General features: G+C 56.1%; 3 protein-coding genes across 3 annotated transcripts; all 3 read left to right on the top strand.

The window, feature by feature from the left end:
• The first annotated feature begins 3,281 nt into the window (after positions 1-3,281).
• LOC134434212 (uncharacterized) lies at positions 3,282-37,739 on the top strand. Its single transcript, XM_063182886.1, has 16 exons — positions 3,282-3,326; positions 3,389-3,582; positions 5,679-5,933; positions 7,718-7,812; positions 8,650-8,842; positions 8,944-9,015; positions 9,134-10,906; positions 13,051-13,092; positions 16,883-17,040; positions 19,509-19,583; positions 23,912-24,095; positions 25,337-25,447; positions 30,944-31,027; positions 32,597-32,726; positions 37,462-37,554; positions 37,602-37,739. Exons 1-16 carry the CDS (start codon positions 3,282-3,284, stop codon positions 37,737-37,739), a joined length of 3,642 nt encoding a protein of 1,213 aa, XP_063038956.1.
• Positions 37,740-39,404: 1,665 nt separating this feature from the next.
• Positions 39,405-41,604, top strand: LOC134434211 (50 kDa spicule matrix protein-like). The gene is made up of 2 exons (XM_063182885.1): positions 39,405-39,586; positions 39,624-41,604. Exons 1-2 carry the CDS (start codon positions 39,470-39,472, stop codon positions 40,152-40,154), a joined length of 648 nt encoding a protein of 215 aa, XP_063038955.1. The 5' UTR covers positions 39,405-39,469; the 3' UTR covers positions 40,155-41,604.
• Positions 41,605-60,017: 18,413 nt separating this feature from the next.
• Positions 60,018-71,497, top strand: LOC134434210 (kallikrein-14-like). The gene is given in 5 exon segments (XM_063182884.1): positions 60,018-60,150; positions 63,703-63,865; positions 63,867-63,961; positions 67,989-68,125; positions 71,273-71,497. Coding segments are annotated over 4 exon segments (483 nt in total). The 5' UTR covers positions 60,018-60,150; positions 63,703-63,767; the 3' UTR covers positions 71,426-71,497.
• Positions 71,498-72,089: the final 592 nt, after the last annotated feature.

The raw sequence follows: 72,089 nt of genomic DNA on the forward strand, positions 1-72,089 counted from the left end.
CCCCTCCCCAAATTAACCCTGGGACCCCTCCCCAAATCCCCCCTCCCACCCCCCCGAGCACAACCGGACCATCGCCCACGGGACCCCCGGTTTGGGCCCTAATTAGTGCTAATTAATGCTAATTAACCCTGGGACCCCTCCCCAAATCCCCCCCCCGAGCACAACCGGACCATCGCCCACCGGACCCCCCAGTTCGGGCCCTAATTAACGCCAATTAACCCCTGATTAACCCCGAGACCCCTCCCCAAATTAACACATTTTTTTTTACCCCTCTCCCCCCCCCCATTTTCTGCCCCTCCCCCCTCATTTTCTGCCCCCCCCATTTTCTGCCCCTCCCCCCCCATTTCTGCCCCTCCCCCCTCATTTTCTGCCCCCCCCCTCATTTTCTGCCCCTCCCCCCATTTTCTGCCCCTCCCCCCTCATTTCTGCCCCCCCCATTTTCTGCCCCTCCCCCCCATTTCTCCCCCTCCCCCCCCATTTCTCCCCCTCCCCCCTCATTTTCTGCCCCTCCCCCCCATTTTCTGCCCCTCCCCCTCATTTCTGCCCCTCCCCCTCATTTTCTGCCCCTCACCCCCCATTTTTGCCCCTCCCCCCCCCAGGTTCCAGCCCGGGGGGAGGGGACAGCGCGGGGGGGGGGAGGGGACGCCCCCAATGTCCCCACTGTCCCCAACGGGGGGTGGCCCCTCCCCCCCCCGGGGGTGTCCCCCCCCCGCCGGCCCCCCCCGGGCAGCTCCGGACGGCCCCTCCCCCCCCCGGGTGAGTGACAGCGGGGGGGACAGTGGGGGGGGTGGGGACAGTGGGGACATTTTGTGACATTGGGGACAGTGGAGACATTTTGTGACATTGGGGACAATGGGGACAGTGGGGACATTGGGGGATTGGGGACAAAGGGGGGGATTGGGGACATTGGGGACATTGGGGGCGTTGGGGACATTGGGGGAGTTGGGGGACATTGGGGACATTTTGTGACATTGGGGACAATGGGGGGGTTTGGGGACATTGGGGACATTGGGGACATTTGGGGACATTGGGGGGGTTGGGGACTTTGGGGACAATCAGGACATTGGGGACAATGGGGGAGTTTGGGGACATTGGGGGGGATTGGGGACAAAGGGGGGGATTGGGGACATCAGGGGACATTGGGGACATTGGGACATTGGGGACAATGGGGACATTGGGGACATTGGGGACAATGGGACAATGGGGGACAATGGGGACATTGGGGACAATGGGGGGGTTTGGGGACAATGGGGACAATGGGGGGGGTTGGGGACATTGGGGGGTTGGGGACGAAGGGGGGGGATTGGGGACATCTAGGGACATTGGGGACAGTGGGGACAATGGGGACATTGGGGACATTGGGGGGTTGGGGACATTGGGGACATTGGGGACATTTGGGGACATTGGGGCGGTTGGGGACATTGGGGACAATGGGGGAGTTTGGGGACATTGGGAGGGATTGGGGACAAAGGGGGGGATTGGGGACAATGGGGACAATGGGGACAATGGGGGGGGTTGGGGAGAATGGGGGGGGTTGGGGACGTTGGGGACAATGGGGACATTGGGGACATTTGGGATTGGGGGACATTGGGGATATTTGGGATATTGAGGGGACATTGGGGACATTGGGGGGCTTTGGGGGCATTGGAGACAATGGGGACAGTGGGGACATTGAGGATTTTGGGGACATTGGGGACAATGGGGGGTTGGGGACATTGGGGACATTGAGGGGACATTGGGGACAGTGGGGGGTTGGGGACATTTGGGACAATGGGGACAGTGGGGGGGACAGTGGGAACATTGGGGACATTTGGGGACAATGGGGACACTGGGGGTTTTGGGGACAAAGGGGGGGATTGGGGACAAAGGGGGGGTTGGGGACAATGGGGACATTTGGGATATTGAGGGGACAATGGGGACATTGGGGATGTTGGGGATATTGGGGGGGGGTGGGGACACTGGGGACACTGGGGGGGTTGGGGACAATGGGGACATTGGGGACATTGGGGACATTGGGGACAGTGGGGAGTTGGGGACATTGGGGGGGTTGGGGGACATTGGGGACAATGGGGACAATGGGGGGGGTTGGGGACATCAGGGTTTGGGGGACATTGGGGACATTTGGGATATTGAGGGGACATTGGGGACAGTGGGGACAATGGGGACATTGGGGGGGTTTGGGGACATTGGGGGGGTTGGGGACATTTGGAGACAATGGGGGGGTTGGGGCCATTGGGGACAATGGGGACATTTGGATATTGAGGGGACAGTGGGGCAATGGGGGGTTTGGGGACAATGGGGGGGTTGGGGACATTGGGGACAATGGGGGTGACATTGGGGGGATTGGGGACATTGGGGACACTGAGGGTCTTGGGGACATTGGGGACAAAGGGGGGGGTTGGGGACATTGGGGGGGTTGGGGACATTGGGGACATTTGGGATATTGAGGGGACAGTGGGGACATTGGGGACAATGGGGGGGTTTGGGGACAATGGGGACAATGGGGGGGTTTTGGGGACATTTGGGGACATTGGGGACAATGGGGGGGTTTGGGGGTTTGGGACACTGAGAGGATTGGGGACAGCGAGGGGACGGTGAGGGGACGGTGAGGACATTGGGGACATTTTGGGGACACTGAGGGGACAATGGGGACACTGAGGGGATATTGGAGGGATCGGGGACATTTTGGGGACATTGGAGGACATTGGGGAGACAACGGGGACATTGAGGGGACATTGGAACACTCGGAGGGATCGGGGACATCGAGGGGACACTGGTGGACACGGTGGGGACACTGGTGACCCCGAGGGGACATTGCAGGGATCGAGGACATTTTGGGGACACTGAGGGGACACTGGGGACATGAAGGGGTTGGGGACATTGGGAGGACATTGGGGAGACAGTGGGGACATTGAGGGGACATTGGGAACACTCGGAGGGATTGGGGACATCGAGGGGACATTGGGGACACCGAGGGGACATTGGAGGGATTGGGGACATCGAGGGGACATTGGGGACATTGAAGGGACATTGAGGGGACATTGGGAACACTTGGAGGGATTGGGGACATCGAGGGGACATTGGGGACATTGAAGGGACATTGAGGGGACATTGGGAACACTCGGAGGGATCGGGGACTTCGCGGGGACGCTGGTGACACCGAGGGGACACTGGAGGGATCGGGGCCATTTTGGGGACATTGGGGACATTGGGGGGACAGCAGGGACACGGTGGAGACATTGAGGGGACATTGAGGGGACATTGGGGACATTGGGAGGACGATGGGGACACAGCGGGGCCACGGAGGGGACGCCGGGGACACGGCGGTGACACGGCGGTGACACGGCGGTGACACAGCAGTGACACGGTGCCACCCGGCTGTCCCCAGGCGTGGCCCCCGGCCGTGCCGCGTCACATCCCCAGCGCCGGTGACGCCGAGGTGTCCCCGAGGCCGCGGTGGCCGCGCCGGGCGCTGTCCCCAGCCGGGGCCACCCGCCGGGGCCACCAACCCGCGCAGGGCACGCCCGAGGGGGCAGCGGTGGCACCCGCGGGGACGGGGACGGGGACGGGGACGGCGGCCAGGTGAGCGTCACCCGCGGGCACCGGGACACCCCCGGTGTCACCTCACAGTGTCACCTCACAGTGTCACCCAATGGGACAGGGCCACCCCAGTGTCACCTGCCAGAGTCACCCAGTGGGACAGGGCCACCCCTCGGTGTCACCTCACAGTGTCACCTCCCAGTGGGACAGGGCCACCCCAGTGTCACCATAGTGTCACCCAATGGGACAGGGCCACCCCTCGGTGTCACCTCACAGTGTCACCTCACAGTGGGACAGGGCCACCCCCAGTGTCACCGGCCAGTGTCACCATAGTGTCACCCAGTGGGACAGGGCCACCCCTCGGTGTCACCTCACAGTGTCACCTCACAGTGTCACCTCCCAGTGGGACAGGGCCACCCCAGTGTCACCATAGTGTCACCCAATGGGACAGGGCCACCCCCCGGTGTCACCTCACAGTGTCACCCAATGGGACAGGGCCACCCCCCGGTGTCACCTCACAGTGTCACCTCACAGTGTCACCTCACAGTGTCACCACAGTGTCACTCAGTGGGACAGGGCCACCCCTCGGTGTCACCTCACAGTGTCACCTCACAGTGGGACAGGGCCACCCCAGTGTCACCATAGTGTCACCCAATGAGACAGGGCCACCCCAGTGTCACCATAGTGTCACCATAGTGTCACCACAGTGTCACTCAGTGGGACAGGGCCACCCCTCGGTGTCACCTCACAGTGTCACCACAGTGTCACTCAGTGGGACAGGGCCACCCCCCAGTGTCACCTGCCAGTGTGACAGTGTCACCTCACAGGGCAGTGTCACCTCACAGTGTCACCCAGTGGGACAGGGCCACCCCCCAGTGTCACCTGCCAGTGTCACCCAATGGGACAGGGCCACCCCCCAGTGTCACAGTGTCACCTCTTGGGGACAGGGCCACCCCCGGTGTCACCTCCCAGTGTCACCCAGTGGAACAGGGCCACCGCCGGTGTCACCTCACAGTGTGACAGTGTCACCTCCCAGTGTCACCCAATGGGACAGGGCCACCCCCCGGTGTCACCCCCCAGTGTCACCTCTTGGGGACAGGGCCACCCCAGTGTCACCCAATGGGACAGGGCCACCCCAGTGTCACCTGCCAGTGTGACAGTGTCACCTCACAGGGCAGTGTCACCTCCCAGTGTCACTCAGTGGGACAGGGCCACCCCAGTGTCACCTCACAGTGTGACAGTGTCACCCAATGGGACAGGGCCACCCCCCAGTGTCACCTGCCAGTGTCACCTGCCAGTGTCACCCAATGGGACAGGGCCACCCCCCAGTGTCACAGTGTCACCTCTTGGGGACAGGGCCACCCCCCAGTGTCACAGTGTCACCCAGTGGAACAGGGCCACCGCCGGTGTCACCTCACAGTGTGACAGTGTCAACCTCCCAGTGTCACCCAATGGGACAGGGCCACCCCCCGGTGTCACCTCCCAGTGTCACCCAGTGGGACAGGGCCACCCCCAGTGTCACCCCCCAGTGTCACCCAATGGGACAGGGCCACCCCAGTGTCACCTGCCAGTGTGACAGTGTCACCTCACAGGGCAGTGTCACCTCCCAGTGTCACCTGGTGAGACAGGGCCACCACCAGTGTCACCTCACAGTGTCACAGTGTCACCTCTTGGGGACAGGGCCACCCCAGTGTCACCTCCCAGTGTCACCCAGTGGGACAGGGCCACCCCAGTGTCACCTCACAGTGTGACAGTGTCACCTCCCAGTGTCACCTCACAGTGTCACCCAGTGGGACAGGGCCACCCTCCCCAGGTCAGTGTCACCTCTTGGGGACAGGGCCACCCCCAGTGTCACCTCCCAGGGCGGCAGCGTCACCTCAGGGGTGGTGGCACCCGCAGAGCGATGTCACCCTCGGTGTCCCTGTCACCCTCGGTGTCGTTGTCACACGGTGTCACCCGCGGTGTCGCTCTCGTTGTCACCTCCGGGATGACGTCATTGTCACCTCATTGTCGGTGTCACTGTCACCTCAGCGTCTCTGTCACCTCCAGGATGACGTCACCCTCGGTGTCATTGTCACCCTCGGTGTCGTTGTCACCCTCGGTGTCACTGTCACTCTCGGTGTCCCTGTCACCCGCAGGTCGATGCCACTCCCGCGGCCATCGCCGTCACCCAACGGGGCGGTGTCGCTGTCACCTGACCCGGTGATGTCACCCAACGGGGGCGTGGCGTTGTCACCTGACCCGATGACGTCACCCAGTGGGGGCGTGGTGTTGTCACCTGACCCGGTGACGTCACCCCAGCGGGGGCGTGGCACCGCCGTTGTCACCGACGTCACCCCCGGGGCCACACCGCGGCTCTGGGGACAGAGGGCGGCGCTGGAGGCCACGCCCAGGTCAGTGTCACCCTGTCACCGTGTCACCCTGTCACCGTGTCACCGTGTCACCTTGTCACCGTGTCACCGTGTCACACTGTCACCGTGTCACCCTGTCACCCTGTCACCGTGTCACCGTGTCACACTGTCACCGTGTCACCCTGTCACCCTGTCACCGTGTCACAGTGTCACACTGTCACCGTGTCACACTGTCACCGTGTCACCCTGTCACAGTGTCACACTGTCACCCTGTCACCGTGTCACAGTGTCACACTGTCACCGTGTCACACTGTCACCGTGTCACCCTGTCACCGTGTCACCCTGTCAGACTGTCACCGTGTCACACTGTCACCGTGTCACACTGTCACACTGTCACATTGTCACCCTGTCACCGTGTCACACTGTCACATTGTCACCCTGTCACCGTGTCACCCTGTCACACTGTCACACTGTCACCCTGTCACACTGTCACCGTGTCACCCTGTCACACTGTCACCGTGTCACACTGTCACCGTGTCACACTGTCACCGTGTCACCCTGTCACACTGTCACATTGTCACCCTGTCACCGTGTCACACTGTCACATTGTCACCCTGTCACCGTGTCACCCTGTCACACTGTCACACTGTCACCCTGTCACACTGTCACACTGTCACCCTGTCACACTGTCACCGTGTCACCCTGTCACACTGTCACACTGTCACCCTGTCACACTGTCACCGTGTCACCCTGTCACCGTGTCACCCTGTCACACTGTCACACTGTCACCCTGTCACACTGTCACCGTGTCACACTGTCACCGTGTCACCCTGTCACATTGTCACCGTGTCACCCTGTCACACTGTCACCCTGTCACCGTGTCACCCTGTCACCTTGTCACCGTGTCACACTGTCACCGTGTCACACTGTCACCGTGTCACATTGTCACCGTGTCACCGTGTCACCATGTCACCCTGTCACCGTGTCACCCTGTCACCGTGTCACACTGTCACCGTGTCACCGTGTCACACTGTCACCATGTCACCGTGTCACACTGTCACCCTGTCACTGTGTCACCCTGTCACCCTGTCACCGGGTCACCCTGTCAGACTGTCACCGTGTCACCCTGTCACAGTGTCACACTGTCACCCTGTCACCGTGTCACAGTGTCACACTGTCACCGTGTCACACTGTCACCCTGTCACCCTGTCACCGTGTCACCCTGTCAGACTGTCACCGTGTCACACTGTCACCCTGTCACCGTGTCACACTGTCACACTGTCACCGTGTCACCCTGTCACATTGTCACCCTGTCACCGTGTCACCGTGTCACACTGTCACCGTGTCACCGTGTCACACTGTCACCCTGTCACCGTGTCACACTGTCACCGTGTCACCCTGTCAGACTGTCACCATGTCACACTGTCACCGTGTCACACTGTCACCCTGTCACCATGTCACACTGTCACCTCTCTTGACGTCATTGTCACCCTCTGGGTCATTGTCACATTGTCACCGTGCCCCTGGGGGTCAGTGTCACCTCTCCTGATCTCATTGTCACCTCTGGGCTTGATGTCACCCAAAGGGACAACGTCACCTCCAAGGCCATTGTCACCCTTTGAGGCCATTGTCACCTCCACCACCGCTGTCACCCCGAGGCCGCCACCCCCCCATTGTCACCTGCCACCCCTCATTGTCACCTCCAGGACCATTGTCACCTCCTGGAGCTCATTGTCACTGCCACCCCCTCATTGTCACCTCCCTGGTCGTTGTCACCTCCTGGAGCTCATTGTCACTGTCACTGTCACTGTCACTGTCACCCGCAGGTGCCACCCCCCTGTGTCGCTGTCCCCTCGCGGTGACACCAGCGAGGACGATGACAATGCCACCCCCTCACTGTCACTGTCACTGTCACCTACAGGTGACACCCCCCTCGGCCATTGTCCCCTGCCACCTCTCATTGTCACCTCCAGGAGCTCATTGTCACCTGCCACCCCTCCATTGTCACTGCCACCCCCTCATTGTCACCTCCCTGGTCATTGTCACATCCTGGAGCTCATTGTCACCTGCCACCCTCTCATTGTCACTGTCACCCGCAGGTGCCACCCCCCTCGGCCATTGTCCCCTCGCGGTGGCACCAGCAAGGACAATGACAATGCCACCCCCTCACTGTCACTGTCACTGTCACTGTCACCCGCAGGTGACAGACCCCCGTGCCGCTGTCCCCTGCCACCCCTCATTGTCACCTCCAGGACCATTGTCACCTCCTGGAGCTCAATGTCACCTGCCACCCTCTCATTGTCACCTCCCTGGTCATTGTCACCTCCTGGAGCTCATTGTCACCTGTCATCCCTCCATTGTCACCTGTCAGCCCCCATTGTCACCCGCAGGTGCCACCCCCCTCGGCCATTGTCCCCTCGCGGTGGCACCAGCAAGGACGATGACAATGCCACCCCCCCACTGTCACTGTCATTGTCACCCGCAGGTGCCACCCCCCTCGGCCATTGTCCCCTGCCACCTCTCATTGTCACCTCCAGGAGCTCATTGTCACCTGCCACCTCTCCATTGTCACTGCCACCCCCTCATTGTCACCTCCCTGGTCATTGTCACCTCCTGGAGCTCATTGTCACCTGCCACCCTCTCATTGTCACCCGCAGGTGCCACCCCCCTCGGCCATTGTCCCCTTGCGGTGGCACCAGCAAGGACGATGACAATGCCACCCCCTCATTGTCACTGTCACTGTCACTGTCACCCGCAGGTGACAGACCCCCGTGCCGCTGTCCCCTGCCACCCCTCATTGTCACCTCCAGGACCATTGTCACCTCCTGGAGCTCAATGTCACTGCCACCCCCTCACTGTCACTGCCACCCCTGTTGTCACCTCCCTGGTCATTGTCACCTCCTGGAGCTCATTGTCACCTGCCACCCCCTCACTGTCACTGTCACCCGCAGGTGCCACCCCCCCGTGCCATTGTCCCCTCGCGGTGACACCAGCGAGGACAATGACAATGCCACCCCCTCACTGTCACTGTCACTGTCACTGTCACCCGCAGGTGCCACCCCCCTCTGCCATTGTCCCCTCGCGGTGACACCAGCGAGGACGATGACAATGCCACCCCCTCACTGTCACTGTCACTGTCACCCGCAGGTGCCACCCCCCTCGGCCATTGTCCCCTCGCGGTGACACCAGCGAGGACAATGACAATGCCACCCCCTCACTGTCACTGTCACTGTCACCCGCAGGTGCCACCCCCCCGTGCCATTGTCCCCTCGCGGTGACACCAGCGAGGACGACGACGACGACGCCCCCCCCGCCCTGGGGACAGCGCCGCCGGTGCCACCGCGGGGACGCTGCTTCGGCTACGCCCGCGCCGTGCTGGCCCCGGGGGTGGCCCTGTCCCCTCTGGTGTCACCCCTGGTGTCACCCCTGGTGTCACCCCTGGTGTCACCCCTGTCCCCCGTGGTGTCCCCGTGTCCCCGCATCCAGCAGCTGGACGGGGCCGACGATGGCACCCGGGGGACATTGGGGACAGCGGGGACATTGGGGACACTGGGGACAGCGGGGACAGCGGGGACATTGGGGACATTGGGGACAGGGCCACCGCCGCCGGTGCCACCCAGCGCCGAGGGGCTGCCACCCGACATCGTGGAGTTTGTGCTGCGCGGCGTCACCGGGGACACCAACGGGGACATGGATGTCACCAGCAATGGGGACATGGATGTCACCAGCAACGGGGACAGTGCCACCAACGGGGACAGTGCCACCAACGGGGACATGGATGCCACCAGCAACGGGGACATGGATGTCACCGATGGGGACATGGTCACCAGCAATGGGGACATGGATGTCACCAGCAATGGGGACAGTGCCACCAACGGAGCCTGGCAGGGACAGCGGCTTGGGGACATCGGTCAAGGCCACCATGTTGGGGACATCGGTCAAGGCCACCACCTAGGGGACATCAGGCAGGGACACCAACCTGGGGACATCGGTCAAGGCCGCCACCTCGGGGACATTGATGGAAGCCACCGCCTCGGGGACATCACAGAGAGCCACCGGCTTGGGGACATCCGGCAGGGACACCGCCTTGGAGATGTCACCAAGAGCCACCAGCTTGGGGACATCGGTCAAAGCCACCACCTTGGAAACGTCCAAGGCCACCACCCTGGGGACATCAGGCGTGGCCACCACCTTGGGGACATTGGTCAAAGCCACCACCTTGGGGACATCAGGCGTGGCCACCACCTTGGGGACATCGGTCAAAGCCACCACCTTGGGGACGTGTCCCAGGGCCACCACCATGTCAGGAACGCGCAGGGCCACCACCCTGGGGACATCAGCCAAGGCCACCATCTTGGGGACACTGACCAAGGCCACCACGTTGGGGACATCAGCCAAGGCCACCACCCTGGGGACATCAGCCAAGGCCACCATCTTGGGGACACTGACCAAGGCCACCACCTTGGGGACATCTCTCAAGGCCACCATCTTGGGGACACTGACCAAGGCCACCACCTTGGGGACATCAGCCAAGGCCACCACCTTGGGGACATCTCTCAAGGCCACCACGTTGGGGACATCGGTCAAGGCCACCACCTTGGGGACATCTCTCAAGGCCACCACCCTGGGGACATCAGCCAAGGCCACCACCTTGGGGACATCTCTCAAGGCCACCACCCTGGGGACATCAGCCAAGGCCACCACCACGTTGGGGACATCAGTCAAGGCCACCACCTTGGGGACATCAGCCAAGGCCACCACCACCTTGGGGACACGGACCAAGGCCACCACCCTGGGGACATCAGCCAAGGCCACCAGCAGCTTGGGGACAGGGACCAAGGCCACCAGCAGCTTGGGGACATCTCTCAGGGCCACCCTCAGGGTGTCGCCGCCCCCAACGGCCTCGGGGACGCCTTGGGGACACCTTGGGGACATCCCAAGCGGGGCCCGGGGGAGGGGACGGGGCCGGGGACCAAGAGGCGGCGGCTGGAGCTGGACACGGCTGGGGACAGCGGGTGAGGACACGGGGGACACTGGGGACATTTGGGGACATTGGGGGGGTTGGGGACATTGGGGGGGTTGGGGACATTGGGGGACACTGGGGACATTGGGGGGGTTGGGGACATTGGGGGACACTGCGGGGTTGGGGACATTTGGGGACATTGGGAAGATTTGGGACATTGGGGAGCTTGGGGACATTAAAGGGATTGGGGACATTGGGGACATTGAAGGGACATTGGGGACATTGGGGACATTGAAGGGACATTGGGGACATTGGGGGGATTTGGGACATTGGGGGGGTTGGGGACATTAAAGGGATTGGGGACATTGAAGGGACATTGGGGACATTGACGGGACATTGGGGACATTTGGGGACATTGGGAAGATTTGGGACATTGGGGGGGTTGGGGACATTAAAGGGATTTGGGACATTGGGGACATTTGGGGACATTGAGGGGGTTGGGGACATTGGGAAGATTTGGGACATTGGGGACACCGGAGACATTAAAGGGATTTGGGACATTGGGGGACATTGGGGACATTGTGGGGGTTGGGGACATTGGGGACATTGGGGACACTGAGGACACTGGGGACTCGCTGAGCATGGCGGCGCGCGTGGGGACGGACACCGTGATGGCACCCGGTGACAATGGGGACACCGGGGACAGCGGGGGGATTGGGGACATTGGGGACGTTAAAGGGATTGGGGACATTTGGGGACATTGGGAGGGTTGGGGACATTTGGGGACACTGGGGAGGGTGGGGACATTGGGGACATTTGGGGACATTGGGGACAATTGGGGACATTGGAGGGTTGGGGACATTGGGGACACTTGGAGGCACTTGGGGACATTTGGGGACATCGGGGACATTGAAGGGACGTTGGGGGATTGAGGACATTGAGGACATTGGGGACATTGGGGGCATTGAGGACATTGGGCTTGATGGGGACATTTGGGGACACTGGGGAGGGTGGGGACACTTGGGGACAGTTTGTGTCACCATTGTCCCAGTTCGGTGTCACCTGTCCCTGTCGGTGTCACCTGTCCCTGTCACCGTCACCTGTCCCCATTGATGTCACCTGTCACTGTCACTGTCACCTGTCCTTGTCACCGTCACCTGTCCCAGTTCAGTGTCACCTGTCCCTGTCCCCATTGATGATGTCACCTGTCCCCATTGGTGTCACCTGTCCCCATTGATGTCACCTGTCCCCGTTGATGTCACCTGTCCCCGTTGATGATGTCACCTGTCCCTGTCCCTGTCCCCACTGATGATGTCACCTGGCAGTGTCACCTGTCCCTCTCCCCATTGGTGTCACCTGTCCTGTCAGTGTCACCTGTCCCCGTTGATGATGTCACCTGTCCCCATTGGTGTCACCTGTCCCCGTTGATGATGTCACGTGTCCCCGTTGATGATGTCACCTGTCCTGTCAGTGTCACCTGTCCCCGTTGATGATGTCACCTGTCCCCATTGGTGTCACCTGTCCCCGTTGATGATGTCACGTGTCCCCGTTGATGATGTCACCTGTCCTGTCAGTGTCACCTGTCCCCACTGATGATGTCACCTGTCCCCGTTGATGATGTCACCTGGCAGTGTCACCTGTCCCTGTCCCCATTGGTGTCACCTGTCCTGTCAGTGTCACCTGTCCCCACTGATGTCACCTGTCAGTGTCCCCTGTCCCTGTCCCCGTTGATGATGTCACCTGGCAGTGTCACCTGTCCCTGTCCCCATTGGTGTCACCTGTCCTGTCAGTGTCACCTGTCCCCGTTGATGATGTCACCTGTCCTGTCAGTGTCACCTGTCCCCACTGATGATGTCACCTGTCCCCGTTGATGATGTCACCTGTCCCCGTTGATGTCACCTGTCCCCACTGATGATGTCACCTGGCAGTGTCACCTGTCCCTCTCCCCATTGGTGTCACCTGTCCTGTCAGTGTCACCTGTCCCCATTGATGTCACCTGTCCCTGTCCCCTGTCCCTGTCCCCGTTGATGATGTCACCTGTCCCCATTGGTGTCACCTGTCCCCGTTGATGATGTCACCTGTCCTGTCAGTGTCACCTGTCCCCGTTGATGATGTCACCTGTCCCCATTGATGTCACCTGTCCCCGTCCCTGTCCCTGTCCCTGTTGGTGACGTCTCTCCTGTCCCCTCCCCCCAGGCTGAAGGAGGAGCCGGAGGAGCTGATGAGCGACAGCTGCGGGTGAGCCCCGAAACCGCCCAAAATCACCCCAAAATCACCCCAAAAATCACCCCAAAAATGGTCCCAAAATCACCTCAAAAATGGTCCCAAAACCACCCAAACTGCCCCAAAATTACCCCAAAAATGGTCCCAGAAATGACCCCAAACTGCCCCAAAATCACCCCAAAAATGGTCCCATAATCACCCCAAAAATCACCCCAAAAATAGCCCCAAAAATCACCCCAAAAATGACCCCAAACTGCCCCAAAACCGCCCAAAATCACCCCAAAAATGGTCCCAAAAATGGTCCCAAAAATCACCCCAAACTGCCCCAAAATCACCCCAAAAATCACCCCAAAAATGGTCCCATAATCACCCCAAAAATCACCCCCAAACTGCCCCAAAATAGCCCCAAAATCACCCCAAAAATTATCCCAAAAATGGTCCCAAAAATGACCCCAGACTGCCCCAAAACCGCCCAAAATCACCCCATAAACGGTCCCAAAATATTCCACAAAATCACCCCAAAAATGGTCCCTGAATCACCCCAAAATAGCCCCCTAATCACCCCAAAATCAGCCCAAAACTCACCCCCAAAATCACCCCAAAAATTGTCCCAAAACTGCCCAACGTCACCCCAAAAATCACCCCCAAAATAGCTCCAAAATCACCAAAAAATGTCTCCAAAGTAACCCAAAATTACCCCAAAAATGGTCCCAAAATGGTCCCCAAATCACCCAAAATGTCCCCAAATTCACCCCAAAAATGGTCCCAAAATCACCCCAAAATTGTCCCTAAATCAGCCCAAAAATGTCTCCAAACTCACCCCAAAATCACCCCGAAATCACCCCAAAAATTGCACCAAAATCAGCCCAAAAATGGTCCCAAAATCACCCAAAATATCCCCAAAATTATCCCAAAATCCCTCAAAATTCCCCCCAAATTTGACCAAATCCACTCAAAATTCCAAAATTTCCCCAAATCCCCCTCCAAGATCCCCCCAAAATTCTCCAAAACCTCCCCCAAAACTCCTCCCCAAAATCCCCCAAACCCCACCCAAGATTCCCCAAATTCCACCCAAAATTCACCAAAATTTCCCCCAAAATTCCCCTCAAAATTCACCCAAATCTCCCAAAATTTCCCCCAAAATTCCTCCAAATTCCACCCAAAATTCCCCCAAATCCCTCAAAACTCTCCCAAAATTCCCCAAAATTCCTCCACATTCCACAAATTTCCCCCAAAATCATCCAAAATTTGACAAAACTCCCCTCAAAATTCACCAAATTCCGCCCAAAATTCCCCTCAAAATTCACCCAAATCCCCCAAAATTTCCCTCAAAATTCCCCCAAATTCCACAAATTTCCCTGTAATTCCCCCAAATTCCACCCCAAATCCCTCAAAATTCACCAGACTTCCTCCAAATTCCACAAATTTCCCCCAAAATCATCCAAAATTTGACCAAACTCTCAAAATCCACCCAAAATTCCCCTCATAATTCACCAAATTCCACCCAAAATTCCCCCAAATTCCATAAATTCCCCCAAATTCCACCCCAAATTCCACCCAAATTCCTCAAAACTCTCCCAAAACTCCTCCAAATTCCACAAATTTCCCCCAAAATCGTCCAAAATTTGACAAAATTCCCCTCAAAATTCACCAAATTCACCTAAAATTCCCCTCAAAATTTACCAAAATCCCCTAAAATTTCTCCCAAAATTCCTGCAAATTCCACAAATTTCCCTGTAATTCCCCCAAACTCCCCCCGAATCCCTCAAAACTCTCCCAAAATTCACCAAAATTCCACAAATTTCCCTGTAATTCCCTCAAATTCCCCCCAAATCCCTCAAAACTCTCCCAAAATTTCTGCAAATTCCACAAATTTCCCCCAAAATCATCCAAAATTTGACCAAACTCCCCTCAAAATCCACCCAAAATTCCCCTCAAAATTCACCCAAATCCCCCAAAATTTCCCCTCAAAACTCCCAAAATTTTCCCCCAAACTCTCCCAAATCCCTCCCAGAATTCCCTGAAATTCCTCCAAATCCCCCCCAAATTTCCCCCAAATTCCCCAAATCTCCTGAATTCCCCAAATTCCCCAAATTCTCCAAATCAATTCCCCGAATTTTCCCAAATTCTCCCAGAATTTCCCCGAATCTCCCATGAATTTTGGCCAAATTGGATTTGGCGAATTTCGGGGGAATTTGGGGGTAATTTTGGGGAATTTTGGTGGAATTTGAGGGCGTTTCGGGCTTTTTGGGGAAATTCTGGGGGGTTTTGGGTGGGTTTTGTTGGTTTTGGGGAATCTGGGGGGATTTTTGGGGGGAATTTGGGGGATTTTGGTCAAATTTGGGTTAATTTGGGGAATTTTGGGGTGATTTGGGGAATTTTGGGGCGATTTGGGTAAATTTGGGGGTAATTTTGGGGGGATTTTGGTGAATTTTGGGTGGGATTTGAGGGCGTTTTGGGGCTTTTTGGGGAAATTCTGGGGGGGTTTTGGGTGGGTTTTGTTGGTTTTGGGGGAATCTGGGGGGGATTTTGAGGGGAAATTTGGGGGGAATTTGGGGGATTTTGGTCAATTTGGGGAATTTTGGGGCGATTTGGGGGGATTTTGGTGAATTTTGGGTGGGATTTGAGGGCGTTTTGGGGCTTTTTGGAGGAAATTTGAGGGGATTTTGTCAGTTTTGGGGGGAATTTGGAGGGGATTTCGAGGGGTATTTTGGGTTATTTTGGGGTGATTTGGGTTCATTTTGGGAGGATTTTGAGATAATTTGGGGGATTTTGGGGTGATTGGGTTAATTTTGGGACGATTTGGGGTGTTTTGGGGTGATTTGGGTTAATTTGGGGAGGATTTGGGGAGAATTTGGGATATTTTGGGGTGATTCGGGTTCATTTTGAGGTGGTTTTGGGGATATTTCGGGGGTGATTTGGGTTCATTTTGGAGGATTTTGGGAATAATTTGGGGTGTTTTGGGGTGATTTTTTGGGTGATTTTGGGATAATTTGGGGTATTTTGGGTGATTTGGGTTCATTTTGGGGGATTTTGGGATATTTTGGGGCATTTCGGGGTGATTTTGGGTTAATTTTGGGGGATTTGGGGATAATTTGGGGAATTTTGTGGTGATTTGGGTTCATTTTGGGGGATTTGGGGTATTTTGGGGTGATTTTGGTTCATTTTGGGGAATTTTGGGATATTTTGGGGTGATTTGGGTTAATTTTGGGGTGATTCGGGTTAATTTTGGGGTATTTTGGGGTGATTTGGGATAATTTTGGGAGGATTTGGGGAGAATTTGGGGTATTTGGGGGTGGTTTGGGTTAATTTTGGGGGATTTTGGGACAATTTGGGGGATTTTGGGGTGATTTGGGTTCATTTTGGGAGGATTTGGGGATCATTTGGGGTGTTTTGGGTTAATTTTGAGGTGGTTTCGGGGATAATTTTGGGGAATTTTGGGGTGATTTGGGTTCATTTTGGGAGGATTTGGAATAATTTGGGGTGATTTGGGTTCATTTTGGGGGATTTTGGGAGGTTTTGGGGTGATTTGGGTTCATTTTGAGGCGGTTTTGGGGTGATTTGGGTTCGTTTTGAGGTGGTTTTGGGGTATTTTGGGGTATTTGGGATAATTTTGGGGGATTTTGGGATATTTTAGGGTATTTTGGGGTGATTCGGGTTCATTTTGAGGCGGTTTTGGGGATATTTCGGGGGTGATTTTGGGATCATTTTGGTTCCTTTGGGTCATTTCAGTTTCATTTGCGCTCATTCGGACTGAATCGATCCATGTAAATTTATGTAAATTTATGCAAATTGATGCAGGCAGCTCCGAGGACGAGGAGCCGGAGCCCCTCCCCCCGGGCCGAGGGGGCGGAGCCTCCCCGGGGCCCCCCCCAGGCCCCGCCCCCTCCCCGCCCCTCCCCCACCTGCGCTTCGAGATCAGCTCCGAGGACGGGCTGAGGGTGACGGCGCCGAGCCTGGAGGGTGACTGGGACAAACTGGGATATACTGGGAGGGACTGGGAGGGGACTGGGAGGGACTGGAGGGGATTGGGATGGAACTGGGATATACTGGGACAAACTGGGAGGGACTGGGAGGGACTGGGAGGGGATTGGGATGGAACTGGGATATACTGGGAGGGACTGGGATATACTGGGAGGGTAACTGGGTTATACTGGGAGGGGACTGGGATGGAACTGGGATATACTGGGATATACTGGGAGGGTGACTGGGACAAACTGGGACAGACTGGGAGGGACTGGGATGGAACTGGGATATACTGGGATATACTGGGAGGGACTGGGAGGGACTGGGATGGAACTGGGACATACTGGGAGGGACTGGGAGGGACTGGGAGGGGATTGGGATGGAACTGGGATATACTGGGAGGGACTGGGAGGGACTGGGACAGACTGGGATGGACTGGGAGGGACTGGGAGGGACTGGGACAAACTGGGACAGACTGGGATGGACTGGGAGGGACTGGGAGGGACTGGGAGGGACTGGGATGGAACTGGGATATACTGGGATATACTGGGATATACTGGGAGGGACTGGGAGGGGATTGGGAGGGAACTGGGATATACTGGGATATACTGGGAGGGACTGGGAGGGACTGGGATATACTGGGAGGGACTGGGAGGGGATTGGGATGGAACTGGGATATACTGGGATATACTGGGATGGGCTGGGTTATACTGGGAGGGGACTGGGACAAACTGGGACGGACTGGGAGGGTAACTGGGAGGGGACTGGGAGGGACTGGGAGGGACTGGGATGGGATTGGGTTATACTGGGATATACTGGGATATACTGGGAGGGGACTGGGACAAACTGGGACAGACTGGGAGGGACTGGGAGGGACTGGGATGGACTGGGTTATACTGGGATATACTGGGAGGGTAACTGGGACAAACTGCGACGGACTGGGACGTACTGGGACGTACTGGGATGGACTGGGAGGGACTGGGCGGGACTGGGAGGGACTGGGAGGGACTGGGATATACTGGGAGGGACTGGGATGTACTGGGAAGGACTGGTTTATACTGGGTTATACTGGGAGGGACTGGGAGGAAAAAAACCGGGAGGTTTGGGCACAAAAATGGAGATTTTAGGGTGAAAAATGGAGATTTTTAAGCGTAAAAGGGAACTGGGATGTACTGGTTTATACTGGTTTATAGTGGGAGGGCACTGGGTTGTACTGGTTTATACTGGGAAGGAAAAATCCAGGAGATTTGGGTGCCAAAATGGCAATTTCAGGGTGAAAAATGGGGATTTTATGGAGAAAAATGGGAATTTTTGGGGATAAAAGGGAACTGGGTTATACTGGTTTATACTGGGAGGGCACTGGGTTATACTGGTTTGTACTGGTTTGTACTGGGAGGGAAAAATGCGGGAGGTTTGGGCGCAAAAATGGAGATTTTAGGGTGAAAAATGGGAATTTTACGGGTGAAAAATGGGAATTTCTGAGAGTGAAAGGGAACTTGTTTATACTGGGTTATACTGGTTTATACTGGTTTGTACTGGTTTATAATGGTTTATACTGGTTTATACTGGTTTCAGTGGTGATTTTAGGGGGAATTTTGGGGTTTTTTAGGGGGATTTTGGTTTTTTTTTAGGATAATCTGGGTGGAATTTTATGAGGTTTTTAGGGAGGATTTTGGGGTTTTTTAGGGAGGATTTTGGGGGCAATTTTGGGGTGAATTTGGGGTGAATTTTGAGGTGAATTTGGGGTGAATTTTGGGGGGAATTTTTGGGGTTTTTTAGGGGGATTTTGGGGCTTTTTTAGGATAATTGGGTGGAATTTTCTGGGTTTTTTTGGGGTTTTTTTGTGCTGGTTATGAGGGGATTTTTGGCTGAATTTGGGGGATTTTGGGGTTTTTAGGGGGAACTCAAGGGATTTTGGGGTAAATTTGGGATTTTTAGGATGATTTTGGGGAGGATTTCCTGGGTTTTTTCGGGCAGTTTTCAGGGGGATTTTCTGGGGTTTTTTGGGATGATTTTGGGGGGATTTTGGGATTTTTGGCGGGGAATTTTGGTTTTCTTTAGGGTGATATTGAGGAGGGTTTTTGTGAGATTTTGGGGTTTCTTATGGTAATTTTGGGGGTTTTTCTATTTTTTTAGGGGCGACATTGGGGAGTTTTTCTGGGATGGTTCTGGGGGGATTTTGGGGGCGAATTTTGGGGTTTTTAGGGATGAATTTCTGGGGTTTTTTTGGGATGGTTCTGGGGAGGATTTTAGGGTGAATTTGGGGCATTTTGGGGGCAATTTTCTGCGTTGTTTTGTGACATTTTGGGGGATTTTTAGGATAATTTGGAGGTGATTTTTTGGGTTTTTTGGGGGGGATTTCGGGATTTTTTTTGGGATGGCTCAGGGAGGATTTTGGGGTGAATTTGGGGGATTTTGGGGGGGTTTTGGGTGGGTTTTGGGGTGACCCCCCCGTGCCCCCCCAGGTGCGTGGCGGGCGGTGCTGGAGCGGGTGCAGGAGGCGCGAGCCAACGCCCACCTGAGGCACCTCAGCTTCGCAGGTGAGAGCCCAAAAAATCACCCCAAAATCACCCCAAAATCACCCCAAAACTCGGCCCGAAATCACCCCCCAAAAAACCCCAAAAATCGGCCCGAAAAACCCCAAAATCATCCCAAAAAAACCCCCAAAAATCACCCAAAAAACCCTCAAAATCACCCCCAAAAAAACCCCAAAATCACCCCAAAAAACCCCCCAAAAATCGGCCTGAAAAACCCCAAAATCATCCCAAAAAAACCCCCAAAAATCACCCAAAAAACCCTCAAAATCACCCCCAAAAAAACCCCAAAATCACCCCAAAAAACCCCCCAAAAATCGGCCTGAAAAACCCCAAAATCACCCCAAAAAAAAACCCAAAAATCACCCAAAAAACCCTCAAAATCACACCCAAAAAACCCTCAAAATCACCCCCAAAAAACCCCCAAATCACCCAAAAAACCCTCAAAATCACCCCAAAAAAACCCCAAAATCACCCAAAAAACCCTCAAAATCACCCCAAAAAAACCGCAAAAATCAGACCGAAAAACCTCAAAATCACCCCCCCAAAATCACCCCAAAAAAACCCCAAAAATCACCCAAAAAACCCTCAAAATCACACCCAAAAAGCCCCCAAATCACCCAAAAAACCCTCAAAATCACCCAAAACCCCCCACAAAAATCACCCAAAAATCACCCCAAAATCACCCCAAAATCGCCCCAAAAATCGCCCCAAAAATCACCCCCAAAACGCCTCAAAAATCACCCGAGAAACCCCAAAATCACCCCACAAATCACCCCAAAATCGCCACAAAATCACCCCAAAAATCAGCCCAAATTTACCCCAAAATCACCACAAAATCACCCAAAAATCACCCCAAAATCGCCCCAAAAATCACCCCCAAAACGCCTCAAAAATCACCCGAGAAACCCCAAAATCACCCCACAAATCACCCCAAAATCACCCCTAAATCGCCCCAAAATCACCCCAAAAATCACCCGAGAAACCCCAAAATCACCCCACAAATCACCCCAAAATCACCCCAAAATCGCCCCAAAATCACCCCAAAAATCACCTCAAAAATCACCCAAAAATCACTCCAAAATCGCCACAAAATCACCACAAAAATCACCCCATAATTGCCTCAAAATCACCCCAAAAATCACCCCAAAATCACCCCAAAAATCAGCCCTAATTTACCCCAAAATCACCACAAAATCACCCCAAAATCGCCCCAAAAATCGCCCCAAAAATCACCCCCAAAACGCCTCAAAAATCACCCAAGAAACCCCAAAATCACCCCACAAATCACCCCAAAATCACCCCAAAATCGCCCCAAAATCACCCCAAAAATCACCTCAAAAATCACCCAAAAATCGCCACAAAATCACCACAAAAATCACCCCATAATTGCCTCAAAATCACCCCAAAATCACCACAAAAATCACCCCAAAATCACCCCAAAAATCAGCCCAAATTTACCCCAAAATCACCACAAAATCACCCAAAAATCACCCCAAAATCACCCCAAAATCACCCCAAAAATCACCCGAGAAACCCCAAAATCACCCCAAAATCGCCCCAAAATCACCCCAAAAATCACCTCAAAAATCACCCAAAAATCACTCCAAAATCGCCCCAAAATCACCCCAAAATCAACCCAAAATCACCCCAAAAATCACCTCAAAAATCACCCAAAAATCACCCCAAAATCGCCCCAAAATCACCCCAAAAATCACCCCAAAATCACCCCAAAAATCAGCCCTAATTTACCCCAAAATCACCACAAAATCACCCCAAAATCACCCCAAAATCGCCCCAAAAATCACCCCCAAAACGCCTCAAAAATCACCCGAGAAACTCCAAAATCACCCCACAAATCACCCCGAAATCGCCCCAAAATCACCCCAAAAATCACCTCAAAAATCACCCGAGAAACCCCAAAATCCCCACAAAATCACCCCAAAATATCCTCCAAAATCGCCCCAAATTTACCTTAAAATTACCCCAAAATCGCCCCAAAATGGCCCCAAAATCGACACAAAATCACCTCAAAATTGCCCCAAAACCTCCCCCAGGTCTCCCTTTGTCCCCCCCAGACCCATTTCAAAGCCCCCAGACCCATTTCAAAGCCCCCAGACCCATTTTCTCACCCCCAGACCCATTTCAAAGCCCCCAGACCCATTTCAAAGCCCCCAGACCCATTTTGACTCCCCCAGACCCATTTCGAAGCCCCCAGACCCATTTGGAAGCCCCCAGACCCCCATGAAACCTCCCCAAAGCTCCTTTGGACCCCCCCAGACCCAACCCAGTCCCCGTTTCAAAGCCCCCAGACCCATTTTAACCCCCTCAAACCTCATTTTGTCACCCCCAGACCCATTTCACAGCCCCCAGACCCATTTCACAGCCCCCAGACCCATTTCAAAGCCCCCAGACCCCATTTAAAACCCCTCTAAACCCCATTTCAAAGCCCCCAGACCCATTTGGAAGCCCCCAGACCCATTTTTCTTGCCCCCAGGGATGAGCGGGCTGCGCCTGCTGGGCATCCAGCACGACGCCGTGGTTTGCCAGCCCCCAGACCCATTTCACAGCCCCCAGACCCATTTCACAGCCCCCAGACCCATTTCACAGCCCATAAACCCCCATTTAACCCCCATTTCACAGCCCCCAGACCCATTTCACAGCCCCCAGCCCCATTTCACAGCCCATAAACCCCCAGTTAGCCCCCATTTCACAGCCCCCAGACCCATTTGGAAGCCCCCAGACCCATTTTTCTTGCCGGCAGGGATGAGCGGGCTGCGCCTGCTGGGCATCCACCACGACGCCGTGGTTTGCCAGCCCCCAGACCCATTTCACAGCCCCCAGACCCATTTCACAGCCCATAAACCCCCAGTTAACCCCCATTTCACAGCCCCCAGACCCATTTCACAGCCCCCAGACCCATTTTTCTTTCCCCCAGGCATGAGCGGGCTGCGCTCGCTGGGCACCCACCACGACGCCGTGGTTTGCCAGCCCCCAGACCCATTTTGACACCCCCAGACCACATTTAAACCCACCCCAAACCCCATTTGGAAGCCCCCAGACCCCATTTAGCCCCCATTTCACAGCCCCCAGCCCCATTTGGAAGCCCCCAGACCCATTTCCTCCCTCTGCAGGCATGAGCGGGCTGCGCCTGCTGGGCATCCAGCACGACGCCGTGGTTTGCCTGCCCCCAAAACGCCCCCAGACCCATTTCACAGCCCATAAACCCCCAGTTAACCCCCATTTCGAAGCCCCCAGACCCATTTCACAGCCCCCAGACCCATTTTTCTTGCCCGCAGGGATGAGCGGGCTGCGCCTGCTGGGCATCCAGCACGACGCCGTGGTTTGCCTGGCTCCCCAAACGCCCCCAGACCCATTTCACAGCCCATAAACCCCCAGTTAATCCCCATTTGGAAGCCCCCAGACCCATTTCAAAGCCCCCAGACCCATTTCCTCCCTCCGCAGGGATGAGCGGGCTGCGCCTGCTGGGCATCCAGCCGTGGTTTGCCAGCCCCCAAAACGCCCCCAGACCCATTTCACAGCCCATAAACCCCATTTAACCCCCATTTCAAAGCCCCCAGACCCATTTTGACACCATTTCTCGCCCCCAGGGATGAGCGGGCTGCGCCTGCTGGGCATCCACCACGACGCCGTGGTTTGCCTGGCTCCCCAAACACCCCCAGACCCATTTCACAGCCCATAAACCCCATTTAAAATCCCCCCAAACCCCATTTAAAATCCCCCCAAACCCCATTTTGACACCCCCAAACCCCATTTCACAGCCCCCAGACCCATTTCACAGCCCCCAGACCCCATTTAGCCCCCATTTCACAGCCCCCAGACCCATTTCCTCCCTCCCCAGGGATGAGTGGTCTGCGCCTGCTGGGCATCCACCACGACGCCGTGGTTTGCCAGCCCCCAGACCCATTTCAAAGCCCATAAACCCCATTTAAAATCCCCCAAACCCCAGTTTGACACCCCCAGACCCATTTCCTCCATCCCCAGGGATGAGCGGGCTGCGCCTGCTGGGCACCCACCACGACGCCGTGGTTTGCCTGGCTCCCCAAACACCCCCAGACCCATTTTGACACCCCCAGACCCCATTTAGCCCCCATTTCACAGCCCCCAGACCCATTTCACAGCCCCCAGACCCATTTTTCTTGCCCGCAGGGATGAGCGGGCTGTGCTTGCTGGGCACCCACCACGACGCCGTGGTTTGCCAGCCCCCAGACCCATTTCACAGCCCATAAACCCCATTTAAAACCCCCCCAAACCCCATTTTGACACCCCCAGACCCATTTTGACACCCCCAGACCCATTTTTCCTGCCCCCAGGGATGAGTGGTCTGCGCCTGCTGGGCATCCAGCACGACGCCGTGGTGTTCCTGCTGGAGCAGCTGCCGGGCGCCGGGCGCTGCTCCCGGTACCGCTTCCGGTACCACCCCCCCAAACGGGACCCCCCCCACAGCGCCCCCCCCCGCAACCCCTCGGGCTGCGCCCGCGCCGAGCTGTACCTCAGGTACCGGCACTGGGGGCACTGGGATGTACTGGGATATACTGGGGTATACTGGGTTATACTGGGAGGGAACTGGGATATACTGGGAGGGGATTTAGGGGCACTGGGAGGGACTGGGATATACTGGGAGGGACTGGGAGGGGACTGGGGGGGACTGGGATATACTGGGAGGGACTGGGAGGGACTGGGAGGGGATTGGGGTATACTGGGAGGGGATTGGGGGCACTGGGATGGGACTGGGGTATACTGGGAGGAACTGGGAGGGGATTGGGGGGGACTGGGATATACTCGGATATACTGGGGTATACTGGGGTGTACTGGGATATACTGGGAGGGACTGGGATATACTAGGAGGGGACTGGGGGGGGACTGGGAGAGACTGGGAGGGACTGGGATATACTGGGTTACACTGGGAGGGACTGGGAGGGGATTTAGGGGCACTGGGAGGGCACCGGGTTATACTGGGAGGGGATTGGGGGGCACTGGGAGGGACTGGGAGGTGAAACGAGTTATACTGGGAGGGACTGAGAGGGACTGGGAGGGGAACTGGGTTATACTGGGAGGGGAATGGGGGGGACTGGGATATACGGGGAGGGGATTGGGGTATACTGGGATATACTGGGAGGGAACTGGGATATACTGGGGTGTACTGGGATATACTGTGAGGGAACTGGGATATACTGGGGTGTACTGGGATATACTGGGAGGGGATTGGGGTATACTGGGTTATACTGGGTTATACTGGGAGGGACTGGCAGGGGCATGTGAGGGGATTTAGGGACACTGGGAGGGCACTGGGTTATACTGGGAGGGGAATGGGGGGGACTGGGATAAACTGGGAGGGCACTGGGTTATACTGGGAGGGCAATGGGGGGGACTGGGATAAACTGGGAGGGACTGGGTTATACTGGGAGGTGACTGGGAGGGACTGGGAGGGAATTGGGAGGGGATTTGGGAGGGACTGGGTTATACTGGGAGGGGATTGGGGGTGAACTGGGATATACTGGGTTATACTGGGAGGGACTGGGAGAGGTTCGGGGGATTTGGGGGGAACTGTGAGGGCTTTGGGCGAGGATTGGGAGGGACTGGGTTATACTGGGTTATACTGGGAGGCACTGGGAGCCCTCCCCGCAGCCATCTCAGGGTGGGGACCACTCGGGGGTCCCCCAGGGGGTTTGGGGGGGGGTCACCCATGGGTGGGGGCGGGGCCACCCTCTCAGCCCCTCCCCTCCCCTCCCCCGCAGGAAGTGCACCTTCGACATGTTCAGCTTCCTGGCGTCGCAGCACCGCGCCCTGCCCCAGGGACCCCCGCCCCGCGAGGAGGAGGAGGATGAGGTGCAGCTCAAGCCCACCCGGTGAGGCCTCACCCACCCCGGGGACATTCTGGGGCGTGGGACCCCAAAAATCCGCTCAGGGACCCCCCAAAAATTCTTTGTCTTCCCCCATTGAAATCTATGGGGTAGACCTGGTGTCCCTCCCCATTGAAATCTATAGGGTAGACCTGGTGTCCCCCCCATTGAAATCTATAGGGTAGATCTGGTGTCCCTCCATTGAAATCTATGGGGTAGACCTGGTGTCCTCCCCATTGAAATCTATGGGGTAGACCTGGTGTCCCCTCCATTGAAATCTATAGGGTAGACCTGGTGTCCCCCCCATTGAAATCTATGGGGTAGACCTGGTGTCCCCCCCATTGAAATCTATGGGGTAGACCTGGTGTCCCCTCCATTGAAATCTATAGGGTAGATTGGGTGTCCCCCATTGAAATCTATGGGGTAGACCTGGTGTCCTCCCCATTGAAATCTATGGGGTAGACCTGGTGTGCCCCCCCATTGAAATCTATGGGGTAGACCTGGTGTCCACCCCTATTGAAATCTATGGGGTAGACCTGGTGTCCCCTCCATTGAAATCTATGGGGTAGACCTGGTGTCCCCTCCATTGAAATCTATGGGGTAGACCTGGTGTCCCCCCCATTGAAATCTATGGGGTAGACCTGGTGTCCACCCCTATTGAAATCTATGGGGTAGACCTGGTGTCCCCCACACCTGGGACCGCTCCCCAGCCCTCCAAAATATTGGGGATCCCCCCCAGCACCCCTGGGTGACACCTCCAGACACCTGAGAACCCCAAAAATCCATTCAGGGAACCCCCAGAAATTCTTTATCTTGCCCCATTGGAGTCTATGGGGTAATCCTGGTGTCCCCCCCATTGAAATCTATGGGGTCGATCTGGTGTCCCCCCCATTGAAATCTATAGGGTAGTTCTGGTGTCCTCTCCCATTGAAATCTATAGGGTAGATCTGGTGTCCCCCCCATTGAAATCTATGGGGTCGATCTGGTGTCCCCCCCATTGAAATCTATAGGGTAGATCTGGTGTCCTCCCATTGAAATCTATAGGGTAGATCTGGTGTCCCCCCCATTGAAATCTATAGGGTCGACCTGGTGTCCTCCCCATTGAAATCTATGGGGTAGACCTGGTGTCCCCCCCATTGAAATCTATGGGGTAGACCTGGTGTCCCCACACCTGGGACCCCTCCCAACCCCTTTGGGTGACTCCTCTGCACACTTGGGAGCCCCAAAAACTCTCTCAGGACCCCCAAAATTTGTCAGAGAGCCCCAAAATTTGCCTGCCCGTAGAAGTTTATGGGTAGACTTGGTGTCCTGTAATTGAAATGAATGGGGGTAGACCTGGTGTCTCTCCAATAGAACCCTATGGGGGTAGACCTGGTGTCTCCCCAGTAGAAATCAATGGGGTAGACCTGGTGTCCCTCAATACATTTCAATGGGGTAGATTTGGTGTCTGTCCCATAGAAGTCTATGGGGGTACACCTGGTGTCCCTCCAATTGAAATCAATGGGGGTACACCTGGTGTCCATCTTGTAGACGTCAATGGAGGTAGACCTGGTGTCTCCACAATTGAAATCAATGGCAGGAGACCTGCTGTCTCCCAGTAGATTTCAATGAGGGTAGACCTGGTGTCCCCCCAGTAGAATTCTATGGGGGTAGACCTGGTGTCCCCACAGTAGAATTCTATGGGGTAGACCTGGTGTCCCCCCAATAGAACTCTATGGGGGTAGACCTGGTGTCCCTCCCATAGATTTCAATGGAGATAGACCTGGTGTCTCCACAATTGAAATCAATGGCGGGAGACCTGCTGTCCCCCAGTCGATTTCAATGAGGGTAGACCTGGTGTCTCCCCAATAGAAATCAATGTGGGTAGACCTGGTGTCCCTCCCATAGACTTCTATGGGGGTAGACCTGGTGTCCCCTCAGTAGAACTCTATGGGCATAGACGTGGTGTCCCCCAATAGAACCCTATGGGGTTAGACCTGGTGTCCCTCCAGTAGAACCCTATGGGGGTACACCTGGTGTCCCCGCAATGCATTTCAATGGGGGTAGACCTGGTGTCCCCCAATACATTTCAATGGGGGTAGATCTGGTGTCCCCCCCAATAGAAATCAACGGGGGTAGACCTGGTGTCTCCCCAATAGAAATCAATGGGGGTAGACCTGGTGTCCCTCCAATAGAACCCTATGGGGGTAGACCTGGTGTCCCTCCAATAAAACCTATTGGGGTAGACCTGGTGTCCCCCAATGCATTTCAATGGGGGTAGACCTGGTGTCCCTCCAATAGAACCCTATTGGGGTAGACCTGGTGTCTCCCCAATGCATTTCAATGAGGGTAGACCTGGTGTCTCTCCAATAGAACCCTATGGGGGTAGACCTGGTGTCCCTCCAATAGAACCCTATGGGGGTACACCTGGTGTCTCTCCAATAGAATCCTATTGGGGTAGACCTGGTGTCCCTCCCATAGACTTCTATGGGGGTAGACCTGGTGTCCTTCCCATACAACCCTATGGGGGTACACCTGGTGTCCCCCCAATGCATTTCCAGTGGGGGTAGACCTGGTGTCCCTCCCATAGACTTCTATGGGGGTAGACCTGGTGTCTCCCCAATAGAAATCAATGGGGTTAGACCTGGTGTCTCTCCAATAGAACCCTATGGGGGTAGACCTGCTGTCCCCCCAATGCATTTCAATGGGGGTAGACCTGGTGTCCCTCCCATAGAACCCTATGGGGGTAGACCTGGTGTCTCTCCTATAGAACCCTATGGGGCTACACCTGGTGTCCCTCCAGTAGAACCCTATGGGGGTAGACCTGGTGTCTCTCCAATAGAGCCCTATGGGGGTACACCTGGTGTCCCCAATACATTTCAATGGGGTAGACCTGGTGTCTCTCCAATAGAACCCTATTGGGGTAGACCTGGTGTCCCCCCAATGCATTTCAATGGGGGTAGACCTGGTGTCTGTTCTTACCTGAGAGATTTTTGGGGTTCCCCAAAATTCTGAGGTCCTGGGGCACTTTTGGGGTCCCCATGAGGGATTTTTGGGTCATTTGCTTGGTGATTTTGGGATGTCCCAAATTTGGGAGGAAGGTTTTGAGTGGTTTTTTTGGGGATTTTGTGGAGGGGGGATTTGGGAATTTTATTGGGTTTGGGGTTTTTTGGGGGGTGGAGTTGGGATTTTGGGGGGTTCTTTTGGGATTTTGGGGGTTCTTTTGGGATTTTTGGGATTTTGGGATATTTGGGATTTCTCAGGGGAGGTTTCGGGGGTCCCCCCTGGTTTTGGGGGATTTTGGGAGTTTTGGGAATTTGGGATTTCTTGGGGGAGGTTTCAGCGGGTTTTGGGATTTTGGAGGTTTTTTTTGGGAATTTTTGGGGGATTCTTGTGGGATTTTTGGGGGGTTTTGGGATTTTTTGGGGATTTGGGATTTCTCAGGGGCGGTTTTGGGGGGTCCCCCCCAGTTTTAGGGTGTTCTTTTGGGATTTTGGGAGTTGTTTTGGGGATTTTGGGGGGCTTTTGGTTTTTGGGGATTGGGGTTTCTCAGGGGAGGTTTCAGCGGGTTTTGGGATTTTGGAGGGATTTTTGGGGGGTTCTTGTGGGATTTTTGGGGGGTTTTGGGATTTTTTGGGGATTTGGGATTTCTCAGGGGCGGTTTTGTGGGGTCCCCCCCAGTTTTGGGGTGTTCTTTTGGGATTTTGGGGGTTGTTTGGGGGATTTTTGGGGGGTTTTGGTTTTTTTGGGATTTGGGGTTTCTCGGGGGAGGTTTCGGGGGGTTTTGGGATTTTGGGGGGATTTTTGGGGGGTTCTTGTGGGATTTTTGGGGGTTTTTGGGACTTTTTGGGATTTCTCAGGGGAGGTTTCAGGGGGTCCATTTGGGATTTTTGGGGATTTTGGGGATTTTTTGGGATTTCTCAGGGGAGGTTTTGGAGGGTCCTGTTGGGGTTTTTGGGGATTTTTTGGGATTTCTCGGGGGAGGTTTCAGGGGTTCCTTTTGGGGTTTTTGGGGGGTTTTGGGGATTTTTTGGGATTTCTCGGGGGGGGGTTTCAGGGGTTCCTTTTGGGGGATTTTGGGGACTTTTTGGGATTTCTCAGGGGAGGTTTCAGGGGGTCCATTTGGGATTTTTGGGGGTTTTGGGGATTTTTTGGGATTTCTCAGGGGAGGTTTTGGGGGGTCCTTTTGGTTTCGGGGGTTCCTTTTGGGGTTTTTGGGGGTATTGGGGGATTTCTCAGGGGAGGTTTCGGGGGTTCCTTTTGGGGTTTTTGGGGGGTTTTGGGATTTTGGGGATTTCTCGGGGAGGTTTTGGGGGGTCCTTTTGGGGTTTTTGGGGGTTTTGGGATTTGGGGATTTCTTGGGGGAGGTTTCAGGGGTTCCTTTTGGGGTTTTTGGGGGGTTTTGGGATTTTGGGGATTTCTCGGGGGGGGTTTCAGGGGTTCCTTTTGGGGTTTTTGGGGGTTTTTGGGGATTTTTTGGGATTTCTCAGGGAGGTTTCGGGGGGTCCTTTTGGTTTCAGGGGGTCCTTTTGGGGTTTTTGGGGATTTTGGGGGATTCTCAGGGGAGGTTTCGGGGGTTCCTTTTGGGGTTTTTGGGGGGTTTTGGGGATTTTTGGGGATTTCTCGGGGGAGGTTTTGGGGGTCCTTTTGGGGTTTTTGGGGGTTTTGGGATTTTGGGGATTTCTTGGGGGAGGTTTCAGGGGGTCCTTTTGGGGTTTTTGGGGATTTCTCGGGGGGGGTTTCGGGGGGTCCTTTTGGGATTTTTGGGGATTTTGGGGGATTTCTCAGGGGAGGTTTCGGGGGGTCCTTTTGGGGTTTTTGGGGGGTTTGGGGATTTTTTGGGATTTCTTGGGGGGGGTTTCGGGGGGTCCTTTTGGGATTTTTGGGGGGTTTTGGGGATTTTTGGGGATTTCTCGGGGGTGTTTGGGGGGTCCTTTTGGGGTTTTTGGGGTTTTTTGGGATTTTTGGGGATTTCTCGGGGGAGGTTTCGGGGGGTCCTTTGGATTTTTGGGGGGTTTGGGGATTTTTTGGATTTCTTGGGGGAGGTTTCGGGGGGTCCTTTTGGTTTCGGGGGTTCTTTGGGATTTTTGGGGGGTTTTGGGGATTTTTGGGGATATTCTCGGGGGTGTTTGGGGGGTCCTTTTGGGTTTTTTGGGGTTTTTTGGGATTTTTGGGGATTTCTCGGGGGTGTTTGGGGGGTCCTTTTGGGGTTTTTTGGGATTTTTGGGGATTTCTCGGGGGGATTTCGGGGGTCTTTTTGGGGGGTTTAGGGATTTTTGGGGATTTCTCAGGGAGGTTTCAGGGGGGTCCTTTTGGGATTTTGGGGATTTCTCAGGGGCGGTTTCGGGGGTTCCTTTTGGGATTTTTGGGGGGTTTTGGGGATTTTTTGGGATTTCTCAGGGGAGGTTTCGGGGGGTCCTTTTGGTTTCAGGGGGTCCTTTTGGGGTTTTTGGGGATTTTGGGGGGTTTGGGGGTGTTCGGGGGTGCCCCCCGTTTTTGGGGAGCCCCTGACGCCCCCCCCAGCCGCGCCACCAGCCTGGAGCTGCCCATGGCCATGCGCTTCCGGCACCTCAAGAGAACGGCCAAGGAGGCGGTGGGAGTGTACCGGTGAGAGCGGCGGGCACAGCGGGCACACCTGGGCACACCTGGGGGCACCTGGGGACATCTCAGATACACCTGGGAGCACCTGGGGGCAGCTGGGCACAGCTGGGGACATCTCAGATACACCTGGGGGCAGCTGGGATACACCTGGGACACACCTGGGACACATCTTGGCACACCTGGGGGCACCTGAGACACACCTGGGCACAGCTGGGCACACCTGGGACACACCTGGGCACACCTCTGGGCATCTGGGTCCAGCTGGGGGCACCTGCAGGCACACCTGGGCACACCTGGGGGCACCTGCAGGCACACCTGGGATACACCTGGGGGTACCTGGGCACACCTGGGGGCATCTCAGATACACCTGGGGACACCTGAGACACACCTGGGACACACCTGGGCACAGCTGCAGGCACCTGGGGGCACTGGGCACACCTGGGGGCACCTGGGCACACCTGGGCACAGCTGGGGACATCTCAGATACACCTGGGGGCACCTGGGATACATCTTGGCACACCTGCGGGCACCTGGGCACAGCTGGGACACACCTGGAGACACCTGGGGACATCTCAGATACACCTGGGGGCACCTGGGACACACCTGGGCACAGCTGGGCACACCTGGGGGCACCTGCGGGCACACCTCGGGGCACCTGGGCACACCTGGGACACACCTGGGGGCACCTGGGGACACCTGGGGACACACCTGGGCACAGCTGGGGGCACTTGGGGACACACCTGGGGGCACCTGGGCACAGCTGGGGCACATCTTGGCACACCTGGGGGCACCTGGGATTGATGGGAAACACCTGGGATATACTTGGGCACACCTGGGGGCACCTGCGGGCACCTGGGGGCACCTACAGGCACACCTGGGCACACCTGGGGGCACCTCAGATACACCTGCGGGCACCTGGGCACACCTGGGACACACCTGGGCACACCTGTGGGCACCTGAGGACACACCTGGGGGCACCTGGGTACAGCTGGGGGCACCTGGGCACACCTGGGCACAGCTGGACACACCTGGGACACACCTGGGCACACCTGTGGGCACCTGGGCACAGCTGGGCACAGCGGGGGTGGATTTGGAGCCGAATGTTTTGGGGTATTTTGGGTGGAATTTGCATTTCCTGGTCGATCTTTGTGGGGTTTTTTTGCATTCCTGGGTGGATTTTGGGGGAAATTTTGGGATTTTTGGGTTCCCCAAATTTGGGGGTGACCCCGACCCCCCCTGAGCTCAACCATCCCCAGACAGGGGAGAAAATTTGGGGGGATTTGGGGTTCCTGGGGGTTTTTTTGGGATAAATTTGGGTTTCCTGGGTGGATTTTTGGGTGGATTTTGGGGGGAATTTTTGGGGTTCCCCAAATTTGGGGGTGACCCCGACCGCCCTGAGCTCAACCATCCTCAGACAGGAGAGAATTTTGGGGTTCCTGGGGTGGATTTTTGGTTGAAATTCGGTGAATTTTTATGGGGTTTTTGTATTCCTGGGTTGGATTTTTTGGGGGGAAATTTTGGGATTTTTGGGGTCCCCAAAAATTTGGGGTGACCCCGACTTCACCCCAAATCCAGCTCGGCCATCCACGGGCGGGGCCTGTTCTGCAAGAGGAACATCGAGGCCGGCGAGATGGTGATAGAATATTCCGGAATCGTCGTGCGCTCCGTGCTCACCGACAAGCGCGAGAAGTTCTACGACAGCAAGGTGGGCACCCCCGAATTTTGGGGGGAAAAACCCCAAAAAACGGCAAAAACGCCACAAAAAACGAGGAGAACGCCCCCAGAAAATGAGGAGAACGCCTCAAAAAATTGGGGGGGACGCCCAAAAAATGAGGAGAACGCCCCAAAAAAATGAGGAGAACGCCCCAAAAAATGAGGAGAATGCCCCAAAAAATGAGAACGCCCCAAAAAATGAGGAGAACGCCCCAAAAAAATGAGGAGAACGCCTCAAAAAAATGAGGAGAACGCCTCAAAAAAATGAGGAGAACGCCTCAAAAAATGAGGAGAACGCCCAAAAAAATGAGAACGCCTCAAAAAAATGAGAACGCCCCAAAAATGAGGAGAACGCCCCAAAAATGAGGAGAACGCCTCAAAAAATGAGGAGAACGCCTCAAAAAATTGGGGGGGACGCCCCAAAAAATGAGGAGAACGCCCCAAAAAAATGAGAACGCCCCAAAAAATGAGGAGAACGCCTCAAAAAATGAGGAGAACGCCTCAAAAAATGAGGAGAACACCCCAAAAAAAATGAGGAGAACGCCTCAAAAAAAATGAGAACGCCCCAAAAAAATGAGAACACCCCAAAAAAATGAGGAGAACACCCCAAAAAAAATGGGGGGGGGACACCCTAAAAAATGGGGGGAAAGGTCGGAAATGGGGAAAATGTGAAAAATTTGGGGGGGAAATGGGGAAAATGGGAGGGACACCCCAAAAACTGGGGGAGGAAGGCCAAAAATGGAGGAGAAACTCCAACAATTGGAGGAGAACGGCCAAAATCGGAGCAGAAGTCAAAAAATGTGAAGGGATGCCTTGATGACGTCATCACCCTTGGCCACGCCCCAACCCTTGATGGGTCCCCAACCCTTGATGATGTCCCAACCCTTGATTGTCCCCAAACCTTGACCACGCCCCCAACCTTTGACCCACGTCCCAACCCTTGATAGTCCCCAACCCCTGACCACGTCCCAAGCCTTGACCATGACCCAACTTTTGATGAGTCCCAAACTCTTGATGGGTCCCCAACCCTTAATCATGATGTCCCAACCCTTGACCACACCCCAACTCTTGATGATGCGCTCAACCCTTGATGGGTCCCCAACCCTTGACCACGTCCCGGTCCTTGATGGGTCCCAAACTCTTGATGATGTCCCCAACCCTTGATTGTCCCCAACCCTTGATGGGTCCCCATCCATTGACGATGACCCCAACCCTTGATGGGTCCCCATCCATTGACCATGTCCCCAACTCTTGATGATGTCCCCAACTCTTGATGGGTCCCCAACTCTTGATGATAGCGCTCAACCCTCAATGAGTCCCCAGCCCTTGGTGCGTCCCCAACCCTTGATGGGTCCCCCAACCCTTGACCACGTCCCGGTCCTTGATTGTCCCCAACCCTTGACCACGCCCCAACCCTTGATGGGTCCCAAACTCTTGATGATGTCCCCAACCCTTGATTGTCCCCAACCCTTGATTGTCCCCAACCCTTGACCACACCCCAACCCTTGATGGGTCCCCATCTGTTGACCATGACCCCAACCCCTGACCACACCCCCACATTGACCACACCCCAACATTGACCACGCCCCAACATTGACCACACCCCAACATTGACCACGCCCCAACATTGACCACGCCCCAACATTGACCACGACGCCCAACCCTCTGACCACACCCCAACATTGACCACAACCCCAACCCTCTGACCACACCCCAACATTGACCACACCCCAACATTGACCACGCCCCAACCCCTGACCACACCCCCACATTGACCACACCCCAACATTGACCACACCCCAACATTGACCACACCCCAACCCCTGACCACGCCCCAACATTGACCACGCCCAACATTGACCACACCCCAACATTGACCACGCCCCAACCCCTGACCACACCCCAACATTGACCACACCCCAACATTGACCACACCCCAACCCCTGACCACGCCCCAACATTGACCACGCCTCCCAACATTGACCACACCCCAACATTGACCACACCCCAACATTGACCACACCCCAACCCTTGACCACACCCCAACATTGACCACCCACATTGACCACCCCAAATTGACCACACCCCCACATTGACCACACCCCAACATTGACCACACCCCCACCCACCCTGACCACCGCCCCAACATTGACCACGCCCCAACATTGACCACGCCCCAACATTGACCACACCCCAACATTGACCACGCCCCAACATTGACCACGCCCCAACATTGACCACACCCCAACCCTCTGACCACACCCCCACATTGACCACACCCCAACCCCTGACCACACCCCACCCCTCTGACCACACCCCAACATTGACCACACCCCAACCCCTGACCACACCCACCCCTCTGACCACACCCCAACATTGACCACACCCCAACCCTTGACACACCCCAACATTGACCACACCCCAACCCCTGACCACACCCCACCCCTCTGACCACGCCCCAACATTGACCACACCCCAACATTGACCACAGCCCCAACATTGACCACGCCCCAACATTGACCACACCCCAACATTGACCACGCCCCAACCCTCTGACCACACCCCCACATTGACCACGCCCCAACCCTCTGACCACACCCCAACCCCTGACCACACCCCAACATTGACCACACCCCAACCCCTGACCATGCCCCAACATTGACCACGCCCCAACATTGACCACGCCTCAACATTGACCACACCCCAACCCCTGACCACACCCCCACATTGACCACACCCCACCCCTCTGACCACACCCCCACATTGACCACACCCCAACCCCTGACCACACCCCAACCCTCTGACCACACCCCAACATTGACCACACCCCAACCCCTGACCACACCCCAACATTGACCACACCCCCAACCCTTGACCACGCCCCAACATTGACCACACCCCAACATTGACCACGCCCCAACATTGACCACACCCCAACATTGACCACACCCCAACATTGACCACACCCCAACATTGACCACACCCCAACATGACCACGCCCCAACATTGACCACAGCCCAACCCTCTGACCACACCCAACATTGACCACGCCCCAACATTGACCACACCCCAACCCCTGACCACGCCCCAACATTGACCACACCCCAACATTGACCACACCCCAACCCTCTGACCACACCCCAACATTGACCACGCCCCAACATTGACCACACCCCACCCCTGACCACACCCCAACATTGACCACACCCCAACATTGACCACACCCCAACATCGACCACGCCCAACATTGACCACACCCCAACATTGACCACACCCCAACATTGACCACACCCCAACCCCTGACCACGCCCCAACATTGACCACACCCCAACATTGACCACACCCCAACATTGACCACACCCCAACCCTCTGACCACACCCCCACATTGACCACACCCCAACCCTCTGACCACACCCCAACCCCTGACCGACAACCCCAACATTGACCACACCCCAACATTGACCACGCCCCAACCCTCTGACCACACCCCCACATTGACCACGCCCCAACCCTCTGACCACACCCCAACCCCTGACCACACCCCAACATTGACCACACCCCAACCCCTGACCATGCCCCAACATTGACCACGCCCCAACATTGACCACGCCTCAACATTGACCACACCCCAACCCCTGACCACACCCCCACATTGACCACACCCCCACCCCTCTGACCACACCCCCCACATTGACACCACACCCCAACCCCTGACCACACCCCAACCCTCTGACCACACCCCAACATTGACCACACCCCAACCCCTGACCACACCCCAACATTGACCACCCCAACCCTTGACCACGCCCCAACATTGACCACACCCCACATTGACCACGCCCCAACATTGACCACACCCCAACATTGACCACACCCCAACATTGACCACCCCCAACATTGACCACACCCCAACATTGACCACGCCCCAACATTGACCACAGCCCAACCCTCTGACCACACCCCAACATTGACCACGCCCCAACATTGACCACACCCCAACCCCTGACCACCGCCCCAACATTGACCACACCCCAACATTGACCACACCCCAACCCTCTGACCACACCCCAACATTGACCACGCGCCCAACATTGACCACACCCCAACCCCTGACCACACCCCAACATTGACCACACCCCAACATTGACCACACCCCAACATCGACCACGCCCAACATTGACCACACCCCAACATTGACCACACCCCAACCCCTGACCACGCCCCAACATTGACCACACCCCAACATTGACCACACCCCAACATGACCACACCCCCAGACATTGACCACGCCCCAACATTGACCACACCCCAACCCTCTGACCACACCCCCACATTGACCACACCCCAACCCCTGACCACGCCCACCAACATTGACCACGCCCCAACATTGACCACACCCCAACATTGACCACACCCCACCCCTCTGACCACACCCCAACATTGACCACACCCCACCCCTCTGACCACACCCCCACATTGACCACACCCCACATTGACCACACGCCCAACCCCTGACCATGCCCCAACATTGACCACACCCCAACATTGACCACACCCCAACATTGACCACACCCCAACATTGACCACACCCCAACCCTCTGACCACACCCCAACCCTCTGACCGCACCCCAACATTGACCACACCCCAACCCCTGACCACGCCCCCCCATCCATCCATCCATCCGTCCGTCCGTCCGTCCATCCATCCGTCCGTCCGTCCCCGCAGGGCATCGGCTGCTACATGTTCCGCATCGACGAGGCCGAGGTGGTGGACGCCACCATGCACGGCAAGCGCCGCGCGCATTCATCAACCACTCGTGCGAGCCCAACTGCTACTCGCGCGTCATCCACGTGGAGGGCCACAAGCGCATCGTCATCTTCGCGCTGCGCCGCATCCTGCGCGGCGAGGAGCTCACCTACGACTTACAAGTTCCCCATCGAGGAGCCGGCCGCCAAGCTGCCCTGCAACTGCGGCGCGCGGCGCTGCCGCCGGTTCTCAACTGAGCCTCGGCCGGGGAGGCGCTCCCGGCGCCGCTCCGAGGCGCCGCGGTGGAGATGTGGGAGGATGGAGAGGTTCTGAGGAGGTTGGAGGCGGTTGGGTGTGGTAACGGGGGGGTTTGGAGAAGGTCGGGGGTGGTGTGGTGGTCAACCAAGTGTGGTGGTGGGCAGTTAGGAGGTGTGGAGGTCAGTCAAGAGCCGTGGGGTCAACCGAGAGTCGTGGTGGTCAGCCAAGAGTTCTGGAGGTCAACCAAGAGTCCTGGAGGTCAACCAAGAGTCGTGGGGTCAACCAAGAGTTGTGGAATTGAACCACGATTCGTGGTGGTCAAACAAGTGTGGTGGTGGTCAGTCAAGAGTTGTGGAGGTCAACCAAGAGTCCTGGAGGTCAACCAAGAGTCGTGGTGGTCAGCCAAGAGTCGTGGTGGTCAACCAAGAGTTGTGGAATTGAACCACGATTCGTGGTGGTCAAACAAGTGTGGTGGGGGTCAGTCAAGAGTTGTGGAGGTCAACCAAGAGCCGTGGGGTCAATCGAGAGTCGTGGTGGTCAACCAAGAGTCCTGGAGGTCAATCAAGAGTCCTGGAGGTCAACCAAGAGTCATGGTGGTCAACCAAGAGTCGTGGTGATCAACCAAGAGTTGTGGAATCGAACCACGATTCGTGGTGGTCAACCAAGTGTGGTGGCAGTCAGTCAAGAGTTGTGGAGGTCAATCAAGAATCGTGGAGGTTAATCGAGTCTGGTCGTGGTCAACCAAGAGCCGTAGGGGTCCATCAAGAATCGTGGAGGTCAACCAAGAGTTGTGGTGGTCAACCAGGAGTTGGGGGGGTCAACCAAGAGCTGTAGGGGTCAACCAAGAGTCCTGGAGGTCAGCCAAGAGTCATGGTGGTCAACCAGAGTTGTGGTGGTCAACCAGGAGTTGTGGAGGTCAACCAAGAATCATGGTGGCCAACCCAGAGTCACAGTGGTCAACCAAGCGTTGTGGAAGCCAACCAAGAGTCCTGGAGGTCAACCAAGTGTGGTGGAGGTCAACCAAGGGTTGTGGAATTGAACCAGGAGTCGTGGTGGTCAACCAAGAGTCATGGTGGTCAACCAAGAATCATGGAGGTCAACCAGGAGCCATACAGGTCAACCAAGAATCATGGAGGTCAACCAAGAGTCATGGTGGTCAACCAAGAATCATGGTGGTCAACCAAGAATCATGGAGGTCAACCAGGAGCCATACAGGTCAACCAAGAATCATGGTGGTCAACCAAGAGTTGTGGTGGTCAACCAAGACTCGTGGAGGTCAATCAAAAAGCCATAGGGATCAACCAATAGTCATGGTGGTGGACCTAGAATCGTGGTGTGAACCAGGAGCTGTGGAAGTCAACCAAGAATCATGGTGGTCAACCAAGAGTCATGGTGGTCAACCAAGAGTCATGGAGGCCAACCAAGAATCATGGTGGTCAACCAAGTGTGGTCATGGTCAACCAAGAGCCATAGGGGTCAATCAAGAATCATGGAGGTCAACCAGGAGTTGTGGTGGTCAACCAGGAGTTGTGGAGGTCAACCAAGAATCATGGTGGCCAACCCAGAGTCACAGTGGTCAACCAAGCGTTGTGGAAGCCAACCAAGAGTCCTGGAGGTCAACCAAGTGTGGTGGAGGTCAACCAAGGGTTGTGGAATTGAACCAGGAGTCGTGGTGGTCAACCAAGAGCCATAGGGGTCAACCAAGAATCATGGTGGTCAACCAAGAATCATGGAGGTCAACCAAGAATCATGGAGGTCAACCCAAGATCATGGAGGTCAACCAAGAGTTGTGGTGGTCAACCAGGAGTTGGGGGGTCAACCAAGAATCATGGAGGTCAACCAAGAGTCATGGAGGTTTAGGAATTGTGGTGGTCAACCAAGAATCATGGTGGTCAACCAAGTGTGGTCATGGTCAAGCAAGAGCCATAGGGGTCAACCAAGAATCATGGAGGTCAACCAAGAGTTGTGGTGGTCAACCAGGAGTTGGGGGGTCAACCAAGAATCATGGTGGTCAATCAAGAGTCGTGAAGATCAACCAAGAATCATGGTGGTCAATCAAGAGTGGTCATGGTCAACCAAAAGCCATAGGGGTCAACCAGGAGTCCTGGTGGTCAACCCAGAGTTGTGGAGGCCAACCAAGAGTTGTGGTGGTCAACCAGGACTTGGGGGGTCCACCAAGAACCATGGTGGTCAACCAAGAGTTCTGGAGGTCAACCAAGAGTTATGGTGGTCAACCTGGAGTTGTGGTGGCCAACCAAGAGTCCTGGTGGTCAATCAAGAGTTGTGGTGGCCAACCAAGAATCATGGCGGTCAATCAAGAATCATGGTGGTCTACCAAGGATGATGGTCAACCAAGAGTTGTAGTCAACCAAAAGTCGTGGAGGTCAACCAAGAGTCATGGTGGTCAACCATAAGTCCTGGATCTGAACCAAGAATCTTGGGAAGAAGATGCTGAGGTGCTCCTTGAAGCCATGGAGATGCCTCCAGTCAACTGGGAAGACCCAAAAAAATCATGGGCAGGTCCTGGTGATGGTCCTGGAGATGTTGCTGGAAGTCCTGGAGATACCTCCAGTCAGTCAAGAGTCATGGAGGTCAACTAAGAGTGGTGGGAAGAAGATGTTAGGGTGCTCCCAGAAGTTCTTGAGATGCCTCCACTCAACCAGAATGTCCCAAAAATCATGGAAATGAAATTTTGGGGTGTTCCCAGAAGTTCTTGAGATGCCTTCAGTCAACCAGAATGTCCCAAAAATTGTGGGAATTAAATTTTGGGGTGCTCCCAGAAGTTCTTGAGATGCCTCCACTCAACCAGAATGTCCCAAAAATCATGGAAATGGAAATTTGGGGTTCTCCCAGAAGTTCCTGAGATGCCTCCAGTCAACCAGAATGTCCCAAAAATTGTGGGAATTAAATTTTGGGGTGTTCCCAGAAGTTCTTGAGATGCCTCCACTCAACCAGAATGTCCCAAAAATCATGGAAATGGAAATTTGGGGTTCTCCCAGAAGTTCCTGAGATGCCTCCAGTCAACCAGAATGTCCCAAAAATTGTGGGAATTAAATTTTGGGGTGTTCCCAGAAGTTCTTGAGATGCCTCCACTCAACCAGAATGTCCCAAAAATCATGGAAATGGAAATTTGGGGTTCTCCCAGAAGTTCCTGAGATGCCTCCAGTCAACCAGAATGTCCCAAAAATCATGGAAATGGAAATTTGGGGTTCTCCCAGAAGTTCCTGAGATGCCTCCAGTCAACCAGAATGTCCCAAGAATCATCGGAATGAAATTTTGGGGTGCTCCTGGAAGTCCTTGAGATGCCTCCACTCAATTGGAAGATGCCATAAGTCATGGGAACGGAATTTTGGGTGCTCCCAGAAGTTCTTGAGATGCCTCCACTCAACCAGAAGCTCCCAAAAATCATGGGAATGAAATTTTGGGGTGTTCCTGGAAGTTCCTGAGATGCCTCCAGTCAACCAGAAGCTCCCAAAAATCATGGAAATGGAAATTTGGGGTGCTCCCAGAAGTTCCTGAGATGCCTCCAGTCAACCAGAAGCTCCCAAAAATCATGGAAATGAAATTTTGGGGTGCTCCCAGAAGTTCCTGAGATGCCTCCAACGCTGGGGACCCTCTCAGAAGAGACTTTGGGGTTCTCTCCAGCCCCTGGAGACCCCTCCCCACCATGGGGCCCCCCCAAACCCCTCCCCATGGGCCCCTCCCCCAATTTTCCCCCCCCCAAAAAAATGGGTCCAGCCCCTCCCCCCATTTTTGGGCAGCATTTTTGGGGCGTTTCCGGGTGTTTTTTGGGATTTTAGGGTTTTGTATTTTAATTTAAAGGCGGCGCGAGCTCCGCCCACAATAAAGACTCTGATTGGTTCAGGGCGGTTCTGGATTTGTGGGGTTTGGGGGGGTGAGGAATGGGGGAAAAAACACAAATTTTAAGATTTTGGGGGGAAATTGTGGAGAAACGGGGGGGGGGGGAAATGGCGGGAAAATGTGAGGGGGAGAAAAAGGAAAATGTGAGGGAAAAGAAGGAAAATGTGAGGGGGAAAAGAAGGAAAATGTGAGGGGAAAAAAAGGAAAATATGAGGGGAAAAGGAAAATGTGAGGGGGAAAAGAAGGAAAATGTGAGGAGAAAATGGAGGGAAATGTGAGGGGGAAAAGAAGGAAAATGTGATGGGGAGAAGAAGGAAAATGTGAGGGGGAAAAGAAGGAAAATGTGAGGGGGAAAAGAAGGAAAATATGAGGGGGAAAAAAGGAAAATGTGAGGGGGGAAAGAAGGAAAATGTGAGGGGGAAAAGAAGGAAAATGTGAGGGGAAAATGGAGGGAAATGTGAGGGGGAAAAGAAGGAAAATGTGAGGGGGAAATGGAGGGAAATGTGAGGGGGAAAATGTGAGGGGGAAAAAAGGAAAATGTGAGGGGGAGAAGAAGGAAAATGTGAGGGGAAAATGGAGGGAAATGTGAGGGGGAAATGAAGGAAAATGTGAGGGGGAAATGTGAGGGGGAAAATGTGAGGGGAAAAAAGGAAAATGTGAGGGGGAGAAGAAGGAAAATGTGAGGAGAAAATGGAGGGAAATGTGAGGGGGAAAAGAAGGAAAATGTGAGGGGAAAAAAAGGAAAATGTGATGGGGAGAAGAAGGAAAATGTGAGGGGGAAAAGAAGGAAAATATGAGGGGAAAAAAGGAAAATGTGAGGGGGAAAGAAGGAAAATGTGAGGAGAAAATGGAGGGAAATGTGAGGGGGGGAAAGAAGGAAAATGTGAGGGGAAAAAAAGGAAAATGTGAGGAGAAAATGGAGGGAAATGGGAGGGGGAAAAGAAGGAAAATGTGAGGGGAAAAAAAGGAAAATGTGAGGGGGGAAAAGAAGGAAAATGTGAGGGGGAAATGGAGGGAAATGTGAGGGGGAAAATGTGAGGGGAAAAAAAAGGAAATGTGAGTGGGAAAAGAAGGAAAATGTGAGGAGAAAATGGAGGGAAATGTGAGGGGAAAATGGTGGGAAAATGTGAGGGGAAAATGGAGGAAATGTGAGGGGGAAAGAAGGAAAATGTGAGGGGAAAATGGAGGGAAATGTGAGGGGGGAAAGAAGGAAAATGAGGGGAAAAACGAAAATGTGAGGGGAGAAGAAGGAAAATGTGAGGAGAAAATGGAGGGAAATGTGAGGGGGAAAAGAAGGAAAATGTGAGGGGAAATGTGAGGGGAAAAGAAGAAAATATGAGGGAAAAAAAAGGAAAATGTGAGTGGGAAAAGAAGGAAAATGTGAGGGGGAAATGGAGGGAAATGTGAGGGGGAAAATGTGAGGGGAAAAAAAAGGAAAATGTGAGTGGGAAAAGAAGGAAAATGTGAGGAGAAATGGTGGGAAATGTGAGGGGAAATGGTGGAAAATGTGAGGGGAAAAAAAGGAAATGTGAGGGGGAGAAGAAGGAAAATGTGAGGAGAAAATGGAGGAAATGTGAGGGGGAAAAGAAGGAAAATGTGAGGGGAAATGGAGGGAAATGTGAGGGGGAAAATGTTGGGGAAAATGGCAGGAAAATGAGGGGAAAAGGGTGAAAAAATGTGAGGAGGATTGAAAGGAAATGGAGGAAAGGTTTGAGGGGAAAAAGCAGGAAATGTGAGGGGAAAATGGAGGGAGATGTGAGTGGGAAAAGGTGAGAAATGTGAGAGGGGGAAAGGGGAAATGTGAAGGGAAAATGGTGGGAAATGTGAAGGGGAAAAAAGAAGGAAATGTGAGAGGGAAATTGCAGAAAATCTGAGGGGGGGGGGAAATTGGGGGAAAGGGGAAATGGAGGAAAGGAAGGAAAGGGCAGGAAATGTGAGAGGGAAATGGGTGGAAAATGTGAGGGGGAAAATGGCGGGAAATGTGAGGAGAATGAGAATGGAGGGAATGTGAGGGAAAAAATGGCAGAAATGTGAGGAGAAATGGGGAGGGAATGTGACAGGGAAAAGGAAATGATAGAGGAAATTGAGGGAAAAATGGAGGGAAATGTGAGGGTGGAAGGGTGGGAAATGTGAGGGGAAATGGCAGAAAATGTGAGGGGAAAATGGCGGGAATGTGAGGGGGAAAAAGGAAATGATACGGGAAAGGTGAGGGAAAAAATGAGGGAAATGTGAGGGTGGAAGGGTGGGAAATGTAAGGGGAAAATAAAGGGAAATGTGAGGGGAAAATGGAGGAAAGATGAAAGGAAAACAGCCGGAAATGTGAGGAAAATGGAGGGAAATGTGAGGGAGAAATGGCAGAAAATGTGAGGGGAAAATGGAGGGAAATGTGAGGGTGGAAGAGTGGGAAAAGAAAGGGAATGTGGGGAAATGGAGGGAAAGGTGAAAGGAAAATGGAGGGAAAGGTGAAAGGAAAATGGAGGGAAATGTGAGGGGGGAAACGAGTGGAAAACTGAGGGGAAAAGGGTGCGAAATGTGAGGGGGGAAAAAAGGGAAACTGATAGGGGAAAATGGAGGGAAATGTGAAGAGATCTGAAAGGAAAATGGAGGAAAGTTCGAGGGGAAAAAGCAGGAAATGTGAGGGGGAAAGGGCAAGAAAAGTGAGGGGTAAAAAGAAGGAAAGGTGAGGAGGAAATGGTGGGGAATGTGAGGGGGAAATTGTGAAAAATGTGAGTGGGAAATGTAAGGGGAAAAGAAAGGGAAATGTGAGGGGGAAATGGAGGGAAATGTGAGGGGGAAATGGTGGAAAATGTGAGGGGGAAATGGTGAAGAATGTGAGGAGAGAAGGAAATATGAAGAAAATTGAGAGAAATTTGAGGGAAAAATGGTGGAGAAAGTGAGGGGGAAAAGGCGGGAAATGTGAGGGGGAAATGGTGGAAAATGTGAAGGGAAAAGAGCAGGAAATGTGAGGGGAAAAGACAGGAAATGTGAAGTGGAAATGGAGGGAAAGGTGAAAGGAAAAGAGCAGGAAATGTGAGGGGGAAAAGGTGGGAAATGTGAGGGGGAAATGGTGGAAAATGTGAGGGGTAAAGGGGAAATGTGAGGGGAAAAGAGCAGGAAATGTGAGGGGAAAAAAACAGGAAATGTGAGAGGAAAATGGTGGAAAATGTTGACAGGGGAAAGGCGGGAAATGTGAGGGGGAAAGGCGGGAAATGTGAGGGGGGAAAGGCGGGAAATGTGAGGGGGAAATGGAGGGAAATGTGAGGGGGAAAGGAGGGAAATGGCAGGAAGGGGGACTTTTTAAAATCCCATTTTGAAATCCTTTTAAAATGCACCCCAAAATTCCCCTCCTTCCCCAGATTTCCTCCCCAGCCAATCAGGACTCCGCGAATCGCCCCCAAAATTTCCCCCCCTCCCCCAGATTTCCCTAAAACCCCTCCCCCAAGCGATCAAGACCCCCAAAATCCCCCCAAAATCCTTCGCAGAAATTCCCCCTCTACCAAAATCTCCTTCTAATCAATCAGGACCCCCCAAAAATCCCCCCAAATCCCCCCTAAAATCCCCCACAACCAATCAAGATCCCCCAAAAAATCCCTCCCAAACCAATCAGGACCCCGCAAAATCCCCTCTCAGCCAATCAGAATTCCCAGAAATCCCCCAAAATTCCCTCTCAGCCAACCAGGACCCCCCAAAAATCCCCCCAAATCCCCCTCAGACAATCAAGACACCCCAAAATCCCCCTCAAGATCCCCCCCAAATTTCCTCTCCTCTCCCTAAATCCCTTCTCAGCCAACCAGAACCCCCAAAATCCCCCCAGATCCCTTATCCCTTCTCAGCCAATCAGGACCCCCCAAAACTCCCCCCAAAATCCCTCTCAAAATTCTCCCCTTCCCCAAAATCCCCCACAACCAATCAGGACCCCCAAAAATCCCCCCCAATTCCTCTCTCAGATAATCAGAATTCCCCAAAATCCCCCCCAAAATCCCCTCTCAACCAATCAGGACCCCCAAAATCCCCTCTCAGCCAACCAAGACCCTCCAAAAATCCCCCCAAATTCCCCTCAGACAACCAAGACCCCCCAAATCCCCTAAAAATCCCCCCCCCCAACCAATCAGGACCCCCCAAAATCCCTCAAAAATCCCTCCCAACAAATCAAGACCCCCCAAAATCCCCTCAAAAATCCCTCCCCCAACCAATCAGGACCCCCCAAAATCCCCTCAAAAATCCCTCCAACAAATCAAGACCCCCCAAAATCCCCTCCCAACCAATCAGAATCACCCAAAAATCCTCCCAAAATCCCCTCTCGGCCAACCAAGACCCCCCAAAATCCCCCCAAAATCCCTCTTGGCCAATCAGGACCCCCAAAATCCTTCCCAATCAATCAGGACCCCCCAAAATCCTCCCAAAATCCCCTCTCGGCCAATCAGGACCCCCCAAAATCCCTCTCAGCCAATCGGGACCCCCAAAATCCCCTCTCGGCCAATCAGGACCCCCCAAAATCCCCCAAAATCCCCTCTCGGCCAATCAGGACCCCCAAAAATCCCCCCAAAATCCCCTCTCAGCCAATCAGGACCCCCAAAATCCCCCCAAAATCCCCTCTCGGCCAATCAGGACCCCCCAAAATCCCCCCAAAATCCCCTCTTGGCCAATCAGGACCCCCAAAATCCCTTCCCAATCAATCAGGACCCCCCAAAAATCCCCCAAAATCCCCTCTCAGCCAATCGGGACCCCCAAAATCCCCCCCAAAATCCCCTCTCGGCCAATCAGGACCCCCCAAAATCCCCCCAAAATCCCCTCTCGGCCAATCAGGTCCCCCCAAAATCCCTTCCCAATCAATCAGAACCCCCCAAAAATCCCCCAAAATCCCCTCTCAGCCAATCAGGACCCCCAAAATCCCCCCCAAAATCCCTCTCGGCCAATCAGGACCCCCAAAAATCCCCCCAAAATCCCCCCAAAATCCCCTCTCGGCCAATCAGGTCCCCCCAAAATTCCCTCTCAGCCAATCAGGACCCCCAAAATCCCCCAAAATCCCCTCTCAGCCAATCAGGACCCCCCAAAATCCCCCCAAAATCCCCCCAAAATCCCCTCTCGGCCAATCAGGACCCCCCAAAATCCCCTCTCAGCCAATCAGGACCCCCCAAAAATCCCCCCAAAATCCCCTCTCGGCCAATCAGGTCCCCCCAAAATCCCCTCTCGGCCAATCAGGTCCCCCCAAAATCCCCTCTCGGCCAATCAGGACCCCCCAAAAATCCCCCCAAACCCCCTCCCCCCACCAACCAAGCCCCCCCCCAAAAATCTCCCCCTTCCTCACCCCCACAACCCCCTCCCCCCCCCCTTTTCCCTTTTTCCTCCCCTCCCCCACCCCCTCCTCCCCTCCCTCCCTCCCCTCCCCCCCCCGCGGCCCCGCCCGGGTTAATCCGCGTCCCCCCCCACGCCCCAAATTAAAACATTTTGGGGAGGGGCGTGGCAGGGAGCGGTGGGGGGGGGGGGGGGGGTGGGGGGGTGGGGGAGGGGCGTGTCCCCCTTTGGGGACAGCGCCGCGCGCGGGGACGGCGGCGGCGGCGGCGACAGCGGGGACAGCGAGGGGACAGCGAGGAGGGGACAGCGAGGGGACAACGGAGGCGACAGCGCAGGAAGGGAGCGGGGCCGCCCCACCCCCCCCCGGCCCCCCCGAGGGGCGGAGCGAAGGTTTGGGGGGGGGGGGAGGGGGGGGAGGGGCGAGGGGAGGGGGTGGGATGGGGGTGGGGGGGGGGGGGAACCAGTACGGCCCAGTTCGGCCCAGTCCCGTCTCCCAGTATGGCCCCGGTTTGTCCCAGTTCCCCGGTGTCACCCTGTCCCAGTTTGGCCCCAGTTCCCTGTTTGACCCTGTCCCAGTTTGGCCCCAGTTCCCCGGTGTCACCCTGTCCCAGTTTGGCCCAGTTTGACCCACTTACCCTGTCCCAGTTTGGCCCCAGCTCCCCGGTGTCACCCTGTCCCAGTATGGCCCCAGTTTGACCCAGTCCCACTGTCCCAGTTTGGGCCAGTCCCGTTTCCCAGTATGGCCCCAGTTCCCCAAGTCACCCTGTCCCAGTATGGCCCAGTTTGACCCAGTTACCCTGTCCCAGTTTGGCCCCAGCTCCCCGGTGTCACCCCGTCCCACTTTGCCCAGTTTGACCCAGTTACCCTGTCCCAGTCTGGCCCCAGTTCCCCGAGTCACTCTGTCCCAGTTTGGCCCCAGTTCCAGTTTGACCCTGTCCCAGTTTGGCCCAGTTTGGCCCAGTCCCATTTCCCAGTATGGCCCCAGTTCCCCGAGTCCCCCTGTCCCAGTTTGTCCCAGTTTGACCCCATCCCAGTTTGTCCTTCTCCCAGTTTGGCCCCAGTTTGACCCTGTCCCAGTTTGGCCCCAGTTCCCCGAGTCACCCATCCCAGTTTGTCCCAGTCCCAGTTTGACCCAGTCCCATTTCCCAGTTTGGCCCAGTTAATCCCAGTTCCCTGAGTCACTCTGTCCCAGTTTGGCCCCAGTTCCCAGTTTGATCCCCCCCCAGTTTGTCCCAGTTTGTCCCAGTTCCTCATGTCACCTTCTCCAGTTTGGCCCCATTTCCCAGACTGACCCCATCCCAGTTTGGCCCAGTTTGACCCAGTCCCATTTCCAGTTTGGCCCCAGTTCCCAGTTTGATCCCCCCCCAGTTTGTCCCAGTTTGTCCCAGTTCCTCATGTCACCTTCTCCCAGTTTGGCCCCATTTCCCAGACTGACCCCATCCCAGTTTGGCCCAGTTTGACCCAGTCCCATTTCCCAGTTTGGCCCAGTTCCCCGGTGTCACCCTGTCCCAGTATGGCCCCAGTTCCAGTTTGATTCCCCGCCAGTTTGTCCCAGTTTGTCCCAGTTCCTCATGTCACCTTCTCCCAGTTTGGACCCAGTTCCCAGTTTGACCCCATCCCAGTTTGGCCCAGTTTGACCCTGGCCCAGTTGGCCCCATTTCCCAGACTGACTCCATCCCAGTTTGGCCCAGTTTGACCCAGTCCCATTTCCCAGTTTGGCCCCAGTTCCCAGTTTGATCCCCCCCCCAGTTTGTCCCAGTTTGTCCCAGTTCCTCAGTGTCACCCTGTCCCAGTTTGTCCCAGTTCCTCATGTCACCTTCTCCCAGTTTGGCCCCATTTCCCAGACTGACCCCATCCCAGTTTGGCCCAGTTTGACCCAGTCCCATTTCCCAGTATGGCCCCAGTTCCCCGAGTCACCCTGTCCCAGTTTGGCCCAGTTCCCCGGTGTCACCCTGTCCCAGTATGGCCCAGTTTGGCCCCAGTTGCCCGGTGTCACCCTGTCTCTGTTGGTCCCAGTTTGGCCCAGTTCCCAGTTTGATCCCCGCCCCGGTTTGTCCCAGTTTGTCCCAGTTCCCCGGTGTCACCCCCATCCCAGTCTATCCCAGTTTTGTCCCAGTCCCAATGTCCCAGTTTGTCCCAGTTCCCGGTGTCACCCCATCCCAGTTTGGCCCAGTTCCCTGAGTCACCCTGTCCCAGTATGGCCCAGTTCCTGGTGTCACCCCCGTCCCAGTTTGTCCCAGTATGGCCCAATCCCACAGTCCCAGTTTGGCCCAGTTCCCCAGTGTCACCCTATCCCAGTTTGGCCCCAGTTTGACCCAGTCACGGGGTCCCAGTTTGTCACCCTGCCCCAGTTTGGCCCCAGTTTGGCCCAGTTCCCCCGGTGTCACCCCATCCCAGTTTGTCCCAGTTTGGCCCCATTCCCAGTTTGGCCCAGTCCCACTGTCCCAGCTGGTCCCAGTTGCCGGTGTCGCCCAAGTCCCAGTTTGGCCCAGTTTGGCCCAGTCCCAGTGTCACCTCGTCCAGTTTGGCCCAGTCCCAGTTTGTCCCAGTTCCCAGTTTGACCCAGTCCGCAGTTTGACCCAGTCCCCTGGTTTGCCCTCTCCCAGTTTATCCCAGTTTGGCCCCAGTCTTGGTGTCACCCAGTCCCAGTTTGGCCCAGTTTGGCCCAGTCCCAGGGTCCCAGTTTGTCCCAGTTCCCCCGTCCTTTCTCTCCCAGTTTGGCCAGTTTGTCCCAGTTCCCCCGTCCTTTCTCTCCCAGTTTGTCCAGTTCCCAGTCCTTTCTCTCCCAGTTTGGCCCCAGTTCCAACTGTTCTCCTCTCCCAGTTTACCCCAGTCCCGTTTGGCCCAGTTTAGCCAGTTTGACCCCAGTTTGCAGGTTCTTCCTGTCCCAGTTCATCCAGTTTGTCCAGTCCCAGTTTCACTCGTCCCAGTTCGTCCCAGTTCATCCCAGTTTGTCCCAGTCCCCAGTTTCCCCCCTTTCCCAGTTCATCCCAGTTCGTCCCAGTTCGTCCCAGTTCGTCCCAGTTTGCCCCAGTCCCCATTTTCACTCTCCCAGTTCGTCCCAGTTCATCCAGTTCATCCCAGTTTGCCCCAGTCCCTATTTTCACTGTCCCAGTTCGTCCCAGTTCATCCCAGTTTGTCCCAGTCTCCAGTTTTCCCCCTTTCCCAGTTCATCCCAGTTCGTCCCAGTTTGCCCCAGTCCCCATTTTCACTCTCCCAGTTCATCCCAAGTTCATCCCAGTCCGTCCCAGTCCGTCCCAGTCCCTCCCTGGTTCCGGTTCCCACGGGAAAGGGGCGGGGCCAATTTCCGGTGGGCGGGGCCTGGACCCAAACTGGGAACCCAAACTGGGAACTCCAGCCTCAAACTGGGAACCCAAACTGGGAACCAAACTGGGATCCCAGCCCCAAACTGGGAACCCAAACTGGGAACTCCATCCCCAAACTGGGACCCCAAACGGGGAACCCAAACTGGGACCCCCAACCCCAAACTGGGATACCCAAACTGGGAACCCAAACTGGGAACCCAAACTGGGACCCCAACCCCAAACTGGGAACCCAAACTGGGAACCCAACCCCAAACTGGGACCCCAAACTGGGACCCCCAACCCCAAACTGGGAACCCAAACTGGGAACTCCAGCCCCAAACTGGGAACCCAGACTGGGACCTGAACCCCAAACTGGGACCTGAATTGGGAGCCCAAACTGGGAACCCAATCCCAAACTGGGACCTGAACCCCTAAACTGGGAACCCAAACTGGGAACTCCAGCCCCAAACTGGGACCCCAAACTGGGAACCCAATCCCAAACTGGGAACCCAAACTGGGAAGCCCAATCCCAAACTGGGACCTGAACCCTAAACTGGGAACCCAAACTGGGAACTCCAGCCCCAAACTGGGACCCCAAACTGGGAACCCAACCCAAACTGGGAACCAAACTGGGACCTGAACCCCAAACTGGGAACCCAAACTGGGAACCCAAACTGGGAACTCCAGCCTCAAACTGGGACCCGAACACTAAACTGGGACCCCAAACTGGGACCTGAATCCCAAACTGGGACCCCAAACTGGGTCCCCAAACTGGGAACCAAACTGGGAACCCAAACTGGGAACCCAACCCCAAACTGGGAACCCAAAACTGGGAACCCAACCCCAAACTGGGAACCCAAACTGGGAACCCAACCCCAAACTGGGAACCCAAACTGGGACCTGAACCCCAAACTGGGAACCCAAACTGGGAACTCCAGCCTCAAACTGGGACCGAACCCTAAACTGGGACCCCAAACTGGGACCTGAATCCCAAACTGGGACCCCAAACTGGGAACCCAAACTGGGAACCCAAACTGGGAACCCAACCCCAAACTGGGAACCCAGACTGGGAAACCCAAACTGGGACCCGAAGCCTAAACTGGGACCCCAAACTGGGACCTGAATCCCAAACTGGGACCCCAAACTGGGAACCCAACCCCAAACTGGGACACCGAACTCCAAACTGGGAACCCAAACTGGGACCCCAAACTGGGACCCCAACTGGGACCCAACCCCAAACTGGGAACCCAAACTGGGAACCAGACTGGGAACTCCAGCCCCAAACTGGGAACCCAGACTGGGACCTGAACCCCAAACTGGGAACCCAAACTGGGATCTGAACCCCAAACTGGGACCTGAATCCCAAACTGGGATCCCAATCCCAAACGGGAAATCCCGAACTGGGAACCCAACCCCAAACTGGGCCCCGCCCCTCGCCGAGGCCCCGCCCCTTTTCCATCAGGCCCCGCCCCTTTTCCATCAGGCCCCGCCCCTTTCCCACCAGGCCCCGCCCCTTTCCCGTCGGCCCCCGCGGGGTCTCCGGAGGTCACCGAGCCCCGGGCCGGGCTGGGGGCGGGCGGGGCGGCGCCCGCTAATTAGGGCCGCTAATTAAGGCCAATTAACGCCCTCCTTAATGAGCGCCAACGGGTTGGGCCCGATGACGTCACCGTTGCGAAAGGGCCCCGGAGGGGGGGGGGAGGGGAGAACCTGAAATGATCCCAAAATGGCCCAAAATGCCCTAAAAATGACTCAAAACGATCCCAAAATACCCTAAAATTACCCCAAATGACCAAAAACGACCCCAAAATACCCAAATTACCCCAAAACTGTCCCAAAATCCCTTAAAATGCCCCCAAATTACCCCAAACGACAAAAAATACTGAAAATGACCCCAAATGCTCCAAAACACCCCAAACGATCCCAAAATGGCCAAAAGTGCCCCCAACCTCCCCCAAATGGCCCGGAATGATCTGAAAAGGACCCAAAACACCCTAAATGGCCAAAAATTATCACAAAATATCCCCAAATTACCCCCAAATACCCTTAATTTACCCCAAATTACACCAAAATTACCCCAAATGACAAAAAATACTCAAAATGACCCAAAAGGATCCCAATATATCCCAAATTACCCCAAAAATATCCAAAATTACTCCAAAATTACAAAAAATCACACAAAAATGCCTAAAATGACCCCAAATGATCCCAAAATGCCCCCAAATGACCCCAAATATTTGAAATTACAAGAAATGACCCAAAATTACCCTTGAATGACCCAAAAATACCTAAAAGGATCCCAAAATGACCCCAAATTATCCCAAATTACCCCTAAATGCCCTAAAATTATTCTAAATGACCCCAAAATACCCAAAATGATCCCAAAATGACCAAAAATCACCCCAAAATACCCAAAATGTCCCCAAAATACCCTAAAATGATCCCAAAATCCCTAAAAAATGTCCCAAAACTCTCCAAATGACCCAAAAATACCCAAAAAATGTTCTCCAAATCCCTAAAATTGATATTGAAATGACCCCAAAATGACCCAAAATTACCCCAAATTCCCTAAATTGACCCAAATCCCTTAAAATTGCCTAAAACTTTCTTTAAATGACCCAAACTCTTCAAAATTGATGCCAAACCACCCCAAAAATGACCCCAAAGTCCTCAAAATTGACCCCCAAGCTCCCCAAAATGACGCTAAAACCCTCCCGAAATGACCCCAAAATTATCCCCAAAGTCCCCCAAATTGTCCCAAACTCCCCAAAAATGACCCCAAATTCCCCCAATATGACCCCAAATCTTTCCCAAACTCCCCCAAAATGACCCCAAAAGTCCCCTAAAAAACCCCAAATCTCCCAAATGGACCCGAAACTCGCCCAAACTGACCCAAACTCCTCAAAAGTGACCCCCAAATCTCTTCAAAATTCACCCCAAACTCCCCAAAATGACCCAAAAATTACCAAAAGAATTTCCCCAGACTCCCCAAAAATGACCCCGAACTCCCCAAAATGACCCAAACTCTTCAAAGCTGACCCCAAACCACCTCAAAAATTCCCCGAAACTCAAAATTGACCCCAAATCTCCAAAAATCAGCTCCAAGCCACCCCAAAAATGATCCAAAATCTCCCCAAAATGACCCCAAAATCTCCAAAGAGAACCCAAATCTCCCCAAAATCCAAAACAAATCCCCCAAAATGACCCCAAATCCCCCCAAAATGACCCCAAATCTCCCCAAAATGACCCCAAATCTCCCCAAAATGACCCCAAATCTCCCAAAGATGACCCCAAATCTCCCCAAAATGACCCCAAATCTCCCAAAGAGAACCCAAATCTCCCCAAAATCCAAAAACAAATCATCCCAACTCCAATCAAGACAATGACCCCAAATCCCCCCAAAATGACCCCGAATCTCCCCAAAATCCAAAACAAATCCCCCAAAATGACCCCAAATCCCCCCCAAATGACCCCAAATCTCCCCAAAATGACCCCGAATCCCCAAAATGACCCCAAATCTCCCCAAATCCAAAAACAAATCCCCCCAAATGACCCCAAATGACCCCAAAGTGACCCCAAATCTTCCCTGAAATTGCCCAAATCTCTCCAAAATTGGCCCCAAGTTCCCATAAATTGACCCCAAATCTCCCCCAAACTCCCCAAAAATGGCCCCAAACCACCCCAAAGTGACCCCGAGGTGACCAAAATGACCCCAAACCACCCCAAAAATGACCCTGAACCCCCCAAAAATGACCCAAAACCTCTCCAAAATTGGCCCCAAATCTTCCCTGAAATCGCCCCAAATCTCTCCAAAATCGGCCCCAAATTCCCCCAAAAAAATGACCCCAAAATGATCCAAACTCCCCAAAAATGACCCAAATTGCCCAAAAATGACCCCCAAACTTCCCAAAAGTTACTCCAAATCGACCCCAAACTCCCTAAAAATGGCCCCCAAAAACCCCAAATCTCCCCAGAATTGACCCAAACTCTTCAAAATTTACCCTAAACCACCCCAAAAATGACCCAAACCCCCTCCAAAATCGGCTCCAAATCTTCCCTAAAATCGCCCCAAATCTCTCCAAAATTGGCCCCAAATCCGCCCCCGAACGACCCCAAAATGATCCCGAACTCCCCAAAATCCCCCCAAAATTTCCCGAACTCCCCAAAATCCCTAAAAATCCCCAAAAAGCCCCGAATTTCCCCGAACTGACCCCAAATTTTCGGCTCCGCCCCCCAGCGGCGATGACGTGGCGCCCCCTGGCGGCTCCCGCGGCGGCGGCGGCGCTGCTGCTGCTGGCGACAGGTGAGAGGGGACAGGTGAGGGACAATGGGGACAGGTGACAATGGACAGGTGACAGGTGAGGGACAATGGGGACAGGTGACAATGGACAGGTGACAGGTGAGGGACAATGGGGACAATGGGGACAATGGGGACAGGTGACACTGGACAGGTGACAATGGACAGGGGACAATGGGGACAGGTGAGAATGGGACAGGTGACAGGTGAGGGACAATGGGGACAGGGGACAATGGGGACAGGTGACACTGGACAGGTGACACTGGACAGGTGAGAGGGGACAGGTGAGGGACAATGGGGACAGGGGACAATGGGGACAGGTGACAATGGACAGGGGACAATGGGGACAATGGGGAAATGGGGACAATGGGGACAATGGGGACAATGGGGACAGGTGACAATGGACAGGGGACAGGTGAGGGACAATGGGGACAATGGGGACAATGGGGACAGGTGACACTGGGGACAGGTGACAATGGACAGGGGACAATGGGGACAGGTGAGAATGGGACAGGGGACAATGGGGACAATGGCGACAGGTGAGAATGGGACAGGTGAGGGACAATGGGGACAATGGGGACAGGTGACACTGGACAGGTGACAATGGACAGGGGACACTGGGGACAATGGACAGGTGAGAATGGGACAGGGGACAGGTGAGGGACAATGGGGACAATGGGGACAGGTGACACTGGGGACAATGGACAGGTGAGAATGGGACAGGGGACAATGGGGACAATGGGGACAATGGGGACAGGTGACACTGGACAGGTGACAATGGGACAGGTGACAATGGACAGGTGAGAATGGGACAGGTGACAATGGACAGGTGAGAATGGGACAGGTGAGGGACAATGGGGACAGGGGACAATGGGGACAGGTGACACTGGGGACAATGGACAGGTGAGAATGGGACAGGTGAGGGACAATGGGACAATGGGGACAATGGGGACAGGTGACACTGGGGACAGGTGACAATGGACAGGGGACAATGGGGACAGGTGAGAATGGGACAGGTGACAGGTGAGGGACAATGGGGACAGGGGACAATGGGGACAGGTGACACTGGACAGGTGACAATGGACAGGGGACACTGGGGACAATGGGGACAGGTGAGAATGGGACAGGGGACAATGGGGACAATGGCGACAGGTGAGAATGGGACAGGTGACAGGTGAGGGACAACGGGGACAATGGGGACAATGGGGACAGGTGACACTGGACAGGTGACAATGGACAGGGGACACTGGGGACAATGGACAGGTGAGAATGGGACAGGGGACAGGTGAGGGACAATGGGGACAATGGGGACAGGTGACACTGGACAGGTGACAATGGGACAGGTGACAATGGACAGGTGAGAATGGGACAGGTGAGGGACAATGGGGACAGGTGACACTGGGGACAATGGACAGGTGAGAATGGGACAGGGGACAATGGGGACAATGGCGACAGGTGAGAATGGGACAGGTGACAGGTGAGGGACAATGGGGACAATGGGGACAATGGGGACAATGGGGACAGGTGACACTGGACAGGTGACACTGGACAGGTGAGAGGGGGACAGGTGAGGGACAATGGGGACAATGGGGACAGGTGACACTGGACAGGTGACAATGGGACAGGTGACACTGGACAGGTGACAGGTGAGGGACAATGGGGACAATGGGGACAGGTGACACTGGACAGGTGACAATGGACAGGTGACAGGTGAGGGACACTGGGGACAATGGGGACAGGTGACAATGGACAGGTGACAATGGGACAGGGGACACTGGACAGGTGAGAATGGGACAGGTGAGAATGGGACAGGTGAGTGGGGACAGGGGACAATGGGGACAGGTGACACTGGACAGGTGACAATGGACAGGTGAGGGACCATGGGGACAGGGGACAATGGGGACAATGGACAGGTGACAATGGACAGGTGAGAGGGGGACAGGTGAGGGGACAATGGGGACAGGTGACAATGGACAGGGGACAATGGGGACAGGTGAGAATGGGACAGGTGACAGGTGAGGGACAATGGGGACAGGGGACAATGGGGACAGGTGACACTGGACAGGTGACAATGGACAGGTGAGAATGGGACAGGTGAGTGGGAGACAGGGGACAATGGGGACAATGGGACAGGTGACACTGGACAGGTGAGAATGGGACAGGTGAGGGACAATGGGGACAATGGGGACAATGGGGACAATGGGGACAATGGGGACAGGTGACAATGGACAGGGGACAATGGGGACAGGTGAGAATGGGACAGGGGACAATGGGGACAATGGGGACAGGTGAGAATGGGACAGGTGACAGGTGAGGGACAACGGGGACAACGGGGACAATGGGGACAATGGGGACAGGTGACACTGGACAGGTGACAATGGACAGGGGACACTGGGGACAATGGACAGGTGAGAATGGGACAGGTGACAGGTGAGGGACAATGGGGACAATGGGGACAGGTGACAATGGACAGGTGAGAATGGGACAGGGGACAATGGGGACAATGGGGACAATGGGGACAGGTGACAATGGGACAGGTGACAAGGGACAGGTGAGAATGGGACAGGGGACACTGGGGACAATGGGGGACAATGGGGACAATGGGGACAGGGGACAATGGGGACAGGTGACACTGGACAGGTGACACTGGACAGGTGACAATGGACAGGTGAGAATGGGACAGGTGAGGGACAATGGGGACAATGGGGACAGGTGACAATGGGGACAGGTGAGCGGGGGACAGGGGACAGGGGACAGGGGACAGGTGACAATGGGACTGGTGAGAATGGGACAGGGGACAATGGACAGGTGACACTGGACAGGTGACACTGGGATAGGTGAGGGACAGGTGACACTGGACAGGTGAGCAGGGGACAGGTGAGCAGGGGACAGGTGACACTGGACAGGTGACACTGGGACAGGTGACAGGTGAGGGGACAGGTGACAATGGACAGGTGACAGGTGAGGGGCAGGTGACAATGGACAGGTGACAATGGGGAAAATGGACACGTGAGAATGAGACAGGCAAGGGGACAGGTGACAATGGGCAGGTGACACTGGACAGGTGACACTGGACAGGTGAGCAGGGGACAGGTGACAATGGGCAGGTGACACTGGACAGGTGACACTGGACAGGTGAGCAGGGACAGGGACAATGGGGACAATGGACAGGTGACACTGGGAGAGGTGAGGGACAGGTGAGCGGGGGCACAGGGGACAATGGGGACAGGGGACAGGAGAGAATGGGGACAGGTGACACTGGACAGGTGACAATGGGGACAGGTGAGCAGGGGACAGGGGACAGGTGACACTGGGATAGGTGACAATGGACAGGTGAGCAGGGACAGGTGACACTGGGGACAGGGGACAGTGGGGACAGGTGAGAAGGGGACAGGGGACAATGGACAGGTGACACTGGGACAGGTGAGCAGGGGACAGGGGACAGGTGACACTGTAATACGTGACAATGGACAGGTGACACTGGACAGGTGACACTGGGACAGGTGACAGGTGAGGGGACAGGTGACAATGGACAGGTGACACTGGGATAGGTGAGGGGACAGGGGACAATGGGGACAGGGGACACTGGGACAGGTGACAATGGACAGGTGACAGGTGACAATTGACAGGAGTGGGACAGGTGACAGTGGGACAGGTGACAATGGGGACAGGTGACAATGGGACAGGTGACAATGGGACAGGTGACAATGGGGACAGGTGACAAGTGACAATGGACAGGTGAGGGACAGGTGACAATGGACAGGAGACAATGGGACAGGTGACAATGGGGACAATGGACAGGTGACAACGGACAGGTGACAATGGACAGGTGACAATGGGAACAATGGACAGGTGACAATGGACAGGGGACACTGAGATAGGTGTGGGACAGGTGACAATGGGGACAATGGGGACAGGTGACACTGGACAGGTGACTCTGGGATAGGTGAGGGACAGGTGACAATGGACAGGTGACAATGGACAGGTGACACTGGGGACAATGGGGACAGGTGACACTGGGATAGGTCACAGGTGAGGGGACAGGTGAGGCAGGAGACAAGTGACAATGGACAGGTGACAATGGACAGGGTGACAATGGGATAGGTGACAATGGGATAGGTGACAATGGGGACAATGGACAGGTGACAATGGACAGGTAAGGGACAGGTGTAGGACAGGTGACAATGGGGACAGGTGACACTGGGATAGGTGACAATGGGACAGGTGACACTGGACAGGTGAGGGGTGGCACAGAGGTGACACAGGTGACACTGACAGGTGACATTCACTGGTGTCGGTTCCGTGTCCCCACAGTGACACAGGTGCCTCAGGTATCACAGGTGACAGGTGACAACCGCGTGGTCGGTGGCCACGCCTGTGTCCCGCACTCCCAGCCCTGGCAGGTGGCACAGGTGGCACAGGTGACACAGGTGGCACTGACAGGTGTCCATGTCTCTGTCCATGTCCCCACAGTGGCACAGGTGGCACAGGTGACACTGACAGGTGTCCCATGTCCCCACAGTGGCGCAGGTGGCACAGGTGACAGGTGACAAACCGCGGTGGTCGGTGGCCACGCCTGTGTCCCGCACTCGCAGCCCTGGCAGGTGGCACAGGTGGCACAGGTGGCACAGGTGACCCTGACAGGTGTTCCGTGTCCCCACAGTGGCACAGGTGGCACAGGTGACACTGACAGGTGTCCCATGTCCCCACAGTGGCACAGGTGGCACAGGTGACAGGTGACAATCGTGTCGTGGGTGGCCACGCCTGCGTGCCCCACTCGCAGCCCTGGCAGGTGGCACAGGTGGCACAGGTGGCACTGACAGGTGTCCATGTCTCTGTCCCATGTCCCCACAGTGGCACAGGTGACAGGTGACAACCGCGTGGTCGGTGGCCACGCCTGCGTGCCCCATTCCCAGCCCTGGCAGGTGGCACAGGTGACACAGGTGACACAGGTGACACTGACAGGTGTCCCATGTCCCCACAGTGGCACAGGTGGCACAGGTGACACTGACAGGTGTCCATGTCTCTGTCCCATGTCCCCACAGTGGCAACAGGTGGCACAGGTGACAGGTGACAATCGTGTCGTGGGTGGCCACGCCTCTGTGTCCCGCACTCGCAGCCCTGGCAGGTGGCACAGGTGACACTGACAGGTGTCTGTCCCATGTCCCCACAGTGACACAGGTGGCACAGGTGACACAGACAGGTGACACAGGTGACCCTGACAGGTGTCTGTCCCATGTCCCCACAGTGACACAGGTGACAGGTGACAATCGCGTGGTCGGTGGCCACGCCTGCGTGCCCCATTCCCAGCCCTGGCAGGTGGCACAGGTGGCACAGGTGGCACTGACAGGTGTCCATGTCTCTGTCCCATGTCCCCACAGTGGCACAGGTGACAGGTGACAATCGCGTGGTCGGTGGCCACGCCTGTGTCCCGCACTCGCAGCCCTGGCAGGTGGCACAGGTGACCCTGACAGGTGTTCATGTCCCCACAGTGGCACAGGTGACAGGTGGACAATCGCGTGGTCGGTGGCCACGCCTGTGTCCCGCACTCGCAGCCCTGGCAGGTGGCCGTGCTGGACATGTACAAGCTCTACTGCGGGGGAGTCCTGGTGCACCGAGATGGGTGGTGACCGCGGCGCACTGCACCACGCCCGGGTAAGGGACACACCTGGGACATGTGACACACCTGGGGACACACCTGGGGACACACCTGGGGACACCTGGGGACACACCTGGGACAGGGGACACTGCACCACGCCAGGGTAAGGGGACACACCTGGGACAGGTGACACACCTGGGGACACACCTGGGACAGTGACACTGCACCACGCTCCGGGTAAGGGACACACCTGGGGACACCTGGGGACACACCTGGGGACACCTGGGGACACACCTGGGACAGGTGACACACCTGGGGACACACCTGGGGACACAGCCTGGGACAGGTGACACACCTGGGGACACACCTGGGACAGTGACACACCTGGGGACACACCTGGGACAGGTGACACACCTGGGGGACACACCTGGGACTGGGGACACACCTTGGGGACACACCTGGGACAGGTGACACACCTGGGGACAGCTGGGACAGTGACACTGCACCACGCCCGGGTAAGGGACACACCTTGGGACAGGTGACACACCTGGGGACACACCTGGGACAGTGACACACCTGGGGACACCTGGGGACACCTGGGGACAGTGACACTGCACCACGCCGGGTAAGGGACACCTGGGGACAGGTGACACACCTGGGGACACCTGGGGACACACCTGGGGACACCTGGGGACACACCTGGGACAGGTGACACGCCCTGGGGACACACCTGGGGACACACCTGGGGACAGTGACACTGCACCACGCCGGGGTAAGGGACACCTGGGGACAGGTGACACACCTGGGGACACACCTGGGACAGTGACACTGCACCACACCGGGGTAAGGGACACACCTGGGGACACACCTGGGGACACACCTGGGGACACACCTGGGGACACACCTGGGACAGTGACACTGCACCACACCGGGTAAGGGACACACCTGGGACAGGTGACACACCTGGGGACACACCTGGGACAGGTGACACACCTGGGACAGTGACACTGCACCACGCCGGGGTAAGGACACCTGGGACAGGTGACACACCCTGGGGACACACCTGGGGACACACCTTGGGGACACCTGGGGACACACCTGGGACAGGTGACACGCCTGGGACACGCCTGGGGACACACCTGGGGACACCTGGGGACACACCTGGGACAGGTGACACGCCTGGGGACACGCCTGGGGACACACCTGGGGACAGTGACACTGCACCACGCCGGGGTAAGGGACACACCTGGACAGGTGACACACCTGGGGACACACCTGGGACAGTGACACACCTGGGGACACACCCTGGGTAAGGGACACACCTGGGGACACCTGGGGACACCTAGGGACAGTGACACACCTGGGGACACTGCACCACACCTGGGGGACAGGTGACACACCTGGGGACAGTGACACTGCACCACACGGGGTAAGGGACACACCTGGGGACACACCTGGGGACACCTGGGGACACACCTGGGGACAGTGACACTGCACCACGCCGGGGTAAGGGACACCTGGGACAGGTGACACACCTGGGGACACACCTGGGACACCTGGGGACAGTGACACACCTGGGGACACCTGGGGACACACCTGGGACAGGTGACACACCTGGGGACACACCTGGGGACAGTGACACTGCACCACACCGGGGTAAGGGACACACCTGGGACAGGTGACACACCTGGGGACACACCTGGGGACACCTGGGGACACCTGGGGACACACTGGGCACCTGGTGACAGGTGACACGCTGGGGACACACCCTGGGGACACACCTGGGGACAGTGACACTGCACCACGCCGGGGTAAGGGACACACCTGGGGACAGGTGACACACCTGGGGACACACCTGGGACAGTGACACACCTGGGGACACCTGGGGACACCTGGGGACAGTGACACTGCACCACGCCGGGGTAAGGGACACACCTGGGACAGGTGACACACCTGGGGACACACCTGGGACAGTGACACACCTGGGGACACACTGGGTAAGGGACACACCTGGGGACACCTGGGGACACCTGGGGACACCTGGGACAGTGACACACCTGGGGACACTGCACCACACCTGGGGACAGGTGACACAGCTGGGGACAGTGACACTGCACCACACCGGGGTAAGGGACACACCTGGGGACAGGTGACACACCTGGGTAAGGGACACCTGGAGATGTTCCTCAGATGTTCGTAGATGTTCTTCAGATGTTCCTCAGATGTTCTTTAGATGTTCCCAGATGTTCCCGAGATGTTCCTCACCCACCCCATCGCCTCCATGTAATCCCCGTGTCCCTCATATTCCTCAGGTGTTCCCCAGATGTTCCTCACCTGCTCCCGTCCCCTCCATGTATTCCCCATGTTCCTCAGATGTTCCTCAGAGGTTCCTCACCCATCTGTCCCCGCCATGTCCTTCTGATGTCCCTGAGATGTTCCTCAGATGTTCCTCAGACGTTCCTCACCCATCCATGTCCTTTCTGATGTCCCTCAAATGTTCCCCAGATGTTCCCCAGGTGTTCCCCAGATGTCCCCCAGGTGTTCCCCAGGTGTCCCTCACCCCCTCCTGTCCCCTCCATGTCCTTCTGATGTCCCTGAGATGTTCCTCAGATGTTCCTCAGATGTTCCTCAGATGTTCCTGAGATGTTCCCGAGATGTTCCCCAGATGTTCCTCAGACATTCCTCACCCATCCTTGTCCTTCTGATGTTCCCGAGATGTTCCGAGATGTTCCCGAGATGTTCCCCAGGTGTTCTCCAGGTGTCCCTCACCATCCTTGTCCTTCTGATGTTCCTCGGATGTTCCCCAGATGTTCCTCAGATGTTCCGAGTTGTTCCCGAGATGTTCCCCAGGTGTCCCTCACCCATCCTTGTCCTTCTGATGCCCCTGAGATGTCCCGATGATGTTCCCGAGATGTTCCTCAGACGTTCCTCACCCATCCTGTCCCCTCCGTGTCCTTTCTGATGTCCCTGAGATGTTCCCCAGATGTTCCTCAGACGTTCCTCACCCATCCTGTCCCCTCCGTGTCCTTCTGATGTCCCTGAGATCTTCCTCAGATGTTCCTCAGATGTTCCCGAGATGTTCCCGAGATGTTCTCTAGATGTTCCCCAGATGTTCCCCACATGTTCCTCACCCATCCTGTCCCCTCCATGTCCTTCTGATGTCCCTTGAGAAGTTCCTCAGATGTTCCCCAGATGTTCCTGAGATGTCCCCCAGGTGTCCCTCACCCATCCTGTCCCCTCCATGACCTTCTGATGTCCCTGAGATGTTCCTCAGATGTTCCCGAGATGTTCCCAGATGTTCCCCAGATGTCCCTCACCCATCCTGTCCCCTCCATGTCCTTCTGATGTCCCTGAGATGTTCCCGAGATGTTCTCTAGATGTTCCCCAGATGTTCCCCAGATGTTCCTCACCCATCCTGTCCCCTCCATGTCCTTCTGATGCCCCTGAGATGTTCCTCAGATGTTCCCGAGATGTTCCCCAGATGTTCCTCAGATGTTCCTCACCCATCCTGTCCCCTCCATGTCCTTCTGATGTCCCCGAGATGTCCCCCCAGGTGTCCCCCAGGTGTCCCCGGGTGTCCCTGACCCCGTTCCCCGCCGTCCCCGCAGGGTGACCACGGTGTCCCTGGGCAAGCACCAGGCTGTACGCGCGCGAGGCGGGCGAGCAGCGCCGCATGGTGGCGCGCATGGTGGCCCACCCGGGCTACGACCCGTCCACCAAGGACAACGACATCATGCTGCTCAAGCTGCTCTCCCCCGGCCGCCATCTCCGAGCCTGCGTCCCGGCCCATCCCGGTGGCCTCGTGCCTGCCCCGGCCCGGCACCACCTGCGTCACCTCGGGCTGGGGGGCCACCACCTCGCCAGAAGGTACCTGGGCCCGCCCACGGGGGGCTGGTGGCATCTGGGGGGGGTTTGGGGATCCTGGTGGAGATGGGACATGGCCCAGGTGGCATCTGAGGGGGGTTTGGGGCTCCTGGTGGAGATGGGACATGGCCCAGGTGGCATCTGGGGGGGGTTTGGGCTCCTGGTGGAGATGGGACATGGCCCTGGTGGCATCTGGGGGGGGTTGGGGCTCCTCATGGAGATGGGACATGGTCCAGGTGGCATCTGGGGGAGGTTTGGGGCTCCTGGTGGAGATAGGACATGGTCCAGGTGGCATCTGGGGGAGGTTTGGGTCCTCATGGTCATCTCATTGTCATTTGGGTCTCCTCATGGGCTCCTCATGGAGATGGGACATGGCCCAGGTGGCATCTGGGGGGGTTTGGGGCTGCTCATGGGCACCTTATGGCCATTTGGATCTCCTCATGGTCAATTGGTGCAGATGGGATGTGGTCCAGGTGGCATCTGGGGGGGGTTTGGGCTCCTGGTGGAGATGGGACATGGTCCAGGTGGCATCTGGAGGGGGTTTGGCTCCTGGTGGAGATGGGACATGGCCCAGGTGGCATCTGGGGGAGGTTTGGGTTCCTCATGGTCATCTCATTGTCATTTGGGTCTCCTCATGGGCTCCTCATGGAGATGGGACATGGCCCAGGTGGCATCTGGGGGGGGTTTGGGGCTGCTCATGGCACCTTATGGCCATTTGGATCTCCTCATGGTCATCTGGTGCAGATGGGATGTGGCCCAGGTGGCATCTGGAGGGGGTTTTGGGGATCCTGGTGGAGATGGGACATGGCCCAGGTGGCATCTGGGGGGGGTTTGGGGATCCTGGTGGAGATGGGACATGGTCCAGGTGGCATCTGGGGGGGGTTTGGGGCTCCTCATGGGCACCTTGTGGCCATTTGGATCTCCTCATGGTCATCTGGTGCAGATGGGATGTGGCCCAGGTGGCATCTGGAGGGGGTTTGGGGCTCCTGGTGGAGATAGGACATGGTCCCAGGTGGCATCTGGGGGGGTTTGGGGCTGCTCATGGTCATCTCATTGTCATTTGGGTCTCCTCATGGGCTCCTCGTGGAGATGGGACATGGTGCTGGTGGCATCTGAGGGGGGTTTGAGGCTCCTGGTGGAGATGGGACATGGCCCTGGTGCATCTGGGGGGGGTTTGGGGCTCCTCATGGAGATGGGACATGGTCCTGATGGCATCTGGGGGGGGTTTGAGGCTCCTGGTGGAGATGGGACATGGTCCAGGTGGCATCTGGGGGAGGTTTGGGTTCCTCATGGTCATCTCATTGTCATTTGGGTCTCCTCATGGGCTCCTCATGGAGATGGGACATGGCCCAGGTGGCATCTGGGGGGGTTTGGGGCTCCTGATGGGCACCTTGTGGCCATTTGGATCTCCTCATGGTCATCTGGTGCAGATGGGATGTGGTCCAGGTGGCATCTGGGGAGGGTTTGGGGCTCCTGGTGGAGATAGGACATGGTCCAGGTGGCATCTGGAGGGGGTTTGGGGGCTGCTCATGGTCATCTCATTGTCATTTGGTCTCCTCATGGGCTCCTCGTGGAGATGGGACATGGTGCTGGTGGCATCTGGGGGGGGTTTGGGGCTCCTCATGGGCACCTTGTGGTCATTTGGATCTCCTCGTGGTCATCTGGTGGAGATGGGACACGGTCCAGGTGGCATCTGGAGGGGGTTTGGGCTCCTCATGGGCATCTCATGGTCATCTGGGGCTCCTGGTGGAGATGGGACATGGCCCAAGGTGGCATCTGGGGGGGGTTTGGGGCTCCTCATGGGCACCTTGTGGTCATCTCGTGGTCATCTCGTGATCATCTGGGGCATCCTGTGGTCACTTGGGTCTTCTCATGGTCATCTCATGGCCATCTCATGGTCATCTGGGTCTCCTTGTGATCACCTCATGGAGATGGGACGTGGTCCTGATGGCATCTGGGGGGGGTTTTGGGGCTCCCTGGTGGAGATGGGACATGGTCCTGGTGGCATCTGGGGGGGGTTTGGGGATCCTGGTGGAGATGGGACATGGTCCTGATGGCATCTGGGGGGGTTTGGGCTCCTCATGGGCATCTCATGGTCATGTGGGGCTCCTCGTGGAGATGGGACATGGCCCTGGTGGCATCTGGGGGGGGTTGGGGCTCCTCATGGAGATGGGACATGGTCCTGATGGCATCTGGGGGGGTCTGGAGATCCTCATGGGCATCTCGTGGTCATTTGGGTCTCCTCATGGTCATCTGGTGGAGATGGGACACGGTCCAGGTGGCATCTGGAGGGGGTTTGGGCTCCTCATGGGCATCTCATGGTCATCTGGGTCTCCTCGTGATCACCTCATGGAGATGGGACACGGCAAGGTGGCATCTGGAGGGGGTTTGGGGCACCTTGTGGGCACCTTGAGGTCATCTTGTGGTCATTTGGATCTCCTTGTGGTCATTGGGGTCTCCTTGTGGTCATCTCATGGTCACCTGGGCATCTCAGGGTCACCTGGGCCTTCGTCATGGTCACTTTGGTCTCCTCGTGGTCATCTCGTGGTCATTGGGGTCTCCTCGTGGTCATCTCATGGTCACCTGGGTCCTCTACTGGTCACTCTGGTGGTCACTTTGGACCTCTGGTGGTCACCTGGGCCCGTTCCTGGTCGCTTTGGAACCCTGGTGGTCACTCAGTGATGGTCACTGTGGTGGTCAGTGTGATGGTCACTCATTGGTCACTCAGCGGTCACTCAGTGGTCACTCATTGGTCACTCAGCGGTCACTCAGCGGTCACTCACTGGTCACTCAGGGTCACTCATTGGTCACTCAGTGGTCACTCAGGGTCACTCAGTGGTCACTCAGTGGTCACTCAGCGGTCACTCATTGGTCACTCAGTGGTCAGTGGTCAGTGGTCACTCAGTGGTCACTCAGTGGTCACTCAGCGGTCACTCAGGGTCACTCAGGGGTCACTCAGTGGTCACTCAGTGGTCACTCAGGGTCACTCAGTGGTCACTCAGTGGTCACTCAGCGGTCACTCAGTGGTCACTCAGTGGTCACTCAGCGGTCACTCATTGGTCACTCAGTGGTCAGTGGTCAGTGGTCACTCAGTGGTCACTCAGTGGTCACTCAGCGGTCACTCAGGGTCACTCAGGGGTCACTCATTGGTCACTCAGTGGTCACTCAGTGGTCACTCAGTGGTCACTCTGTCCGCAGTGACCTACCCGGAGGTGCTCCAGTGTGTCAATGTCACGCTGTTCTCAGTGATGGTCACTGTGATGGTCACTCAGTGGTCACTCAGTGATGGTCACTCAGTGGTCAGTGGTCACTCAGTGGTCACTCAGTGGTCTCTCAGTGGTCAGTGGTCACTCAGTGGTCACTCAGTGGTCTCTCAGTGGTCAGTGGTCACTCAGTGGTCACTCAGTGGTCTCTCAGTGGTCAGTGGTCACTCAGTGGTCACTCAGGGTCACTCAGTGGTCACTCATTGGTCACTCAGTGGTCACTCAGGGTCACTCAGTGGTCACTCAGTGGTCACTCAGCGGTCACTCAGGGTCACTCAGGGGTCACTCAGTGGTCACTCAGTGGTCACTCAGTGGTCAGTGGTCACTCATTGGTCACTCTGTCCACAGTGACCTACCCCGAGGTGCTCCAGTGTGTCAATGTCACGCTGTTCTCAGTGATGGTCACTGTGATGGTCACTCAGTGATGGTCACTCAGTGGTCAGTCATTGGTCACTCAGTGGGTCACTCAGTGGTCACTCTGTCCGCAGTGACGTACCCGGAAGTGCTCCAGTGTGTCAATGTCACGCTGTTCTCAGTGATGGTCACTCAGTGGTCAATGGTCACTCAGTGGTCACTCTGTCCGCAGTGACGTACCCCGAGGTGCTCCAGTGTGTCAATGTCACGCTGTTCTCAGTGATGGTCACTGTGATGATCCCCATGATGATCAGTGTGATGGTCACTGTGATGGTCACTCAGTGGTCAGTGGTCACTCAGTGGTCACTCAGTGGTCACTCATTGGTCACTCAGTGGTCACTCTGTCCCCACAGTGACCTACCCCGAGGTGCTCCAGTGTGTCAATGTCACGCTGTTCTCGCCGGCCGAGTGTCGCCGTTTCTACCCCGGCTCCATCACCGACAACATGATCTGCGCCGGACACCTGCAGGGGGGACAGGACTCGTGCCAGGTAACACCTGGGGACACCTGGGGACATTAAAATACACCTGGGGACACACGGGGACACCTGGGGACACCTGGGACACATCTGGGGACACCTGCAGGGGGGACAGGACTCGTGCCAGGTAACACCTGGGGACACCTGGGGACATTAAAATACACCTGGGGACATCTCAGATACACCTGGGGACACCTGGGGACACCTGGGACACCTGCAGGGGGGGACAGGACTCGTGCCAGGTAACACCTGGGGACACCTGGGACACCTGGGGACACACCTGGGGACATCTCAGATACACCTGGGGACACCTGGGGACACCTGGGGACACCTGCAGGGGGGACAGGACTCGTGCCAGGTAACACACCTGGGGACACCTGGGGACACACCTGGGACACACCTGGGGACACCTGGGGACATCTCAGATACACCTGGGACACCTGGGGACACCTGGGGACACCTGGGGACACCTGGGACACATCTGGGGACACCTGCAGGGGGGACAGGACTCGTGCCAGGTAACACCTGGGGACACCTGGGGACATTAAAATACACCTGGGGACACCTGGGGACACCTGGGACACCTGGGGACATCTCAGATACACCTGGGGACACCTGGGGACACCTGGGGACACCTGGGACACCTGGGATACACCTGGGGACACCTGCAGGGGGGACAGGACTCGTGCCAGGTAACACCTGGGGACACCTGGGGACATTAAAATACACCTGGGGACACACAGGGACACCTGGGGACACCTGGGGGACACCTGGGACACATCTGGGGACACCTGGGGACATCTCAGATACACCTGGGGACACACCTGGGGCACACCTGGGACACCTGGGACACCTGGGGACACCTGGGACACACCTGGGGACACCTGGGGACACCTGGGGACACCTGGGACACACCTGGGGACACCTGGGGGACACCTAAAATACACCTGGGGGACACCTGCAGGGGGGGACAGGACTCGTGCCAGGTAACCCTGGGGACACCTGGGACACCTGGGGACACCTGGGGACACACCTGGGACACCTAAAATACACCTGGGGACACACCTGGGGACACACCTGGGACACACCTGGGACACCTGGGGACACCTGGGGACACCTGGGGACACATCTGGGGACACCTGCAGGGGGACAGGACTCGTGCCAGGTAACCCTGGGGACACCTGGGGACACACCTGGGGACACCTGGGGACACCTGGGGACACCTGGGACACACCTGGGACATCTCAGATACACCTGGGGACACCTGGGACACCTGGGACACACCTGGGGCACACCTGGGACACACCTGAGATACACCTGGGGGACACCTGCAGGGGGGACAGAACTCGTGCCAGGTAACCCCCGGGACACACCTGGGGACATCTCAGATACACCTGGGGACACCTGGGGACACCTGGGACACACCTGGGGACATCTGGGGACACCTGGGGACACCTGGGGGCACACCTGGGGCACCTGCGGACACCTGGTACAGCTGGGGACGGCTGGGAACACCTGGGGACACCCTAAAATACACCCGGGGACACACCTGGGAACACCTGGGGGCACCTGGGAGGGGTCAGAGGTAGAGGAGAACCTGGTTTGGGGTCACCAAAGACAGTGAGGTCCATCGAGGGGTCACCAAACCCAATGAGATCCATCAAGGGATCACCAAACCCACTGAGATCCACCAAAGGGTCACCAAACCCAACGAGGTCCATCAAGGGGTCACCCAACCCCAATGAGATCCACCAAGAGTTTGACCAACCCATGGGCTCACCAAACCCAATGAGGTCCCTCAACCCAATGAGATCCATCGAGGGCTCACCAAACCCACTGAGATCCACCAAAGGGGTCACCAAACCCAACGAGGTCCATCGAGGGCTCACCAAACCCAGTGAGATCCACCAAGAGTTTGACCAACCCATGGGCTCACCAAACCCAATGAGGTCCCTCAACCCAACGAGGTCCATCAAGGGGTCACCAAACCCAGTGAGGTCCACCAAGGGGTCACCAAACCCAGTGAGGTCCACCAAGAGTTTGACCAACCCATGGGCTCACCAAACCCAATGAGGTCCCTCAACCCAACGAGGTCCATCAAGGGGTCACCAAACCCAATGAGATCCACCAAAGGGTCACCAAACCCAACGAGGTCCACCAAGGGGTCACCAAACCCGATGAGATCCACCAAGGGCTCACCAAACCCGATGAGGTCCACCAAGGGGTCACCCAACCCAATGAGATCCACCAAGGGGTCACCAAACCCGATGAGATCCATCAAGGGGTCACCAAACCCGATGAGATCCACCAAGGGGTCACCCAACCCAATGAGATCCACCAAGGGGTCACCCAACCCAATGAGGTCCACCAAGGGGTCACCAAACCCGATGAGATCCACCAAGGGGTCACCCAACCCAATGAGATCCACCAAGGGGTCACCAAACCCAACGAGGTCCACCAAGGGGTCACCAAACCCGATGAGGTCCACCAAGGGGTCACCCAACCCAACGAGGTCCACCAAGGGGTCACCAAACCCAATGAGGTCCACCAAGGGGTCACCAAACCCGATGAGATCCACCAAGGGGTCACCAAACCCAACGAGGTCCACCAAGGGGTCACCAAACCCAATGAGATCCACCAAGAGTTTGACCAACCCATGGGGTCACCAAACCCAATGAGGTCCACCAAGGGGTCACCAAACCCAATGAGGTCCATCAAGGGGTCACCAAACCCAGTGAGGTCCACCAAGAGTTTGACCAACCCATGGGCTCACCAATCTCAATGAGGTCCCTCAACCCAATGAGATCCACCAAGGGGTCACCAAACCCAATGAGGTCCACCAAGTGTTTGACCGACCCAAGGGGTCACCAAACCCGATGAGATCCACCAAGGGGTCACCAAACCCGATGAGATCCACCAAGGGGTCACCAAACCCGATGAGATCCACCAAGGGGGTCACCAAACCCAATGAGATCCACCAAGGGGTCACCCAACCCAACAAGTTCACCCAACCCAAACGATTTCCACCACGAGTTTGGCCCACCCAGTGGGACCCACCGAGGGTTTGCCCAACCCACGGAGGTCTGTGTGGACCCCGAAGTTCTCCCCCAGCCCTGGTGGCCGTCCCGGTGGTGACCCCGTGCCGCTGTCCCCGGCCAGGGCGACTCCGGCGGGCCCCTGGTGTGCGAGGGCACCTTGCAGGGCATCGTCTCGTGGGGCATGGAGCGCTGCGGGCAGCCGCGGCGCCCGGGCGTCTACACCAAGGTGTGCCGCTACGCCCGCTGGATCCGCGACACCATGGAGGACACCTGAGGAGGCATCTCACGGGGTTCCCGCGGTGGCACCTCGCGTGGCCTCTGAGGTGGTGGCACCTGAGGGGGCATCTCACGGGGTTCCCGCGGTGGCACCTCGCGTGGCGTCTGAGGTGGTGGCACCTGAGGGGGCATCTCACGGGGTTCCCAGGGTGGTGCACCTGAGGGAGAACCTGGGGTGGCAGCTGAGGTGGATCCAGGAGCCCATGGAGGACACCTGAGGTGGCATCTGGGGTGCATCTGAGGTGGCACCCGAGGGGACACCCAGGGGACATTAAAGATGTGCCGGGGGACTCTGGGCTCCGCGTGGTTTCTTCTGGTACCAAAATTTGGGATTTTGGGACAATTTGTGGATTTGGGGGATTTTGGGGTGAATTTGAGGGGATTTTGGAGGATCCACGATGCCGTGGAGGACACCTGAGGGAGAACCTGGGGTAGCACCTCAGGTGGATCCAGGAGGACCATGGAGGACACCTGAGGAGGCATCTCACGGGGTTCCCGGCGGTGGCACCTCGCGTGGGCCTCTGAGGTGGCATCTGAGAGGGTTCCTGGGGTGGCGCCTGAGGTGGATCCAGGAGCCCATGGAGGACACCTGAGGTGGCACCTGGGGTGGCATCTGAGGTGGCACCTGAGGGGACACCCAGGGGACATTAAAGATGTGCCGG

The sequence above is a fragment of the Melospiza melodia genome, unplaced genomic scaffold (assembly GCF_035770615.1).
Source record: "Melospiza melodia melodia isolate bMelMel2 unplaced genomic scaffold, bMelMel2.pri scaffold_329, whole genome shotgun sequence".
In the NCBI taxonomy this organism is placed as follows: domain Eukaryota; kingdom Metazoa; phylum Chordata; class Aves; order Passeriformes; family Passerellidae; genus Melospiza; species Melospiza melodia.

Excerpts from the sequence above, each read along its gene's own strand:
- LOC134434212 (XM_063182886.1), top strand. The coding sequence starts at position 3,282 with ATGGGGACACAGCGGGGCCACGGAGGGGACGCCGGGGACACGGCG. Across the intron at positions 8,843-8,943 it reads ACTGTCACTGTCACCCGCAG|GTGCCACCCCCCTCTGCCAT; the intron begins GTGCCACCCCCC and ends TGTCACCCGCAG. Across the intron at positions 9,016-9,133 it reads GACAATGCCACCCCCTCACT|GTGCCACCCCCCCGTGCCAT; the intron begins GTCACTGTCACT and ends TGTCACCCGCAG.
- LOC134434211 (XM_063182885.1), top strand. The coding sequence starts at position 39,470 with ATGGAGGTCAACCAAGAATCATGGAGGTCAACCCAAGATCATGGAGGT. Across the intron at positions 39,587-39,623 it reads TCATGGAGGTCAACCAAGAG|TCATGGTGGTCAACCAAGTG; the intron begins TCATGGAGGTTT and ends GTCAACCAAGAA.